The 72089-nt window shown below is 41.8% G+C and overlaps 4 protein-coding genes and 1 long non-coding RNA gene across 5 annotated transcripts in view; all 5 read left to right on the top strand.

Moving 5' to 3' along the window:
* LOC132866640 (uncharacterized) overlaps positions 1-1038 on the top strand; it is a 5181-nt gene extending 4143 nt beyond the window's left edge. The window contains exon 3 of the long non-coding RNA XR_009650606.1: positions 963-1038. This is a non-coding gene — a long non-coding RNA (uncharacterized LOC132866640). The remainder of the gene's footprint in view (positions 1-962) is intronic.
* A 540-nt stretch (positions 1039-1578) lies between these two features.
* Positions 1579-4736, top strand: LOC132865726 (uncharacterized). The gene is made up of 5 exons (XM_060898254.1): positions 1579-1599; positions 3156-3302; positions 3459-3630; positions 4262-4362; positions 4515-4736. Exons 1-5 carry the CDS (start codon positions 1579-1581, stop codon positions 4701-4703), a joined length of 630 nt encoding a protein of 209 aa, XP_060754237.1. The 3' UTR covers positions 4704-4736.
* Positions 4737-20974: 16238 nt separating this feature from the next.
* LOC132865725 (zinc finger BED domain-containing protein 5-like) lies at positions 20975-22303 on the top strand. The gene has a single exon (XM_060898253.1). The coding sequence runs from the start codon at positions 20975-20977 to the stop codon at positions 22301-22303; it is 1329 nt and encodes a 442-aa protein (XP_060754236.1).
* A 16190-nt stretch (positions 22304-38493) lies between these two features.
* LOC132866639 (interferon-induced protein 44-like) lies at positions 38494-42320 on the top strand. The gene is made up of 7 exons (XM_060899429.1): positions 38494-38572; positions 39091-39124; positions 39408-39606; positions 40684-40830; positions 40987-41158; positions 41790-41890; positions 42048-42320. The coding sequence occupies exons 1-7, from the start codon at positions 38524-38526 to the stop codon at positions 42234-42236; spliced, it is 891 nt and encodes a 296-aa protein (XP_060755412.1). The 5' UTR covers positions 38494-38523; the 3' UTR covers positions 42237-42320.
* Positions 42321-52578: 10258 nt separating this feature from the next.
* On the top strand, positions 52579-54045 carry LOC132866638 (SCAN domain-containing protein 3-like). The gene has a single exon (XM_060899428.1). It carries the CDS (start codon positions 52586-52588, stop codon positions 53990-53992), a length of 1407 nt encoding a protein of 468 aa, XP_060755411.1. The 5' UTR covers positions 52579-52585; the 3' UTR covers positions 53993-54045.
* The last annotated feature ends 18044 nt before the right edge of the window (positions 54046-72089 follow it).

Below are 72089 nucleotides of genomic sequence, written 5' to 3'. Positions count from 1 at the left end.
TTCTGTGCGGAGTTTGCATGTTCTCCCCGTGTCCGCGTGGGTTTCCTCCGGGTGCTCCGGTTTCCCCCACAGTCCAAAGACATGCAGGTTAGGTTAACTGGTGACTCTAAATTGACCGTAGGTGTGAATGTGAGTGTGAATGGTTGTCTGTGTCTATGCGTCAGCCCTGTGATGACCTGGCGACTTGTCCAGGATGTACCCCGCCTTTCGCCCGTAGTCAGCTGGGATAGGCTCCAGCTTGCCTGCGACCCTGTAGAAGGATAAAGCGGCTAGAGATAATGAGATGAGATGAAAAACAGCAAATGAGGTGGTCTTCTTTCCTTCTACAATGCTACATGCTACATGATTGGTTCCTTGGTTCCTCCCCCAATATATATACCCAGAGTCTTGCCTCTCGTGTTGCATGCGGGTCGCGTGCACTGTGTGCACGCCACACATACAGAAAGAAAGTGAGATGTACTTCTGTCTTGCGTGCCGCACAAATAGCAAGTGTGGAATACTTGTGTAGTACTTCTGAGGCACGTCACTCATACAATGACCGTGCGTCACTCGTGTGTCTTACTGTCATCACAAAAAGCCCCTACTAGCCGTGCTGCTGACTTGGTTCAGGCATACAAAAGGAGTACGGTTCACGTACGTAGAGTATGCGTTCTTGATTTTTCGTAACACCCATAGAATTTGTATGTGCAGGACCAAAAGTCTCCACGGCCAGTCTGCGACCTTCTACACCACTGAACACACACAAGTGTCGTGCAAGTCTCAAGCACGGGTTTGCCAAATTTTTTACCGTAGACCACCCATAGTAGCATGTACGGCGGGTTGTGAGTGAGCCTTTAAAATTTTGCAGCATAATATTTTTCGGAATATTTCTTTGTTTGGATGACTGCATATATAGAATTATTACTTTTTTTGATGGAACCCTACATGAAACATCTGTCTATATTTTCTACTTTTCTCATCAGTATTGTTTATCCGGATTCATTAAATTGAATAAAATGGGAGCGTTCTTTTCCAAACAGGAGCCTTCTCCTCCTCCGTCTCCAGGTGAGTTTTTTTTTTTTTTTTACAGTAGGACAAACACCTCTTAGTCTTATAATATCTGTCAGATTAACTGTTTCTTACAATTAAGCCTTGAGATTTTGTTGACTTTTTTTTAATTATGGGAGTTAATCTACAAGGAAGTGTGCAATTCACAAGTAAGTGATGTGGCTTGACTAAAATCATGGATCACAGCGTAGAATTAACATTATTGGGAGAGGTTTAAAACCACACCCTCCTGCAGTGATCATTTCTCATGCATTCTAGACACAATTTCTGGGATAGAAACTATCCATTCATAATAACAAATGAAAAAAAATTAAATGAGATCCTTGTGTTAAAAGTACAATCATAAAGTGCATGAATCTAACAGTCAGGTCCCCTTTTTTAACACTGCCTCTGTATCTCATGGAAATATACTGAACACTTTTGTATTTTCATTGATTAAAAACATACAAGTTTGCTATATTTCATACATAAGTACAAAACTGTAACTTGGGTAACTATTATTCTAATTTTTTAAAAAGAATTTGATAAGCCATGGAGGACGATGCCTTGGGGGTAAGTTGCATTACCATCCATAAAAGAAATAGCTATAGCCATTTGATCATAAGCCTTTGTTTCATTTCACTCTGAGCATTTATGCACTTGTTCTTATTTCAGCCTTAAAATCTATCAATTGTTGACAGAAACTGAAACATTTATGCTCACATTTCAGTTTGACTTTCTGATTTTGACTACTGGCTATTATTTTAAAAAGGTTCTTCTTCAAATCACTAAACACCAGGAAATGAAATAGTAGGATGCTACCTTCCTTTTTTCCCCTTTTGTTTTATGTGATAGGAAAAAAGACTTGGAAAAGAAACTCAGGGATTTCAGGCTCAACCAACCAAACATTCGGTTTGTCAGGATTCTGCTTATTGGTGACACTGGAGCTGGAAAGTCCAGCTTTATCAACTCAGTCAACAATGCTTTCCAAAAACGAATCCCCTCTGGTGCTCTAGTTAACACAGCAGTATGTGGAGAAAGTTTTACAAAAACTGTAAGTACTGCAGAATTTTTAGTCGACAGTATATCACCCCTGATTATATCTCCTTTTTCTGTCTTTCCGGCATCAAATTTAAATATATATTTTTTTCAAAGTTCCTTTTGAAGTGATTCTTCACAGAAAGAGACTTTTGTCCAAAAAAAAAATCTAAACACTGCTTTATATTCATGCCATGCCTTCACACGCTCGAGCACCTCGCACGTGCTCATGGGACAGTGGATCATTGCAAACACCTGTTGCTGATTGGAGCACAATCGGCACGCGCGCTTAAAATCGCTGGCTGCTCAAACACTTTACGAAGTATTGCTTTGTCATGTTTGTTTCTTGGCACGCTTCTGACTCTGTTTATATGACCCTGAATTTATAACTCTGCTTTCTGTTCATGCTTCTGTTTGCTTTCGGTTTTGTTTGTTTCAGTTTGTTTCTCTAACCTTGCTTCACAATTGTAAATATTGCACCTGTAATAAAGACCTCCCTGCACTCGCGTCCGTCTCTCCGCTGCATTCGCAACAGTTCACCTCAAGTCTATAGTTTATTCTATTGTCCCTTTGTATCAACTAGTTTGGAGTTCATCTGTCTCTATCAGCTTTGCATTTTTATTTTATTTTTTTATTTTTTTGCCATTTCTCTCCCTCCTTCCCAACTCTCCTAAATTAGATGAAGAATGTTAGAAGACAGCAATTTTAGGTCATCCCACAGATTTTCATTTGAATTCTGGATTTTGACTCAACCATTCCAGAACACAAAGCTTCTTTTAATTAAAGTAATTCTTTGTAGGTTTTGCCCCATGTGTTGGCTGACTGTCCTTTTCACACACAAATTTCTGCCCTAAACACACATTTCTGGTGAACTGGAACAGGTTCTCCTCAGGAATCTGCTTGTGTGGCTCTATCCATTTTTGCTCTTTATGGCAAAAAGACTTTCATTTCCTCCTGCTGAAAGGCAAATCTGTCTATGGGAATTGATGGGAACTTTGTTTTTGTTGCTGGTGACTAATGGAAAAAAGATCAAACACGAGGGAATACAAGAACATATTATACGATATAATACCTTTGTATTTGTCTTACAGGACAAAACCCATTACATTGAAGGAGAGGATGGTTCGCGTTTGCCTTTTACCTTTAATGATGTCATGGGATTTCAAGAAAATGAAGCTGGTGCGCTTTTAAAGGACCTCATCAGAGCCTTACGTGGCTTTCTTCCAGAAGGATACAATGTGAGAAAATTAGAAATTTAATTGCTAAAGGAGAAAGAATAGACAATTAATTATATCATTGATAATACATTGCATTTTGAACCACTGATGAAGTAGCTGATTTCAGAAATTTTGCATATCATTAAGTGATCTATAAGACCCCCCGTACACATTCAGTTTCAGAAGGCATCATCCAGCTGTGTGCAGGACTCTTGCTACAGAAGCAACCCCAGTCTTGAGGAACAAACCTTCTGCGTGGTCAACATTATTGCAGCAGACAAAGTATCCATGATGAACGATTCAGTTATTAATAAGATGGAAAATATCCGTGAAGCAGCTGCAGAATTGAGTAAGACTAATTGTTAGAGACTATAATTTTCCCTTAGTTGAAGAAAAATGTTCATGATAAAATGTTTTTCACAGAGCACAGAAGTACGTAAATCATAATGCTCAGTCAAATTATGGCCGAGTTCTCAAGCCAGGGGACAACTTGTGTTTAAGTCTGTCAGTGATATTCAGAGTTGGCAACATTTACAGCAATATTTAGAGTGGGGCTTTATCTGTGCACCTACTTCAGTTGAGAAACATGGGTTATAGTGGTGGAGGCATAACTATCATTAAAATTGTGGTTTGATTTATGACAATTTGACAATATGGCTTCCACCTACATTATGCATTATTCAGTGCATTCTTCTGTTTACAGCTTACTATGTTAATTCATTAATGTATTTTTTAAAAAATGGTTCTTGACAGAAGCAATGTCTCAGATCAAGAAAAAAAACATAACTTCTGAAACATTTGTAGTTACAGTACATCTGAAGTCCGAATATCAGTGGGCACAATTCTTATTAAATCCTTGCCAAATATTCTTAACTCTAAATACAACCCTCGGTGCAAATTGCAACACTGACTCTTAAGTTTGCATAGAAACTTACTTATATTGCATGGATTGATTGTGAATAATTTATTCTATCATGCAGAATTGCCTCAAGTAATCATCATGACAAGACCAGATATAATATGCCCACTGGTTCACAGTGACCTCAGGAAGATCTACACCAGCAAGAAGATCAAAGAGAAGGTAATTATTTGGTTATATACATGCAGATTATAATGTAAGTTTAAAAAAAACCTGTGATCAAGTGGAAAAACTGAGTGAAAAATCATAGAAAGCCTTCACTGGCCTTTTTTTTTTTCTTTGATTCAGTTGATCCATGTTTATATTTTTTCCAGATGGAAATGTGTAGTCATCTGCTGGGAATTCCAATGAGTCACATTTTCCCTGTGAAAAACTACCATGAGGAGATGGACACGGACGATGACATTGATGCCCTGATTTTCAAGGCATTTGATCAGATTGTGAACATTGCCTGTGACGCGCTAAAGAAAAAATCCTCTAACTCTGGTGACAAACCTAAGTAGGGATTCAGAACCCAATACCTCAAGTACATGAAAAACACATTATGTATATGATTTATAATTGAAGACGGTTAACAAATATGCATTTGTAATGTAAATGTAATGTAATATTCTGTCTTTATGAAGTACATTAGTTTGTCACTTTAGTTACAGTTACAATAAGACAATGATTTCATTACTTTTCAGAGTTAATACACCTTAAATGTAACTAGGAGAAAGATGAAGTTATAGTGATAAACTAAGACAATTCCCAGGATGTCTCACATATCAGTCTCAGTCATGTATACTCACTCAGTCCTCAGATTTTAAAATGAGCACATTTAGCTAAGGCTTTTGGCTTTTTATCTGTCTTTGATTTGAAAATGTGCCTTTTTTTGTACTGTTATCATTCATTACACTAAAAATATTTCTTGTGCATTTTTTTATAAGAACTTTTTTGCAGCACAAAATGAACACACAGGAAACAGGCAGACTTGGTGTGCAGATGCAGATTCAAGAGTGCAGGCATGTTTCAAACAGAAAACTTGCAGAAACACACTGAGTTTAATATAACAGAAGACTAGCAACAAAGTTAAACTGGGCAATGAGAAGAAAAAAAGATCTACTTGACAAAAACAAACAAACAAAAAAAATAGAGATACTTCTTTACCACAGACACGCTAGATTCCAGAATCAATGTCAATTCCTCACTCCAAGCGAGTACCTAATAAAACTTGTATTGATGGTTCATTTTTGACAATCGATCCTAATATTATTTTTATATATATATATATATATATATATATACCGTATATATCAGTGGCGGCTGGTAGTCTTTCAAACAGGGGAGGCTGGTCGGTTACGATATTTCCAGATTTAAAAAGAAAAAACACATCAATTTTGCTCATACTCTTGCCTCTGATCTGGCTGATTGTTGGCAGGGTCACAAACTGTGAAATAACAGGTTCTTTTGGCCCATTAGCCTACTGTCCAATATACATGATGGTGGTGTTGGGGGGGTGTATTTTAACATTTTATATTTTAAAATTGTGGCATGTTGTTTAAAAATTGATCATTATTGAAAGCAGCTCTTTGTCAGGAACCTCAGCAGTAACAGCAGAGTGTTCTGGAATAGGCACAAGCACTGACCTTGGGGAGCCAAACATAGAGCTGGGTGCCACACATTTCATTCAATGACACTTTCCCTATATTTTACTTATTTTGACTGAGAAATGTTTTATTGACAATTTTGATAACCCTTCACTTTTAATCCAGGTCTGTAGTGTGAAATGTTCTCGGCTATGTTTTTGTTTAAAAATGTTTTCCAAATTGTAGCTGTGTTTAATTCATATCCAGAAATATATATATATATATATATATATATATAATTATATTGGAATATATATATATATATATATATATATATATATATATATATATATATATATATATTCCAATATAATGAATGAATGAATGAATGAATTTATTTATTTCGAATATGTATAAAAATGTATGTAACTATTTGTACATACAAAAGAAAGAAAATGAAAAAAGTGACAAAAAAAGAATAAATAAAATAATATAAAAAGCTAATACATTACAATACACCGCACATTGTTCGAAAAAGGAGTGGGAAGAAGTACAATACTTTTTTTAATTTCCCACCCCTTTTTAACTACCCCGAAATCCAAACTACATTAATACACTTATAAAAATATATACCACATATACACTTCATGATTATCCATATAAATATATAATTACAAAAATAAATATATACTACATACCATATCCATATACATATATATATACATATACACATAACTATCTATATAAATATATAATTACAAAAAAAAAATATCTACTACATACTTATCCCTGTAAATATGAAGATATCTATCCCCATAAATAAATATATACCATATACTAAGCTAGTTCTAATATAACAATCAACCCTATTCTATTTATCCCTCATCATCCTCCATTAACATATTTCCTCTGCAATATACTTGTTTAAAAATATTTTTTGTACCTTTTTTTAAACAGATTTATATTTGCACTTTGTTTTATTTCTGTCTCCAGTCTGTTCCATAAAGTCACCCCACAGCTCGATACGCACATGCTTTTCATATTTGTTCGAACCTTTGGTTTTTTAAAATTTAGGTCTCCCCTTAGATTATATCCCCCCTCTCTCTCAATGAACATTCCTTGTATATTTTTTGGCAATAGATTATTTCTTACTTTGTACATTATTTGTGCTGTTCTGAATTTGACCAGATCCATAAATTTCAACATGTGTGATTTTATGAATAGTGGGTTTGTGTGATCTCTGTATCCTGTTTTGTTTATTGTCCTTATTGCTCTTTTCTGTATTGTACATATCGGCTGCAGAGTGGTTTTGTAGGTGTTTCCCCAGACTTCGACACAATAAGTCAGATATGGCAAAAATAATGAGTAATATAGAGTATGCAAAGATTTACAATCAAGAATATATTTTGTTTTCCACAGAATTGCCGAGCACTTTGCCAGTTTTGCTCGTACGTATCCTACATGAGGTTTCCAGCAGACTTTAGGATCCAAAATCACACCAAGAAATTTAATTTCCTGTACCATTTCTATCTTAGTATTGTCTATTATCAATTCTACATTACAATCTATTTTATGTCTCCCAAACAACATAATCTTTGTTTTGCTTAGATTTAATGATAATTTATTTTTGTCAAACCATAGTTTTAGTTTATTTATTTCAGTTGTGATTATCTCTAAAGTCTGCTGCAAATTCTCACCGGAACAAAAAATATTGGTGTCATCTGCAAACAAAACAAATTTCAGTTCTTGCGAAATTGTACATATGTCATTGATGTATATTATGAATAATTTCGGACCTAATATTGACCCCTGTGGTACCCCGCATGTAATGTTCATGAAATCAGATTTATGGTCACCTATCTGCACAAACTGTTGCCTGTTTCTTAGATAGCTCGACAGCCAACTCCACCCAACTCCCCTAACACCACACTTTTCTAGTTTACTTAATAATATACTATGATCAATAGTATCGAATGCTTTTTTTAGGTCCACAAATACTCCAATTGCTATTTTTTTATTGTCTATACATTTTGTGATTTCCTCTATTAGTTCCATTAGTGCCATCGATGTTGATCTGTCCGTTCTGAATCCATATTGACTGTCTGTAAGGAGGTTGTGTTTTTCAATGAATTTGTCCAGTCTATCTGAAAAAAGTTTTTCGAGTATTTTGGAGAATTGGGGGAGTAAAGAAACAGGCCTGTAGTTTGTGAAATGGTGTCTATCTCCGGTTTTAAACAATGGTATCACTTTTGCAATTTTCATTTTGTCTGGAAATGTACCTGATTGAAAAGATAAATTGCAGATGTGGGTGAGTGGTTTCACAATTCCCTCAATAACTGTCTTTACTGTTAACATGTCTATATCATTCCAGTCTGCAGAAGTTTTGTTTTTACATTTTCTTACAATTTGGATAATTTCTTCCTCATCAGTTGCAGTTAGAAAAATTGTACTTGGATTTCTGTCCCCCATATCTTCTATGTCCCCACATTGTGTTGTCTCGGGTTCCTTTATTTTTGCCGCTAAATCTGGTCCCACATTTACAAAGAATTGATTAAAACCATTCACCACATCCTCCATATTATTTATGGTCTTATCATTTACAGTGTAGTACTCTGGGTAATTTGTAGTTTTGGATCCATTTCTCACAATACCATTTAATACAGTCCATATACCTTTAATATTGTTTTTATTTTTCTCCACTAATTTATTATAATAGTCTTTCTTACATATCCTCATAATATTAGTTAATTTATTTTTATATTTTTTATATTTTTCCTCTGCCTCTATAGTTCGATGCTTTAAGAATTGTTTGTATAATATATTTTTCTTTTTGCAGGCATTTTGTAGCCCCTTGGTGACCCACGGACTATTTGTATATTTATGTATATTACTGTATTTCTTTATAGGACAATTTTTATTATATAGTTCATTGAATATTATTAAAAATTCCTCATATGCTTTATCAACATCTTTTTCTTTATAAACTACATTCCAGTCCTGTATTATTAAGTCATTTTTTAGTGCAATCATGGTTTCTTCAGTTTTCATTCTTATATATTTATAATTTTTATTATCCTTTTTCTTGCTATAATTACAGTAATATACATTAAAAATAGGTAGGTGGTCACTGATGTCTGTTAATAGTAGACCGCTCTCTATATTATTTTCCAGGATATTAGTAAATATATTATCTATTAAAGTGGTGCTGTGAGAAGTGATCCTGCTTGGTCTGGTAATAGTTGGGTACAGTCCCATACTTAACATTGAATTAATGAACTCTTCTGTCATTTTGTGTTTCTTATGATTTAAGAGGTCGATGTTAAAATCACCACAGATGTACATGACCTTCTGAGTTGATTTTATAAACATACTTTCCATCCAATCTATAAAAACTTCTATGCTTGATCCAGGAGATCTGTATATACAGCTCACCATTATATTTTTCATTTTTTCACAGCATATTTCTATTGTAATACACTCCATCCAATCATCAACAGCTACCGTCATTTTATTATTAATTTTATATTCCAAACTATTATCAACATATATTGCCACTCCCCCTCCTCTTTTGTTCTTTCTATTGATATAATTTAATTCATACCTGTTCAGCTCAAAATCTACTCCCATCTCATCGTTGATCCAAGTTTCTGATATGGCTATTATATTGAATGGAGTATTGAACTGACTGAGATATTCCTTCATTTTATGGAAATTGGCATACAGACTTCTGATATTGAAATGAATAATTGATATCTTATTTCCGTCTCTGATCTTTGCATTGTATTGATATTCAGTGTAATACCGGCAGCTGATATTGATGTTGCTGAAAAGATTATTTTCCGGATCAATATTATTTTCCATATCTTGTATTTTGTGCTCAGTATAATGGAAAGTGTCCAGTTCTTGTGTCCAGTGTCCAATCCTTGTGTCATGATTGTAAATTGCTTTATTTGGCTCCCTCAGAATTTGTCCAGTTCCCCAATATCTCGGATGACCAAGATCTTGGCCTCTTCTGGAGATCCCCTCAACTTGATGAAAATCTTGCAGTTTTGTGTCCAAGTGTTTTGGATTTTCCCCTGTTTCCTTAGTAGTCTCGCCTTTTTTGCAATATCTGCATTTTTTTTGTTAAGTGCTCATTTAAAAACACATCTGAGCCTTTCAGTTTCTTCCCTTGTTTTAACAATTGCATCTTATGCTTTCTGTTGGCAAATCTCATTATTACAGCTGGTTTGCCTGTGTTGCTTCTCCGTGGGAGAGGGTGACATGCTTCAATGTTATTGCTTTTTACCTCAATCCCCTTGGAGTGCAGGAATGCTAACACCTGTTTCTCCACAGAGTTAGCATCCTCCTCGTTCAGTTCCTCTCCATCTCTTCTCGCCACTGCTCCAGCATATGAGCGGGGTTGAATTTGCAGTCCGGTCACAATGATGTCATTCATCCGGGTGTACTGCTCCAGCTCCTCCACTCGGTTCTCGAGAATGGCGATCCTCTTTGCCTTCTCTGAATTCTGCAGCCTCAGAGCTTTGACCTCTTCTACCAGGTCCAGGATGGTCTTCTGCTGCACCCTGACAGCAGAGATTTCTTCCCCCAGAAAGTCGAGGGATTTTTTAATATCATCTATCTCCTCGACCGTAGGAGCTTTCTTCGGGGGCATTGCGTTTGTTGTTATTACAACATTTTATTATTATAATATTATAATATACTCAGCATAAACATTTTAAATAGATTCTATATTTTTGGTCCATCCATGACATATTACTAAAGTAGCCTATTTACTGTTGTTGATGTGGGTCACTTGCTGTTAGCCAATTCACTTTCTCATACCAGGAGAGCTGAAAGGAACGAGTATTATTCCCTACCTTTTTCACCAAGTCAATTTGAGGCGTTGGTCTACCCTGCTCTTTAATTTTAATTTTTTCCTCGAAAGGAAGACTGGCAAATGGCTTCGCCAAAATTAAATCAACAATGCTCGGCATCCGTGTGCAGCTTTCTTGCTAGCTGACTAGCCCCCTCAAGTTCAAGTTCAGTCACTCAAATAAATGAAATTTCTGGAACTAAGATAGCAAACTTGACAACACTATATTTACACTTTATTTACAATGAAAATATATACAAACTAAAAAAGCTGGTAGAAACCGTATGTAATGAATGAAATCGAAATGTAAGCTGATCTCTTACAATACACCACAGCACTTGCGAATCCGCATGGGACTGAACTGAAATTCACCGCTGCCTGTCTATATTTGAAATGAGCTGTCAATCAAAGAAAATATCCGGCCGCTTTCACCAATCACCAGTCTCCTCGCGGAAAGCTTTGCCATGTCCCTCCCACTGTGAGGCTGGGAGTCCGTGGGTGGGCGTTTTCACAGTATTTGTCCAATAATCGTCTTGCATTTTGAGATTGAAAAGCGCATAGCTCCCAAATGCCATTGAAGTCCACTGAGGCTGGGAGTCCGTGGGAGTCTGTGGGCGGGTGTTTTCGCAGTATTTGTCCAATCATCGTCTTGCATTTTGAGATTGAAAAGCGCAGAGCTCCCAAATGCCATTGAAGTCCACTGAGGCTGGGCTGCATCGCGCTGTCACGAGGGGGAAAAACTCACGCACACATTAGGCGAACTGGGGAAAGTTATAATGGAATGATTTCACACTGTAGTTGGGTTGAGCACATATATTTCTATGATTCTAGATCTGAAATAGCAATGTTAGAAGGTCGGCTATAACATAAGCCTAGCGCAATTCATCCTACACGATGTTCGTCATTTTTAGAGGAGGTATATATATATATATATATATATATATACACACACAACCCCGATTCCAAAAAAGTTGGGACAAAGTACGAATTGTAAATAAAAACGGAATGCAATGATGTGGAAGTTTCAAAATTCCATATTTTATTCAGAATAGAACATATGATGACATATCAAATGTTTAAACTGAGAAAATGTATCATTTAAAGAGAAAAATTAGGTGATTTTAAATTTCATGACAACACCACATCTCAAAAAAGTTGGGACAAGGCCATGTTTACCACTGTGAGACATCCCCTTTTCTCTTTACAACAGTCTGTAAATGTCTGGGGACTGAGGAGACAAGTTGCTCAAGTTTAGGGATAGGAATGTTAACCCATTCTTGTCTAATGTAGAATTCTAGTTGCTCAACTGTCTTAGGTCTTTTTTGTCGTATCTTCCGTTTTATGATGCGCCAACTGTTTTCTATGGGTGACAGATCTGGACTGCAGGCTGAGCCTTGGCCCAGAGAAGATGTCTGCGCTTCTGGATCATGTTTAGATACGGTTTCTTCTTTGAAATATAGAGTTTTAGTTGGCAATGGCGGATGGCACGGTGAATTGTGTTCACAGATAATGTTCTCTGGAAATATTCCTGAGCCCATTTTGTGATTTCCAATACAGAAGCATGCCTGTATGTGATGCAGTGCCGTCTAAGGGCCCGAAGATCACGGGCACCCAGTATGGTTTTCCAGCCTTGACCCTTACGCACAGAGATTCTTCCAGATTCTCTGAATCTTTTGATGATATTATGCACTGTAGATGATGATATGTTCAAACTCTTTGCAATTTTACACTGTCGAACTCCTTTCTGATATTGCTCCACTATTTGTCGGCGCATAATTAGGGATTGGTGATCCTCTTCCCATCTTTACTTCTGAGAGCCGCTGCCACTCCAAGATGCTTTTTTTATACCCAGTCATGTTAATGACCAGAGGTGGAAAGAGTACTAAAATATTATACTCAAGTACAAGTACTGTTACTCTGATGAAATTTTACTTAAGTACAAGTAAAGTTACCAGACAAAAAAATCTACTCAAGTAAAAGTAAAAAGTAGATCATTTAAAATGTACTTTGAGTAAAAGTAAAACGTTACTTTTAACAATGGGTGTTTTCTGCCTCCATTGTGTTGTGCAAAAATGAAAAAGAAGAGGAAACAAGGATATATGTACATCTCAACCCAGATGTTTTATTTAAAGGAAGTGTATCAAATTGAATGCTTTTAGGATAATGCTGCTTTAAAACTGAGACAAACAAAAAAGGTCAATACACACAGTCATGTCGTTTACATCGCCCTGACCACACACAAAGCATTGTACACGAAATATGAAAGTGAAATGTTGCACCGAAATCTCGTAGCTTGCCTGTGTGCACTGTGTGTTATTGAACAATTCAATTCAAACATTATTTGTTTTGCTTAGTATTCTTTTCTGGCCTGTTGGATGTAGAATGGTAGGAGGACTGATCACGTCAAGTTGACGAGCTAACTTGCTTGCATGATTAGCCAACCGAATAACAGACTAGTTACCGTTATGTTACAGTACCAACAGGTTGCTACTTCAACATTAGCAATGCCATCCACTATTTTTGGAATATAACCAGCCTATTGTCGGTTTTACTATGGAAAGGAAACATTATGATCAGGGGCGCAGATACGTTTTTTGAACTGGGGGGGACAAAAAACTGGGGGGACAAAAAACTGGGGGGGGACAAAGCTGCCAGCAGACCAACCCCAATCCCGATATGCCTGTCAAACTTGTTGTGGGTAACCATAGCAACCAAGCTCGAGCTCGCAACCTGTGCAGTCTGCGCAGCTCAACCAACCAAATATCAGTCTTTGTTTTGTTTTATGTGAGTTGTTGCAACTATGTATACACTGCTGTGCACCTCAATAAACCGAATGGTAATTAGTCTTTTGATTTTTCTGTGAGGTTTGCCTTATGCAAAGAAAGACAGCATAGACGTTTTTTCCTCCCTATAAGTGGGGGGGGACTGAACGAGGTGAATTTAAATCTGGGTGGGACGAATCCCACCCGTCCCACCTTCTATCTGCGCCCGTGATTATGATGCCAATGACAATACTTACCTCAACATGCTTGCGCAGATTAGACGTCGAATTTTTGTATGCCGCAATGGTTGTCTTCTTGGGCACACATAATCTGCATTGCATAATGAAACCGTCACCCCTTTTCTCTAGGAAGCTGAAGTGATCACGTATGTAGGGCCAGGGGTGCACTTCATTACTGGAAGAAATTGCGTTTTCTGCAGGGTCGTCCACCACAGGTTCCTCGGTCTCCTCCATGTCCGCAGGGGCGCTTTATCAACACCCATGGCCCAGGGGCTAGGCCCCTCATAGGCTACCTGTCAACCCTACCCTTACCGTTGGCCAGGAAAACACTCTTATTTTATTTGCAATACATGTCAAGCATTTACAGTGTAAGCGTGTAATTAGCCTAGAAGCCTACGATAGGTTATGTTTGGCTCAGCGTAGCTGCGCAAGGCCCACGCTCACATCGCTCAACACATCCGACCACAGAGGGAGAGAAGAACGCGCGCATTATCATTACAGAGCCGGTTCTGATTATTACCACGGACAGGACAGTGATACTGCGTAACTTTCACGCAGGGGCATGGCCAGAGATAACCACACAAGCGCGCATGCGCTAATGTAGACCTATGTGTTGTAAACATAAAACACACACACACCTACAGACAAGTCCTTTTAAAAAATAAAATACATAAAAATAGCTCGGCGGCATGAAAACAAACATTCACTGCAAGACAAGGTGCCCTAGAATTGCCATCAGTTTTTAATATCTATATGGACTTTGTTGTCAGGATTGCACAGCATGAGATATCAAAACTGTACCCAGATACAGGCTTCAAGTTCAGATATTGCATTCCAAATGAGGTATCCACAAGAGAAATGCGTACGAAAGCACGAGCATCAGGAGAGGGTTGCATAACAGAGATTCTATATGCAGATGATCAGGCCATACTCGCTGGATCCATCGAGGAGCTTCAGAATATTCTTCAGTTGTATGATAAGACCTACACCCGCTTTGGTTTACAAATATCATATGTCAAAACAGAAACAATGGCTTTTAATGTCAATGAGGATATCAAATGTAAACCAAGTATCATTTCCCTTGGCGGCACTAATATTAAAAATGTCCGCACCTTTAAATATCTTGGTTATAATATCAGCAACTGTGATGAATCCTCACACTTCCTGCATGCTAGGATAAGTGCTGCATTCATGAAATGGAATGAACTGAAACACGTTCTAACCGACCACCGAATACTACTAAAAACCCATATAAAGTTCCTAGTGGCATGCGTTCAATCTCGTCTCCTGTACAGCACACAGGCATGGCAACTATCATCCAGTGAAATTCACAAAATTGAGGTAGTGTGGCATGGCTTCCTAAGGAAAATGATTAAAGGTGGATATAAACGAAAGAATGCCCCTGACCAAAAGAACACTACAAATGAAGATATAGACTGGAGCTACAAGATGTCCAATGCTAACCTCCGGAAACTGACAGGAACCCAGGATATAAAACTATCCTGCTACGTACAACTAAAATATATTGCTCACGTTTCCCGGATGGGCAATAACCAAGTGCAAAAGCAGCTCCTGTTTGACAAAAATGGTTACAAATGGACGAAATGGGAAAATCTGCTGGGCATAGACACCCAACAGATAAGACGTATGATGATGGACAAATCAAACTTTGAGCAACTCCTGCAACTGCTACAGCAGAAGCACCCCTAGAGAGTTTAACTTTTGACAGGGGAACATGATGATGATGATGAAGGTACTTGGTTCGGTGACCACATGAAATGTAAACACCATGGACAGCGGCCAAACTCATAACTCTACAGACTGAAATACACGAAACCAAGTCCTACTAGGGTCTATTTACCGATCTATGTTCAAGCATCATGCAAGTCTTCCTTCCCCTTGAATAAGACCGTGCATTCAACTGCCTTTTTGACATGACTGCATAGAAATACCACTTGCAACAATATTTCACTCACTCCATCAAGAAAAAAGTTAAACATGATGAACACGGGCATACTGTTTTGAGCATACGATTTTTTAAAAAGAAACTAGCTACATCAAAGTCCTTCAATAAACCCATCCTTTAGCACAAATGAGCTTAACCTAGTTCAAAGCATGACGCTAGCAGTAGCTGCATAAGGCAAAATCATGTGGGCCTTTCGTCAACAACAAGCCACGGCGGGCAAACAATAATCAAGTGTCCTTACCTTAAAACGTTGTCTTGACCACAGAACTTCTCAAGTATTTCACTTAAATCCACACGGGTTAACAACACACCCAACACAGCTAGCGAGAAATGTGGATCTGCGCTAGCTTTGTATTGCTATTCCCCTCAGTATGCTTACTCTGTCTGCTGCCCGAACTGTGACAATTATAGGCTACAATCTTTTCATCAATTTCTTCAGTAGATGCCGTTTTAGACATTTTATTATCCCCATCGAAATATGCTATTATACTAACAGGATTATAACTCAAATCACACGACACGTATTCAAATCACAACTGATTTATTTTACTGTTGGACAGATCATAGCATATCTAGCCTAGCTGCACATAGCCTAGCTGCTGGTAGGCTGATAACTGATAAGTAGCTGATATTCTGAACAGATTGGTGATCCTTACCTTAAAAAAGTCTGTGACTTTAGGCAACGATTCTATCATTACCTGCATCTCTCTTTTTTTCCTTTTATGCGCCCCGCTAACATGTGAACGCTTCATCTTTCAAAGCCTTTAAATTTGTGTCTCAGTAGTCTGCAGTCTTTGGCGCGCTTTCATGCGTGACGTTACATTTTGTTACATTTTATTCTGGTACAGTTGTGGGTGTTCGTTTCGCGAACCACATCCACCATGTCTCTTACAGCAGGCTACTGTGCGCTCATTTATTTCTAACCTTACTTCTATCCGTACATTAATGTAGGCCCACGATTCCGACAGTTTATTATTTTATTAATATTACAAGGCCCCTGATTGGCTGTGGCCCAGGGGCTTGAGCCCCCCGAAGCCCCCCCCCTTAAAGCGCCGGTGCATGTCCGCCATCGTCTGTGTGAGACTCGCACGCGCGACAACTGTCCTTCCCGTGATTCATTTCCAGAACGCATTTCCCCTTCTCCGTTTTAGCCTTTTTTTATTTTTTTATTTATTTATTTTTTTACTCAGTAACGGTTGTGATGTAAAATGTACCGAAGTACACTACTTAAAAGAAAACATACTAAAGTAAAAGTACACTCTTTAAAAATTACTTGAAAAAGTATAAGTACACAAAAAAGCTACTCAAGTACAGTAACGCAAGTAATGTAACAATATGTAATTCGTTACTTTCCACCTCTGTTAATGACCTACTGCCAATTGACCTAATGAGTTGCAATTTGGTCCTCCAGCTGTTCCTTTTTTGTACCTTTAATTTTTCCAGCCTCTTATTGCCCCTGTCCCAATTTTTTGGAGATGTGTTGCTGTCATGAAATTTCAAATGAGCCGATATTTGGCATGAAATTTCAAAATGTCTCACTTTCGACATTTGATATGTTGTCTATGTTCTATTGTGAATACATTATCAGTTTTTGAGATTTGTAAATGATTGCATTCCATTTTTATTTACAATTTGTACTTTGTCCCAACTTTTTTGGAATCAGAGTTGTTTATTTATATACATATTTTATTTATTTTTTTTATTATCAAAAAAATTCAAAAATGAGTTTGATTTGAGACATACTCCAGGACCATGTTTATGAAATACTTGTTTAAATCAGTTTCATTTGACTCTTATGTCTCTGTGAGTTGATGTTTAGTTTCCCTTTTGAACTCAAATGCTTACTGAGGAAAACAGCATAAAACTTTCAAAATTTTCTTGAAAAAAATCAAACTTACCTGGTGAGGAAGGAGTTTGTGTGGATTGTTTATTTCCCATCTCTGTATAATGCAGGCAATACGTCACACAGGGAAAGTATGTCATACATACATACATGCATACTAATGAGCTGCAGGTGTAACTGGTTACTTACTGGAGACTGACAGCATGGCAGTGAGGTGTGTGTGGTTTTTGGATTTTTTATTTTTTTTATTGATTGGTCAATATATTGATCAAACAATTTGTGAAAAAAGAAATTAAGGTAATGTGGCAGCGGGGGCGTGGCCAAGCATCGGTCTGTGAATGGAGGGCGGAGTCAGGGAAGGTAAGTGGTGGAATCATTGCACCTGATGGGAATTAACCTGTTTGTGTGTCTTCCCCAGTGACCACGCCCTTTAAAAGGAGAGAGAGAGCAGAGAAAGGGAGCTCTCTCCCCAACTAGAACACTTGTGTGTGCATGTGTGTGGCTGGGAGAGTGTGAAAAGCTAAAAAAATAAAAAGAGTTTTTGAGAACTCAGTTCTGGCCTGCCGTGCTTCTGTGCTCCACCCACCTGGTCAGATACAACAGTGGTGCTGAAACCCGGGAAGGAGTGCAGAAGGGAACGGCCACATGGAGTCCTCCCCCTTCAAGGACCTGGTCCATGCCCTTACCACGACCCAACAGAGCCAGCACCAGGCACTGATCGCCCTCCGGAAGGATCAGGAACAACGGTTCGAAGCCCTGGTGCTGGAGCAACAGGAAGATCGCCAGGAGTTCCGGCACCTGCTCATGTCAGCAGGGTCCCCGATCACCACCATCGCGGACCCTCCCCACCTCACCCTAATGAAGATGGGTCCGCATGACGATCCCGAAGCCTTCCTCGCTCTTTTTGAGCAGGCAGCAGAGGCGTGGGGTTGGCCGGTGGAACAGCGCGCGGCATGCCTCCTTCCCCTGCTAACGGGCGAGGCGCAGCTGGCCGCGCTACAGCTCCCCACCGACAGCCGGCTGGTCTATGCAGACCTCCGCAGGACCATCCTCCAACGCGTGGGTCGCACCCCGGAACAGCAACAGCAGCGCTTCCGCGCGCTGTGCCTGGAAGAGGTCGGCCAGCCATTCGCATTTGGCCAGCAACTCCGGGATGCCTGCTGGCGGTGGCTGAGGGCCAACAACCACGACGCTGAGGGAATCATCAATCTGGTGGCGCTGGAACAATTCGTCGCCCGACTTCCGGCAGGAACAGCGGAGTGGGTCCAGTGCCATCGCCCGGCGTCGCTGGATCAGGCCATCGAGCTGGTGGAGGACCATATGGTGGCCGTTCTGATGGCAGGACAGCATGTCTCCCCTCTCTTCTCTCTCTCCCTCTCCCTCTGGGGTCCCTCACCCCAGCCGGCCCGCCACACCCATGGTGCCCTACCGTTTCCTACTTCCTTGTCTTTGTCTTCCCCCCCCCTCAGGTGAGTGATCTCCGGAACACCTGTGCAGGGAGAGAGCCTGGGCCGGTATGCTGGCGCTGCGGGGAACCGGGGCACCTCCAGCATCAGTGCTCGGCGATGGAGGTGGGCGCAGTGGTCTGGATCCCCGACACTCCAGGGACCGCCCTTGATCGGGCCGGAGCATATCGCAGACCGCTGAGTATCCAAGGGGATATGTATCAGGCTTTGGTGGACTCCGGTTGTAATCAGACCTCAATCCACCAAAGCCTGGTGCAAGACAAGGCATTGGGAAGAGCACAATTGGTGAAGGTGTTGTGTGTGCATGGGGATGTTCACAACTACCCTTTAGTGTCGGTCCACATTCTATTTTGAGGGGAAAAATTTAGAGTAAAAGCGGCGGTTAATCCTCGCCTTACCCACTCGATAATTTTGGGCACTGATTGGCCGGGATTTCGGGAATTAATGATGCATTTAGTGAACAGTGGGGCCTGCCATAGTTCAGCGGGGGGAGGTCCCAGAGTGGCATTGGTGGGAGCAGCTGTCACAGAGCCATCTACATAATCACTGCATCAGAGTGAGGAGCCACAGGCTCCTCCCTCTCTCAGGGATTCCCTCGCAGATTTCCCGTTAGAGCAGTCGCGAGACAAGACTCTGCAGCATGCGTTTGACCAAGTGAGAGTAATCGATGGTCAAACTCTCCAGCCAAATGCCACCCCATCCTTCCCCTATTTTTCCTTTTTTTTTAATTAATGTTTTGATCAGACAAATACTAAGAAATACATAAATCCACAAAACAAAAACAAAAACACAACACCCTAGGAAGTCTACATCACATACACAACCTGTACCTGAACCATAAAAAGCATTATGCAGAAGTAGGTAATATCATTCATTCATGTCCTGCAATTGAGCTAGAAAAGGGCCCCATACTTCGTTGAATATATCTTCCCTCCCTGCCACTTTATAGGTGACCCACTCATAGCTTGCCATTGAGATCAAATGATCTGAACCCAGCATCTCCCATCACATCCTCGAGAACATGAATACCAGACCTAATCCATTTATCCCAAAAGAAACTCTTCTTTTCTATTAACAGTTTCTTGTTGTGCCATATGGAGGATCTACTTGATAAATATGGATTGGTTTTTGTTATTTGATGTGCAATTTTCCACGACTCTCTGGCAAATGCCAGTACCGGGTCTTGGGAGGGGACCGGCCTATCAGTCTGTGAAAGAAAGACCTCCACCGAAAAAGGATACACTAGCTGCTCTTCTATTCTGACCCAGAAAGGGATCCTTGTGGGGGGTAAGTGAATTTTAGATAGCTGAGATAAAGAGAATGACAAATGATACCAGTCAATCCATAATAGTGCTAATCTCCCCTTGTCTTTAGCGGCACATAACTTGGTCTTTCCCCTATTTTTCCATTATTAAGGATAGATTATACTGAGTGACGCAGGACACTCAGACTAAGGAACAAATAACACAGCTTTTAATCCCGAAGAGCTGCCGGGAATTTATATTCCAGGCGGCTCACTTTAATCCCATGGCTGGACACTTGGGGCAGGATAAGACACTAGCCCGAATAATGGCCCGGTTCTATTGGCCAGGGATTCGCGGCAATGTCCGTACCGTAGGTGGTGTACGGCGTGCTGCAAATGCCAGTTAGTAAATCCCGCGGCCATTCCAAAAGCGCCTTTGCGCCATCTGCCATTAATCGAGACCCCATTTGAAAGAATTGGGATGGATCTCGTTGGGCCATTAGATTGGTCAACACGAGGATATCGCTTTATTTTAGTTCTGGTGGACTATGCAACGCGATATCCGGAAGCAGTGCCTCTTCACAATATCTCAGCACATAGTATTGCAGAAGCACTCTTCTGCATCATCTCCCGAGTCGGAATCCCCAAATAGATTCTGACTGATCAAGGCACTACGTTTATGTCACGCACACTGCGCGAATTGTATGGGTTACTGGGAATTAAGCCTATCCGCACCAGCGTTTATCACCCACAAATGGATGGCTTAGTCGAATGGTTGAATCGCACCCTCAAGAATATAATTAAAAAATTCATATGCCGCAGGGTGGATGAGATGGCTGGTGACATTGTTCAGCAGGTGACCGACAAACTGAAAGGAGCGGGATCTTTTGTGCTACAGTTAGACGAGTCTACTGACGTGAATGGAGAAGCCCAGTTGGTCATGTTTGCTCGTTTCAAAGATGACACAGTCAACGATATAGTTGAACACATCGTCTTCTGCAAGCCACTACCCGATAAAACCACGGGTGAGGACATTTTTAATTTGATTGTTTTTTTCACAGAGCACGAGTTGGACTGGAAGTGCTGCTCGCATGTATGCACAGACGGGGTAGCGTCTATGACAGGTCGGCACCGCGGACTTGTCTCTCGCATCAGGCAGGTAAACCCCGATATCCAAGGCATGCACTGCATAATTCACAGAGAAGCATTGGCTTCCAAACACATGAGCCCAGAACTGGACAGTGTTTTGACAGACGCTGTGAAAGTGATTAACTTCATTAAATCACGACCTCTCAATTCAAGACTGTTCCACAAGCTGTGCGAGGAAATGGGCAGTGACCATCATCAGCTGCTGCTACATACAGACGTACGTTGGCTATCAAGGGGGAAAGCACTACAGAGACTATTTGAACTGAGAGAGCAGGTGCACGATTTCCTCTCAGAGCATGGACATCCTCTGGCTGCTCAACTTGAAGACCAGACCTGGTTGGCTCACCTGGCTTACCTCACTGATGTTTTTGGCCGTCTGAATGAGTTGAACACAAGCTTGCAAGGTAATGACAAAACTGTTCTTCAGATGTATGATAAAGTTTCAGCATTCATGAGGAAAACTGACCTCTGGTTGAGAAGGTGTGAAAAGGGGGATGTCAGTAATTTCCCTCAGCTTAACTCTTGGATAGCTGACATGAAACAGAACATGAAGCAGAACATTTTGAAAACTGTAAAAATGCACCTGGCCAAACTGACAGCTGAGTTTGAATCCTACTTCCCAGACATTGAGGACATGTGTACTAGACTTGACTGGATACGCAGGCCGTTCATGCACAGCAGCATGGATACAGCACCAGAGCAACTCCATGAGAGCCTCACTGAACTGTCTTCAGACAGTGGCTTCAGACTGAAGTTTTCAGAGACATCGCTGACACAGTTTTGGTGCTGTGTGGAGAAAGAGTACCCAGAGCTTGCAAAAGAGGCTCTCTACCAGTTGCAGCCATTTGGGCCGACATACTTGTGTGAGGTCACTTTCTCAGCTCTGACACACATAAAGACCAAACACAGGAACAGACTTCAACTGGAGAGAAGTATCATTACAGCTGTTGCCACTATTCAACCCAGGTTACAGAAACTCATGAGTGGCAGACAAGTGCAAGTGTCTCACTAACAGTTACACAGCACACCTCACTACACCACACCCAAGTGACACAAAAACAGAAGTGAGGATGCTTTGCTTTGATAACACACACACGCACACACACACACACCATCTGCCTCTACAGATAAAACCAAGACTTAATTACATAATTATTATATTATATTATTGCTTAATTATATATTATATTCATTGAGATTTCATACTTATGTTTGTTTTTGTTCTTGAAGAGTGCATAAAAAATCTGTTTCATTACATTCATATTTCTGAAAGCTACTATATAAAAGTTCTGTTTTGTTACATAATGTTCAGAAGATGAAATCTGTTTCATTACATTCATATTTCTGAAAGCTACTATATAAAAGTTCTGTTTTGTTACATAATGTTCAGAAGATGCTGCATAAAATTTATGCAGATAGGATATTTATGCCATAAATATCCTGTTTTGTTACATATTTCTGGAAACTATGCTGTTGTGTTGTGAACAGAGTGAATAAATGCCATAATGCAATTTAAAATGCAGTTTCTGCTGTTTCGGGGCGGCACAGTGGTGTAGTGGTTAGCGCTGTCGCCTCACAGCAAGAAGGTCCTGGGTTCGAGCCCCGTGGCCGACGAGGGCCTTTCTGTGCGGAGTTTGCATGTTCTCCCCGTGTCCGCGTGGGTTTCCTCCGGGTGCTCCGGTTTCCCCCACAGTCCAAAGACATGCAGGTTAGGTTAACTGGTGACTCTAAATTGACCGTAGGTGTGAATGTGAGTGTGAATGGTTGTCTGTGTCTATGTGTCAGCCCTGTGATGACCTGGTGACTTGTCCAGGGTGTACCCCGCCTTTCGCCCGTAGTCAGCTGGGATAGGCTCCAGCTTGCCTGCGACCCTGTAGAAGGATAAAGCGGCTAGAGATAATGAGATGAGATGAGTTTCTGCTGTTTCTATCAAATTGCACCCTAGCCTCCAGATCGGGTGGGGGGGGTGGGGTCCTCAGAGTCGATCAAAAATATGCAGGGGGTCCAGGACCCCAAAAAGGTTGAGAACCACTGGACTATGAGGTGAGACGAATGGACAGGGGTGGGGCGTTACAGATTTACCACCTCAATCTACTAAAACTTTGGAACGAGGAGGTCCCCATGGCGTTGGTGTTGGTGGTTCCGGAGAAGGCGGAGCTGGGGTCAGAGGTTCAAAAAAGACAATTGACATCGCCCACTGCTCCGGTCCCCTGTGGAGACCACCTCTCCCCGACCCAGCTCACGGAGGTTGCCCAGTTGCATACAGAATTTTCTGACGTGTTCTCGCCGCTGCCTGGCCGCACCCACCTCATAGAACACCACAGTGAGACGCCCCCGGGGGTAGTAGTGTGCAGCTGCCCTTACAGACTGCCCAAACACAAAAAAAAGGTGGTTCGGGAAGAACTTGAGGCCGTGCTTGAAATGGGCATCGTCGAGGAGTCCCTCAGCGACTGGAGCAGCCCAGTGGTCTTGGTTCCCAAGGCCGACGGGTCAGTCCGGTTCTGTGTGGACTATAGAAAAGTCAACTCAGTGTCTAAATTTGATGCATACCCAATGCCTCGTATTGAAGAGTTGCTCAATCGGCTAGGCATGGCTCTTTTTTTTCGACACTGGATTTGACAAAGGGATATTGGCAGATCCCCTTGACTCCACTATCCTGAGAGAAAACGGCCTTTTCCATGCCATTTGGCTTACACCAGTTCGTCACACTTCCTTTTGGGCTGTTTGGGGAACCCGCTATGTTCCAGCGGCTTATGGATAGGGTCCTCCGCCCCCACGCCACCTATGCGGCCGCCTACTTGGACGACATTATTATTTACAGTAATGACTGGCCGTGGCACTTGGAACACCTAAGGGCCGTCCTTAGGTCACTGAAGCGAGCGGGTCTCACAGCCAACCCGAAGAAGTGTGCGATTGGGTGGGTGGGAGTACGGTATCTGGGTTTCCACTTGGGCAATGGGCAGGTGCATCCCCAAATTAATAAGACAGCAGCGATTGCGGCCTGCCTGAGGCCCAAGACCAAAAAGGGGGTGAGACAGTTCCTGGGGCTGGCCGGCTACTATCGTAGGTTTATACCTAATTATTCGGACATCACCAGCCCGCTAACTGGGGGAGTCGGCTACAGGCCGGACGGCTCCCCAGCCTGAATCGGGCTGTGGAGGTATGTGGCAGCGGGGGCATGGCCAAGTGTCGGTCTGTGAATGGAGGGTGGAGTCAGGGAAGGTAAGTGGTGGAATCATTGCACCTGATGGGAATTAACCTGTGTTTGTGTGTCTTCCCCAGTGACCGCACCCTTTAAAAGGAGAGAGAGAGCAGAGAAAGGGAGTTCTCTCCCCAACCAGAACACTTGTGTGTGTGTGTGTGTGGCTGGGAGAGTGTGAAAAGCTGAAAAGCTAAAAAAAAAAAAAAAAGAGTTTTTGAGAACTCAGTTCTGGCCTGCCGTGCTTCTGTGCTCCACCCACCTGGTCAGAAACAACAGGTAACTATCCATTACTCACCTTTGCGCTATATATTACATCAATAGAAAATTTAAAAATAAAACAAATTGTAATTTGCTTATAGTTTCACAATGTAGACAGGAGGGACAATCTGTTTTCCTTTTTATTATCAGAAATCACAGATACAGTTTCTAAAAGCAACTTGTGTGTGTTCCTTTTTTTAAAATAAATAAATAGAACTTAAACAGGAAATGACGTTTTTTTTTTTTTCTGAAACCTGGGGTTGCCAGTGATGTGTGTCATGCATGAGACACACTGAGTACTAAATCACTGAAGACACTTTACCTCCTTTCTCTTATTGTTCTTTCTTCATGTATTGTATACTCACTGTGCACCTTATTGTACAGACCATAATGAAAATGAGTATTGTGCACTCTTAAATGTTGCAAAAAAAAAAGACGACTCACTCAGTGGTTCAGATTAAATCAGGTTACATGCACGACTCACCTCACAGCGCAGTGCAGAACATGGCATCACAGATTCCACCAACACAACAGTGAATAACAACAGTGGTGGTGGTGATGATATTAATAATAATCACAGGCAGCACAGTGGTGTAGTGGTTAGCGCTGTCGCCTCACAGCAAGAAGGTCCGGGTTCGAGCCCCGTGGCCGGTGATGGCCTTTCTGTGCGGAGTTTGAATGTTCTCCCCGTGTCCGCGTGGGTTTCCTCCGGGTGCTCCGGTTTCCCCCACAGTCCAAAGACATGCAGGTTAGGTTAACTGGTGACTCTAAATTGACCGTAGGTGTGAATGTGAGTGTGAATGGTTGTCTGTGTCTATGTGTCAGCCCTGTGATGACCTGGCGACTTGTCCAGGGTGTACCCCGCCTTTCGCCCGTAGTCAGCTGGGATAGGCTCCAGCTTGCCTGCGACCCTGTAGAGCAGGATAAAGCGGCTAGAGATGATGAGATGAGATGAGAATAATAATCACTAGTTATTTCTTCTATGCAAATGAAATCCTACAAGACAATTACAACACGGTATCACCTAGACAATACAATATGAAGCCATGGAGTTTCAAGGAATATTGAAATAGTCGATAAGAGAAAGCCAGATATGCTGTATCACACAATTGATTAAAATAAGGTATTTGTTTAAAACAAATATCAAAACTTTTTTTAATCTTTGAAGTACTTCATATTTTTTTACATTCCTTTTTGTAATGTTAAATCAAAAAATGTATTTTTTTATCATTTAAGAAGCATTTTAAATTGAATAAAGTGCACAGTTTTGTCTTTTTCATTTACACACTTTCATTTTTAATTTTTAACACGTAACATAAAAGTTTTGGCTCAATGAATACTCATTGTATACAAGTATGACTGAGGTTTACAGCTTCATAAGTGGAGCATCAGCTTGTAAATTTCAATCTTACCATTCATCAGTAACACTGAACATTTTAATAGTCTTTAAACTTCCCAATATATTTTCAGTTGAATCATTACTTTTCTGTTAATGATTTTAGGTGGTATTCCATAACTCTTCATGATAACCCAAAGGCTCTCTCTATGGATAGAATCAAAGGCTTTTTCAAACTTGACAAAGTGGACATATAGCAATGACTGCCATTCTATCAATTGCTCGATGATGTTCCTCAATGTGAAGATGTGTTCTGTAGTTCCCCGCCCACGAAGATATGCGGCCTGTTCCTTCCGAAGCTTAGTCTCTGATCCCTCACGCATCCTGCTGATTGTAATGCTGCTCAACACCTTGCTGACAATAGGAAGAAGGATAATTCCTCACTGGTTCTAGCAATGATGAAGGGTCCCCTTTTTGGGAAGCCGAAAAATCAGCCCACTCTTCCATTTAGATCAGGGATGGGCAACTGGCGGCCCGCCTCCTTACTCAGTGCAGCCCGTAGATCATTTATTAATTATCAGGAAAAAAAATTAACTGCAGCCTTTTTTTTTACAGTTGTAATTACACTGTTGACCAATAGAGGGCGCTTCCTATGCAAACAATATCGGGGCCCTGGGCCTTACCCCCTTCAGCGAGGAAGAGAGGCAAGAGAGAGTGCAAAAAAAAGACAACTCGATCAAGAAAACCATACCTTTCAGTCAAGATGGGAAGCAGATTATCTCTTCATAGAATTTAAAGGCAAACCCATGTGTCTCGTTTGCTTAGAAACCATAGCAGTCATGAAAGATTTCAACTTAAGTCGCCACTACAACACCTTGCACAAAGTTAAATATGAGAAATACACTGGAGCTGCAAGGGCCGCTGTTGTAGCCGACCTCAAATCAAAAGTAAACCAACAACAGAGCCACAACTACACAGGAATCAGCACTCAAAGCCTCTTATGCTGTTTCAATTGAGCTTGCCAAAGCAAAGAAGACATTGTCAGATGGGGAAATTGTCAAGGTGTGCGCCGTGGAAATGGCCAAAGCTTTTGGTGGCGATAAGATGGTTAAACACTTTGAAACGGTCTCTTTGTCCTGACACACAGTGACGCGCAGAATTTTTGACATTCACGATCATGTCGAAATTAAGCTGAGAAAAGTCATGCATGACTGCAAGTACTTCTCCTTGGCTTTGGATGAGAGTACAGATGTGATGGATGTTAGCCAGTTACTGATTTTTACGCGAACTATTGACAGTTCATTTGAAGTGCACGAGGAGCTATTAAAATTGGTTTCTCTGCATGATACGACTAAGGGCACCGATATATTCAACGCCGTTGACAATGTTGCAAGTGGATATGGTGTCTTTGACAAGCTGTCAACTGTTGTTACGGATGGCGCACCCGCGATGCAGGGAAGACACAGAGGTTTCGCAGGGCTCCTCCGACAGAGCGGGGTAAACTGCCCTATACTGCACTGTATCATACATCAGGTGAGTAGCCTCATATTAATTGTGAGATGTAGGCCTGAGTTTGACATGGCAGGACAAAATATTTTTTTAACATGCCATGCATTTTATCTCTCCAGGAAGCCCTCTGCGCGAAGACACTGAACTTTAGCCACGTTATGGATTTAGTGACCAAAGTAACAAATCTCATTAGAGGGGGGAACAGGTCCCTTTGTCACAGGAGGTTCATTGCCTTCTTGGATGAAGTGGACGCCGCGTATGGGGATTTACAAATGCACACTGAGATCAGATGGATGAGTCGAGGGAAGTGTCTGGAGCGTTTTTTGCGCTGCGCTCTGAACTACCCGTGTTCTTGGAGAACAGTGTTAGTGGTGATACAAGCACCTACTGCAGAAAACTGAAAGACACACAGTTTATTTGCGACATGGCCTTTCTGACAGACATCACCTCGCATCTCAACCACCTTAACACACACTTGCAGGGGAGAGACCAAACTGTTTGCGATCTGTAGGCACACATAACCGCATTCCAGTGTAAACTCGACCTGTTCATAGAAGGATTTTCTTCCCATCGTCCAAATTTGGCACACTTTCCCGCTTGTGAGGAGATGCGAAAAGATAACCCCAGGTGCGAGAAACTACTTCAGAAGTATAGGGCCGACATCGAAAAATTGCAGGAGCAGTTTAACAATCGTTTCCAAGATTTTCATGTGATGAAACCACGAATTACGCTATTCACGGTCCCCGTCTCTGCTGCTGTCAGCAAGCAACCATCAGAACTGCAGCTCGAACTCTGCGAGTTGCAGTCAGATCCGTATTTTCAAGCAAAGCGCAATGAGAGGGGAATTTCATTTTGGAGACTGCTACCAGAGGCACGTTTTCCACTCCTCAGAGAGTTTGCTCTGTCAATGGCCAGGATGTTTGGGAGCACTTACATTTGTGAGAGCAGCTTTTCACCAATGAAGCACATTAAGTCAAAAGAGAGGAACAGATTCACGGATGATTTGATGCAGATTGAATGCACAAAGATTGATATTGATATCCAGTCTATTGTGCGCCAGCAGGCAAAACCACAAGTATCTCAATAAGTTGCACTTAATGTTGGGCTGCTTTTTTTTAGTTTTGTGCCTCATTGAATGTGAGCCCTTTGCACTTTGTTTCTTTTAAAACAAACTTGTGTTTGTCATTTAACAAGATGAGCATTATGTTAAAAATGCATTTCAGTGTGGAAAATATTAAATAAATGTATGTTGGTTCAATAGACCCCTTCGCATGTTTGTAAACAAACCGACCGTTGCCAGGATGCGCGCGCAGCCTGGACCCAGAAACAATGGCGCTGCCCATAGACCGGCATTATGAGCTGTCAGATTATGCCAAACAATTGTCGTTACAAGATCGAGAATGCTACATAAATAAGTTAACTCTAACAAGTGGACATCGCCTACCGGATCCGCATTTAATTAAAGAGTGGACGGACGATGTTAGTAAGTTCCCTGGTATACAATGGCCAGATATATACTCGTACCTTATTGACAAGACTTCAGTGTACACCCACGAAAAACTTCGTGCCTACAAGTCTTTAGACGCATATGATTATGTTATGTGCGGGCATGTACAACTTGATTAACAATGGGACATTCATATTCATTTTGTTTAAATCAAATTACGCCAGTGATGTGATGGCAATGTGGCTTTAGCTACAACAGCAAATACCAACACTAAACAGCAATTTGCAGGAGGTGATGGCATGAAAGGAATGATAGTGTAAAGAGTGCAGCTAAGAGAAATCAGAGCTGCGTAAAAAGCGAGAGGCAGAGAGCAGAAATGAAACTGAACGGGGCGGGAGCTAGGTTAGAGCAGTCAACGTAAGTTGGCATTTAGTGTGAGGGCACACAATTTTACCTTTCCATCCTTGCTTTAAAATTGTGATTTTCGGCATACACGAATAATGATGGCACAAAATCTGGACTGCTTGAGTCAAGCGAGACCTCTCCTAAAAACAAAATTGCATGCAAAGCTAAGTTAACATGCTAACAATATTCATTACATTGTGTAACTATGACCCAGCTAATCAGACAAACGTTACCAAAGTATTTTGCTACATCAATAAACGAAGACTAGAAAGAATAAAAAAGAAAGTTTTAATAAATTGCCTGATCTTACCTGTGATGAAGTGGGCGCTGCAAACCCGCGCATTTTTGATGGTGCTTTCATCCCAGTCTACACGTTTGATGGCTTGTAGTCATAGACGTCGCGATTTTTTTTGGAATGGGTGAGATCCTGCTGGAATTCTGAACATTTTAACCCCATCACTGCTACGATTCTGACACCCGAAAACACAACCACTAGGCATTTCTGAGTCTTTTTTGGGTCCAGGCTGCGCTCGCAATATCCGCTTACGTATGAATGACGTTTACTGCAAAGGGGTCTATAAACATACAGACATAAGAATATATAAATATTTTGTTCTTATTTAAAATTCTTTTGTAACTTCTCTCATATCTGATTAGTTGAAGTGCGCGGTCATGTGGCCCTCTGATGGTGGAGATGAAAAATTGTGGCCCTCTTTATCATGCAAGTTGCCCATCCCTGATTTAGATGGTACTTGCTCCTCTGTCCAGACAATATCTGTTACATCTTTGACCACTGTGGTTGCAAACTTGATGTCAGCTTTTAGAAACTCCGCGGGTATTCTGTCCACTCCTAATGATTTGCCATTCCTTAAGCTATTGATAGCTCCCCTTATCTTACTTCTAGTTGGTGCAGATATGTCTATCTCTTCTATTACTTCAGTTAACTCTACGTCATTCTCACTAATCGGGTTTCCCGGACTCTCTCTATTCAAGACATTGTTGAAATGCTCCAGCCAACTCTTGTTCTTGCTCTCTTTATCTTGAAGAATCTTTCTTCCTTTGACACTTATTGCAATGGTTTGCTTAGGTTTTTCATTGCAAAGGGTTTTAGTAAGGTTGTAAAGTGTCCTCATGTGTTTCCATGCAGCTGTTTCAGTGTTTTGAGAAACACTGAAACACTTCTGTTTGTCACATCGTACCTGCTTCTTAACCTCCTTGTCCTTGCTCCAGTAGTCAGCCTGCCATTTCTTCTACAGCCTATCTGATTTAGCATTCAACATCTTCTGCTTAATGGTTCTCCTTTGATAAATTAAAGACCATGTTTCCAAACTTATCTAGGGTTTCTTCCATGTTTTCTTATAACCTATGTAACCTATGACCTCTTCTGCTGTCTTAACATAGACTTTCTCCAGGATTTTACTCTTCTGTTCCAAATCTTCTTCTTCTCCACTTACCTCATTCTCTTTGGTTGTTAGGACCTGGAACCTGTTCCTTAACTGGACTTTGAACCTTTTCCTCACCTTGTCATCCATGAGCTGCTGTGTATCAAATTTGTTCCTGATGTTTTCTCTCCTAAGGAAGTTGAAGCCAAGTTTAAGCTTTATGGTTGTTCTTACCAGATAATGATCGCTACCTTTGTTGGCTGATCTAAGTGCCCTGGTGTCAAGAACAGAGGCTCTGAACTTGCAGTTGATTAGTATGTGGTCAATCTGGTTTGCTGCCTTACCATCTGGTGATACCCATGTCTGTTTATATATATCTTTATGTGAAAATAATGTTCCGGTGAATACTGCCCTTGAAATCACACAACTCGATCAACCTTCATCCACTGTCATTCTTAACCGAGCCCAAGCAATGCCTACCCATTACTCTCTCCAAACCATTTGGATTATTCCCTACTTTTGCATTCATATCTCCTTTTATGATCAACATGTTGTGCCATTGAATTTGGTCAATCACTTCCCCTAGCTGATCGTAGAATCTGTCCTTGTCCTGCACTTCCGTGTCATTTGTTGGTGCGTATGTATTAAGGTAAACTTAATGAACTTTGAGTAAAACCTTGCCTTGATAATATTCTCACTTATGGGTGACCAGTGTATCAGTGCCCTTTTCGCTCTCGCTTCCATCATTATTGCTCCACCAAATAGATGCTTGTTGTCCTTCCTCCCAGAGTACAATACTGTCTCGCCTGTACTGAGTACCACTTGGCCAGAGCCTGTCCATCGACACTCGCTGATTCCCATGATTTGCATCTTCATATCCCTCATAACGCATGCTGCTTCCACAGCCTTCCCTGTAGCATGCATTGTCTTCACATTCCAGTTACCTATCCTTAGTTGCAACTTTGGAGTAACTAGTCTTGGCTTCATCGGTTCTTGGGCTTCTATCTGGCTTTTGCCCAAGTATGTCACATGTTCACTCACCAACTCCTTACTCAAGTGAGGTCCAATTTCAGTGCCTCCAACTGTGGATCCATTTGCTCTGCTTCTCAAGGTTTCGGTAATCAAGAATTTTTTACAGGAATAGGTGATTAGCCTAATGCCTAACCCCCAGTTAACTGGAGGGTCAAAAAGGGCTGGCTGATCTTCGTCTGGTCTCTACCCGTCGACCAATCCTTCAAGGTTGAACCTACCAGGGACCTAAGTCCCAACTGGCATAGCTCTCAGGGTTATTGAGACATGCAAACCCCACCACCACTGTAAGGAGTCAGCCATGTTGAGGAAGTCACTCTCTACAGAAGTAAAATCAAATAATTTTTAGATATCCTTGGTATGATTTACAAATAAAAATATATACATATCTTCCCTAGACACAGATTTCTGGCTAACTGGAACAGGTTCTCTTCAGGAATTTGCTTGTGTGGCTCCACCCATGTTGCCCTTGATACATCAGCAAGAAGATTGAAGAGAAGGTAATTATTTGGGAATGTAGATGCAGACTTATTTGTGGACACAAATCATACTCATTTATTATTTTTTTCCAGGTATGATAAAGAAAGTGATCTTGGAAATGGAAATTGACAAAAAAAATCTGTGTAAATATCTCATCTCATCTTATTATCTCTAGCCGCTTTATCCTTCTACAGGGTCGCAGGCAAGCTGGAGCCTATCCCAGCTGACTACGGGCAAAAGGCAGGGTACACCCTGGACAAGTCGCCAGGTCATCACAGGGCTGACACATAGACACAGACAACCATTCACACCTACGGTCAATTTAGAGTCACCAGTTAACCTAACCTGCATGTCTTTGGACTGTGGGGGAAACCGGAGCACCCGGAGGAAACCCACGCGGACACGGGGAGAACATGCAAACTCCGCACAGAAAGGCCCTCGTCAGCCACGGGGCTTGAACCCGGACCTTCTTGCTGTGAGGCGACAGCGCTAACCACTACACCACCGTGCCACCCCCCGGAACATTATTTCCACATAAAAATATACATAAACAAACATGGGTATCACCAGATGGTAAGGCAGCAAACCAGATCAACCACATACTAATCAACTGCAAGTTCAGAACCTCTGTTCTAGACACCAGAGGTCGCAGGCAAGCTGGAGCCTATCCCAGCTGACTACGGGCGAAAGGCGGGGTACACCCTGGACAAGTCGCCAGGTCATCACAGGGCTGACACATAGACACAAACAACCATTCACACTCACATTCACACCTACGGTCAATTTAGAGTCACCAGTTAACCTAACCTGCATGTCTTTGTACCCGGAGGAAACCCACGCGGACACGGGGAGAACATGCAAACTCCGCACAGAAAGGCCCTCGCCGGCCACGGGGCTCGAATCCGGACCTTCTTGCTGTGAGGCGACAGCGCTAACCACTACACCACCGTGCCGCCCTGTGTAAATATAACACATCTAAAAAAAAAAAAAGACATCTCTAATACTAGGAATGTCTGAATCAAACAACAGAGTTTTGTGGTTATTTACATAATTATTAATTTCTATATGTGAGCGTGAATGGTTGTCTGTGTCTATGTGTCAGCCCTGTGATGACCTGGCGACTTGTCCAGGGTGTACCCCGCCTTTTGCCCGTAGTCAGCTGGGATAGGCTTCAGCTTGCCTGCGACCCTGTAGAACAGGATAAAGCGGCTAGAGATAATAAGATGAGATGAGAGATAAATAAACTACATCTGAGGTGTTAAACCTCTATATTACCTAGAAAATACAGTACGTGATTTCATGTAAAGAGCAAGTTCATGTTTCTCAGCCTAATGATAATAGTTGGAATGCTGAGGATGATCGAAAATACTTTCACATTTAGTATACAATACACCATGCTATTTCAAGAAGGAATGTAATCAGGTTGCATGTGTGTGTGAGAGAGAAACTGAAGGTATAAAAGTGGGACCTGGGGTTGGTGCTATAACAGTCGACCTGGTCAGAAGCTGTATGTCGTCATAGATTTGTGAATTAACAAGCAATTAAATTTTGGAGCATAAAATTTTTAAAGTTATTTCTGGAATATTTCTTTGTTTCCATGACTATAGAATTATACCTTTTTGCTGGAACCCTACATTAAACATCTTTCTATATTTTTTACTTATCTCATCAGTAGTATTCATCAGGATTTATACAATTGAATTAAATTGGAGGGTCTGAGTCTACACCTGTACAAGAACCCCCTCAAGTCTCCAGGTGAGTTTTTTGAGCAGTAGGACAAACACCTTTTAGTCTTAAAATTATCTGTCAGATGAACTGTTTCTTTACTTATAATTAAGCCTAGTCAGTTTTTTTTTCCACCCATGCAACTTTACATCATTATGCAAATGTTGAGTACAGGCCAGTTTGAGCAAAGCAACACCTGACAAAGAGAAAAATCCCTGTACTCACATGCTTGATATAAGTGCAATATACACATTAGTGCTGAATGTGTAAAGTTCACAAGAGACAGTTCCGATGCTGTAAACATAAGTGACTCAGGAGCTCAGATTCAAGACTCAGGAGCTCAGATTGCAGTTACTGACTTTGTATGAGAGACATTCAAATCTTGCAGTCTTTGTTTATACAGTGGTGCTTGAAAGTTTGTGAACCCTTTAGAATTTTCTATATTTCTGCATAAATATGACCTAAAACATCATCAGATTTTCACACAAGTCCTAAAAGTAGATAAAGAGAACCCAGTTAAACAAATGAGACACAAATATTTACTTGGTCATTTATTTATTGAGGAAAATGATCCAATATTACATATCTGTGAGTGGCAAAAGTATGTGAACCTCTAGGATTAGCAGTTAATTTGAAGGTGAAATTAGAGTCAAGTGTTTTCAATCAATGGGATGACAATCAGGTGTGAGTGGGCACCCTGTTTTATTTAAAGAACAGGGATCTATCAAAATCTGATATTCACAACACGTTTGTGGAAGTGTATCATGTCACAAACAAAGGAGATTTCTGAGGACCTCAGCAAAAGCGTCGTTGATGAGTATCAGCCTGGAAAAGGTTAAAAAAACATCTCTAAAGAGTTTGGGCGCCACCAATCCACAGTCAGACAGATTGTGTACAAAGGGAGGAAATTCAAGACCATTGTTACCCTCCCCAGGAGTGGTTGACCAACAAAAATCACGCCAAGAGCAAGGTGTGTAATAGTCAGCGAGGTCACAATGGACCCCAGGGTAACCTCTAAGTTACTGAAGGCCTCTCTCACATTGGCTAATGGTAATGTTCATGAGTCCACCATCAGGAGAACACTGAACAACAATGGTGTGCATGGCAGGGTTGCAAGGAGAAAGCCACTGCTCTCCAAAAAGAATGTTGCTGCTCGTCTGCAGTTTGCTAAAGATCATGTGGAGAAGCCAGAAGGTTATTGGAAAAAGGTTTCATGGATGGATGAGACCAAAATAGAACATTTTGGTTCAAATGAGAATTGTTATGTTTAGAGAAAGAAAAACACCGCATTCCAGCATAAGAACCTCATCCCATTTGTGAAACATGGTGGTGGTAGTATCATGGTTTGGGCCTGTTTTGCTGCATCTGGGCCAGGATGGCTTGCCATCATTGATGGAACAATGAATTCTGAATTTTACCAGCGAATTCTAAAGGAAAATGTCAGGACATCTGTCCATGAACTGAATATCAAGAGAAGGTGGGTCATGCAGCAAGACAATGACCCTAAGCACACAAGTTGTTCTCCCAAAGAATGGTTAAATAAGAACAAAAGTTAATGTTTTGGAATGGCCAAGTCAAAGTCCTGACCTTCATCCAATCGAAATGTTGTGGAAGGACCTGAAGCGAGCAGTTCATGTGAGGAAACCCACCAACATCCCAGAGTTGAAGCTGTTCTGTATTGAGGAATGGGCTAAAATTCCTCCAAGCCGGTGTGCAGAGCTGATCAACAGTTACTGAAAATGTTTAGTTGCAGTTATTACTGCACAAGGGGGTCACACCAGATAATGTAAGCAAAGGTTCACATATTTTTGCCACTCACAGATATGTAATATTGGATCATTTTCCTCAATAAATAAATGACCAAGTATAATATTTTTGCTTCATTTGTTTAACTGGGTTCTCTTTATCTCCTTTTAGGACTTGTGTGAAAATCTGATGATGTTTTAGGTCATATTTAATGCAGAAACATAGAAAATTCTCAAGGGTTCACAAACTTTCAAGCACCACTGTAGTTATCTCGGTATTGAGCTCTGTCTTAAGCGGCCACTTACATTCCCTCAGTTTACTTGGGTATCTTCACTGTCTTATATGTACATTGAATATCCTGAGCAGGAGCTCAGATTGTAGTTGCTAAAATTGTAATTATTTATTGATATGAGGTGTTTTGTGGTCAGTGTACTACACTGTAGTGTGTCATGTGGTAATGGTTTATATGACAATGCAACTTTCATATGACCATATATCAGTTGTAATTATGTTCTACGCATATACCTGCAACTCTGACAGTATCATTTTCAGTGACAAATAAAATTGTTTTGAAAGTTCCTAATTTTAAAAAATATTTTTGATATGGTAATTTTCTTTAAGACATTTCATTTATAACATGTCTCTGACAGCTCAATGCATTTCCAAGCATTTAAAAACTGCAAAGCTTCCAGGGCCCTCTGGCAGCCCCCAGACACCCAGCCTTACTGGTTTGACAACACCCCCCCTCCCATTTTCGGGGCTCCGCCCCTATAAAATAATTTCACTTTCAGCTTAGAGTAAATCATGCTCTTCCAAGAAAGAGTGTCATCAGGTTACGTGCGTGTGTCTGTGACAGAAACTGAAAGTATAAAAGTCGGACTTGGGGAAGCTGCTCAAACAGTCAACCCGGTCAGAAGGTGTGAGTCTGTCTTTACAGATTTGTGAATTAACAAACAAATTAAGGCTCACTCACAACCCGCCGTAAGTATTTTGGGCATGCATGAGTTGCAGGGTTTGGTAGCTTGCAGCCGTGCTGCAGGGTCGTGGTGAACCCAGGGAAAAGTTTGGGGGAGGAGTACGGGCAAAGTACTTGTCAAGTACAGGTTGCACCCCTGACTTCCTCAAGGCATGGGAAAAATTGCGCCGTTAGCCCGTGGAGAGCGTATATCTGATGCACGTGATCAGTGTGTGTTCAATGAGTGTGGAGTGCGTGTGACTTGCATTTTACCAGTTTCCTGCACTACGAGTATGGGCCGCACTTGTGAAGCATGTGTGACGCATGTGATTAGCATCTTACAATCACTCATAACTTGCATGTGACGCAAGCCAGGAGTGGGTATAAAACCAGCGTGTCTGCAGCATTCTGCATCTGTCTTTCGACTAAAGAACATTGGATATTTTGTGGGAAAAATTTAAAAATTTTCAGTTTAAAAGTTTAGAAAATGAGACCCAAGAAGAAGGAAGCAAAAGTGAAGTAACCCAGCCTGAAACAGCAGAGGGGGAGGAGGAGGAAGAATTTGATGATGATGGTAGCAGCACCGGTGAGCCCTGCACGGACAGGGAGAAGTATATCTTCAAGCCGGCAGAAGGCACAGCACCCTGCCAGAGGGATTTTCACAGGTAAATACTAATTAAACCTCTTGCACTGTAATACACATGCTTTAAACATTCATTTCGGTATCTATATGCTTATGTAATTAATATTATATATGCTGAATTTCATGTATGTTTCAGCTAACGACACCCAGAAGTGAGGACATTGCAGTCCCATCATCGCTGTCAGGCCATTGTGCCATGCTCAGTGATGAGGACAAGGACATCCTGACACCCCGTCCCACCACTCAGCAGGAGTAGGAGCAGGACAGCAGCTCGGAGTCAAAGTGTGTTTCAGTGCTCAAACTGTTGGGCTATTTAGTTGGGATTTTTTACAATATAATAAAATACATTATTCCCTTATACTCATGTTTTATTAATTGACGTTTGCATGGTAAATTAACATATACTCAAATAAAAACAGCAAATGAGGTGGTCTTCTTTCCTTCTACAATGCTACACGCTACATGATTGGTTCCTTGGTTCCTCCCCCAATATATATACCCAGAGTCTTTCCTCTCGTGTCGCATGCAGGTCGCGTGCACTGTTTGCACGCCACACATACAGGAAGAAAGTGAGATGTACTTCTGTCTTGCGTGCCGCACAAATAGCAAGTGTGGAATACTTGTGTAGTACTTCTGAGGCACGTCACTCGTACAATGACCGTGCGTCACTCGTGTGTCTTACTGTCATCACAAAAAGCCCCTACTAGCCGTGCTGCTGACTTGGTTCAGGCGTACAAAAGGAGTACGGTTCACGTACGTAAAGTATGCATTCTTGATTTTTCGCAACACCCATAGAATTTGTATGTGCAGGACCAAAAGTCTCCACGGTCAGTCTGCGACCTTCTACGGCACTGAACACACACAAGTGTCGTGCAAGTCTCAAGCACGGGTTTGCCAAATTTTTTACCGTAGACCACCCATAGTAGCACGTACGGCGGGTTGTGAGTGAGCCTTTAAAATTTTGCAGCATAATATTTTTTGGAATATTTCTTTGTTTGGATGACTGCATATATAGAATTATTACTTTTTTTGATGGAACCCTACATGAAACATCTGTCTATATTTTCTACTTTTCTCATCAGTATTGTTTATCTGGATTCATTAAATTGAATAAAATGGGAGCGTTCTTTTCCAAACAGGAGCCTTCTCCCCCTCCGTCTCCAGGTGAGTTTTTTTTTTTTAACAGTAGGACAAACACCTCTTAGTCTTATAATATCTGTCAGATTAACTGTTTCTTACAATTAAGCCTTGAGATTTTGTTGACTTTTTTTTAATTATGGGAGTTAATCTACAAGGAAGTGTGCAATTCACAAGTAATTGATGTGGCTTGACTAAAATCATGGATCACAGCGTAGAATTAACATTATTGGGAGAGGTTTAAAACCACACCCTCCTGCAGTGATCATTTCTCATGCATTCTAGACACAATTTCTGGGATAGAAACTATCCATTCATAATAACAAATGAAAAAAATTAAATGAGATCCTTGTGTTAAAAGTACAATCATAAAGTGCATGAATCTAACAGTCAGGTCCCCTTTTTTAACATTGCCTCTGTATCTCATGGAAATATACTGAACACTTTTGTATTTTCATTGATTTAGAAACATACAAGTTTGCTATATTTCATACATAAGTACAAAACTGTAACTTGGGTAACTATTATTCTAATTTTTTAAAAAGAATTCGATAAGCCATGGAGGACGATGCCTTGGGGGTAAGTTGCATTACCATCCATAAAAGAAATATCTATAGCCATTTGATCATAAGCCTTTGTTTCATTTCACTCTGAGCATTTATGCACTTGTTCTTATTTCAGCCTTAAAATCTATCAATTGTTGACAGAAACTGAAACATTTATGCTCACATTTCAGTTTGACTTTCTGATTTTGACTACTGGCTATTATTTTAAAAAGGTTCTTCTTCAAATCACTAAACACCAGGAAATGAAATAGTAGGATGCTAGCTTCCTTTTTTTCCCCTTTTGTTTTATGTGATAGGAAAAATGACTTGGAAAAGAAACTCAGGGATTTCAGGCTCAACCAACCAAACATTCAGTTTGTCAGGATTCTGCTTGTTGGTGACACTGGAGCTGGAACGTCCAGCTTTATCAACTCAGTCAACAATGCTTTCCAAAAACGAATCACCTCTGGTGCTCTAGTTAACACAGCAGTACGTGGAAAAAGTTTTACAAAAACTGTAAGTACTGCAGAATTTTTAGTTGACAATTTACTAAGTATATCACCCCTGATTATATCTCCTTTTTCTGTCTTTCCGGCATCAAATTTAAATATATATTTTTTTCAAAGTTCCTTTTGAAGTGATTCTTCACAGAAAGAGTCTTTTGTCCAAAAAAAAAAATCTAAACACTGCTTTATATTCATGCCACGCCTTCGCACGCTTGAGCGCCTCGCACGTGCTCATGGGACAGTGGATCATTGCAAACACCTGTTGCTGATTGGAGCACAATCGGCACGCGCGCTTAAAATTGCTGGCTGCTCAAACACTTTACGAAGTATTGCTTTGTCATGTTTGTTTCTTGGCACGCTTCTGACTCCGTTTATATGACCCTGGATTTATGGCTCTGCTTTCTGTTCATGCTTCTGTTTGCTTTCGGTTTTGTTTGTTTCAGTTCGTTTCTCTAACCTTGCTTCACAATTGTAAATATTGCACCTGTAATAAAGACCTCCCTGCACTCGCGTCCGTCTCTCCGCTACATTCGCGACAGTTCACCTCAAGTCTATAGTTTATTCTATTGTCCCTTTGTATCAACTAGTTTGGAGTTCATCTGTCTCTATCGGCTTTGCATTTTTATTTTATTTTTTGCCATTTCTCTCCCTCCTTCCCAAGTCTCCTAAATTAGATGAAGAATGTTAGAAGACAGCAATTTTAGGTCATCCCACAGATTTTCATTTGAATTCTGGATTTTGACTCAACCATTCCAGAACACAAAGCTTCTTTTAATTCAAGCAATTCTTTGTAGGTTTTGCCCCATGTGTTGGCTGACTGTCCTTTTGACACATACATTTCTGCCCTAGACACACATTTCTGGCGAACTGGAACAGGTTCTCCTCAGGAATCTGCTTGTGTGGCTATATCCATTTTTGCTCTTGATGGCAAAAATATTTTCATTTCCTCCTGCTGAAAGGCAAATCTGTCTATGGGAATTGATGGGAACTTTGTTTTTGTTGCTGGTGACTAATGGAAAAAAAGATCAAACACAAGGGAATACAAGAACATATTATACGATATAATGCCTTTGTATTTGTCTTACAGTACGAAACCCATTACATTGAAGGAGAGGATGGTTCACTTTTGCCTTTTGCCTTTAATGATGTCATGGGATTTCAAGCAAATGAAGCTGGTGCGCTTTCAGTGGACCTCATCAGAGCCTTAAGGGGTGTTCTTCCAGAAGGATACAATGTGAGAAAATTAGAAATTTAATTGCTAAAGGAGAAAGAATAGACAATTAATTATATCATTGATAATACATTGCATTTTGAACCACTGATGAAGTAGCTGATTTCAGAAATTTTGCATATCATTAAGTGATCTATAAGACCCCCCGTACACATTCAGTTTCAGAAGGCATCATCCTGCTGTGTGCAGGACTCTTGCTACAGAAGCAACCCCAGTCTTGAGGAACAAACCTTCTGCGTGGTCAACATTATTGCAGCAGACAAAGTATCCATGATGAACGATTCAGTTATTAATAAGATGAAAAATATCCGTGAAGCAGCTGCAGAATTGAGTAAGGCTAATTGTTAGAGACTATAATTTTCCCTTAGTTGAAGAAAAATTTTCATGATAAAATGTTTTTCACAGAGCACAGAAGTACGTAAATCATAATGCTCAGTCAAATTATGGCCGAGTTCTCAAGCCAGGGAACAACTTGTGTTTAAGTCTGTCAGTGATATTCAGAGTTGGCAACATTTACAGCAATATTTAGAGTGGGACCTTATCTGTGCACCTACTTAAGTTGAGAAACATGGGTTATAGTGGTGGAGGCATGATTATCATTAAAATTGTGGTTTGATTTATGACAATTTGACAATATGGCTTCCACCTACATTATGCATTATTCAGTGCATTCTTCTGTTTACAGCTTACTATGTTAATTCATTAATGTATTTTTTAAAAAATGGTTCTTGACAGAAGCAATGTCTCAGATTAAGAAAAAAAACATAACTTCTGAAACATTTGTAGTTACAGTACATCTGAAGTCCGAATATCAGTGTGCACAATTCTTATTAAATCCTTGCCAAATATTCTTAACTCTAAATACAACCCTCGGTGCAAATTGCAACACTGACTCTTAAGTTTGCATAGAAACTTTCTTATATTGCATGGATTGATTGTGAATAATTTATTCTATCATCCAGAATTGCCTCAAGTAATCATCATGACAAGACCAGATTTAGCATGCCCACTGGTTAAAGGTGATGTAAGGAAGGTCTACACCAGCAAGAAGATCAAAGAGAAGGTAATTATTTGGTTATATACATGCAGATTATAAATTAAGTTAAAAAAAACTGTGATCAAGTGGAAAAACTGAGTGAAAAATCATAGAAAGCCTTCACTGGCCTTTTCTTTTTTTTTTTTTCTTTGATTCAGTTGATCCATGTTTTTATTTTTTCCAGATGGAAATGTGTAGTCATCTGCTGGGAATTCCAATGAGTCACATTTTCCCTGTGAAAAACTACCATGAGGAGATGGACACAGACGATGACATTGATGCCCTGATTTTCAAGGCACTTGATCAGATTGTGAACATTGCCTGTGACGCGCTAAAGAAAAAATCCTCTAACTCTGGTGACAAACCTAAGTAGGGATTCAGAACCCAATACCTCAAGTACATGAAAAACACATTATGCATATGATTTATAATTGAAGACGGTTAACAAATATGCATTCGTAATGTAAATGTAATGTAATATTCTGTCTTTATGAAGTACATTAGTTTGTCACTTTAGTTACAGTTACAATAAGACAATGATTTCATTAATTTTCAGAGTTAATACACCTTAAATGTAACTAGGAGAAAGATGAAGTTATTGTGATAAACTAAGACAATTCCCAGGACGTCTCACATATCAGTCTCAGTCATGTATACTCACTCAGTCCTCAGATTTTAAAATGAGCACATTAGCTAAGGTTTTTGGCTTTTTATCTGTCTTTGATTTGAAAATGTGCTTTTTTTGTACTGTGATCATTAATTACACTAAAAATATTTCTTGTGCATTTTTTTATAAGAACTTTTCTGCAGCACAAAACGAACACACAGGAAACAGGCAGACTTGGTGTGCAGATGCAGATTCAAGACTGCAGGCATGTTCCAAACAGAAAACTTGCAGAAACACACTGAGTTTAATATAACAGAAGACTAGCAACAAAGTTAAACTGGGCAATGAGAACAAAAAAAGATCTACTTGACAAAAACAAACAAACAAAAAAAAAATAGAGATACTTCTTTACCACAGACACACTAGATTCCAGAATCAATGTCAATTCCTCACTCCAAGCGAGTACCTAATAAAACTTGTATTGATGGTTCAGTTTTGACAATCGATCCTTATATATATATATATATATATATATATATATATATATATATATATATATCAGTGGCAGCTGGTAGTCTTTCAAACGGGAGGCTGGTCGGTTACGATATTTCCAGATTTTAAAAGAAAAAAGAAAAAACACATCAATTTTGCCCATACTCTTGCCTCTGATCTGGCTGATTGTTGGCAGGGTCACAAACTGTGAAATAACAGGTTCTTTTGGCCCATTAGCCTACTGTCCAATATACATGATGGTGGTGTTGGGGGGGTATATTTTAACATTTTATATTTTAAAATTGTGGCATGTTGTTTAAAAATTGATTATTGAAAGCAGCTCTTTGTCAGGAACCTCAGCAGTAACAGCAGAGTGTTCTGGAATAGGCACAAGCACTGACCTTGGGGAGCCAAACATAGAGCTGGGTGCCACACATTTCATTCAATGACACTTTCCCTATATTTTACTTATTTTGACTGAGAAATGTTTTATTGACAATTTTGATAACCCTTCACTTTTAATCCAGGTCTGTAGTGTGAAATGTTCTCGGCTATGTTTTTGTTTAAAATTGTTTTCCAAATTGTAGCTGTGTTTAATTTATATCCAGAAATATATATATATATATATTCCAATATAATATACTCCGCATAAACATTTTAAATAGATTCTATATTTTTGGTCCATCCATGACATATTACTAAAGTAGCCTATTTACTGTTGTTGATGTGGGTCACTTGCTGTTAGCCAATTCACTTTCTCATACCAGGAGAGCTGAAAGGAACAAGTATTATTCCCTACCTTTTTCACCAAGTCAATTTGAGGCGTTGGTCTACCCTGCTCTTTAATTTTAATTTTTTCCTCGAAAGGAAGACTGGCAAATGGCTTCGCCAAAATTAAATCAACAATGCTCGGCATCCGTGCGCAGCTTTCTTGCTAGCTGACTAGCCCCCTCAAGTTCAAGTTCAGTCACTCAAATAAATGAAATTTCTGGAACTAAGATAGCAAACTTGACAACACTATATTTACACTTTATTTACAATGAAAATATATACAAACTAAAAAAGCTGGTAGAAACCGTATGTAATGAATGAAATCGAAATGTAAGCTGATCTCTTACAATACACCACAGCACTTGCGAATTCGCATGGGACTGAACTGAAATTCACCGCTGCCTGTCTATATTTGAAACGAGCTGTCAATCAAAGAAAATATCCGGCCGCTTTCACCAATCACCAGTCTCCTCGCGGAAAGCTTTGCCATGTCCCTCCCACTGTGAGGCTGGGAGTCTGTGGGTGGGTGTTTTCGCAGTATTTGTCCAATAATCGTCTTGCATTTTGAGAATGAAAAGCGCTTAGCTCCCAAATGCCATTGAAGTCCACTGAGGCTGGGAGTCCGTGGGAGTCTGTGGGCGGGTGTTTTCGCAGTATTTGTCCAATCATCATCTTGCATTTTAAGATTGAAAAACGCATAGCTCCCAAATACCATTGAAGTCCACTGAGGCTGGGCTGCATCGCGCTGTCACGAGGGGGAAAAACTCACGCACACATTAGGCGAACTGGGGAAAGTTATAATGGAATGATTTCGCACTGTAGTTGGGTTGAGCACATATATTTCTATGATTCTGGATCTGAAATAGCAATGTTAGAAGGTCGGCTATAACATAAGCCTAGCGCAATTCATCCTACACGATGTTCGTCATTTTTAGAGGAGGCTGAGCCTCCCTCGTTGTTTTAGAGCAATCTCCCGTGAGATATATATATATATATATATATATATATATATATATATACAGTGCTAAGCGTAAATGAGTACACCCCCTTTGAAAAGTAACATTTTTAACAATATCTCAATGAACACAAACAATTTCCAAAATGTTGACAAGACAAAGTTTAATATAACATCTGTTTAACTTATAATGTGAAAGTAAGGTTAATAATATAAACTTAGATTACACATTTTTCAGTTTTACTCAAATTAGGGTGGTGCAAAAATGAGTACACCCCACAACAAAAACGACTACATCTAGTACTTTGTATGGCCTCCATGATTCTTAATGACAGTACCAAGTCTTCTAGGCATGGAATGAACAAGTTGGTAACATTTTGCAACATCAATCTTTTTCCATTCTTCAACAATGACCTCTTTTAGTGACTGGATGGAGAGTGATGCTCAACTTGTCTCTTCAGAATTCCCCAAAGAACATAATTTCTTTACACCACAAAGGTGAAGGCTACAAGAAGATCAGCAAAACTTTACTTATGAGTCAGAATACTGTAGCAAAAGTGGTGCAAAAATTTAAGAAAGATGGAACTGCAACCATCTCACAGAGATGTCCAGGTCATCCATGGAAGTTAACACCTCGACAGGAGCGTCTTCTGATGAGAAGGGTTGAAGAAAATCGGCATGCAAGTTCACTGCAGTTATCTAAAGAAGTAGAAAGCCAAACTGGGGTGACTATTTCCTGTGACACAATACGGCGTACACTGCAGAGGAATGGCATGCATAGATGTTGTCCACAAAAGAAGCTCTCCTAAAGCCCAGGCACAAAAAAGCCCGCCTAAAGTTTGCCAGGGCCCATGCTGACAAAGATGAAGACTACTGGGACTCTATACTCTGGAGTGATGAGACCAAGATAAATGTTTTTGGAACTGATGGCTTCAAAACTGTATGGCATCGCAAAGGTGAGGAATACAAAGAAAAATGCATGGTGCCTACAGTGAAACATGGTAGTGGCAGTGTCCTTATGTGGGGCTGCATGAGTGCTGCTGGTGTCGGGGAGCTGCAGTTCACTGATGGCATCATGAATTCACAGATGTATTGCTCTATACTGAAAGAGAAGATGCTACCATCACTCCGTGCCCTTGGTTGTTGTGCACTTTTCCAACATGACTAAACACACATCTAAGGCCACTGTTGGATTTCTGAAGAAGAACAGGGTGAAAGTGATTTGGTGGCCAAGTACAGTATGTCTCCTGATCTGAACCCAATCGAACACCTATGGGGAATTCTGAAGAGACAAGTTGAGCATCACTCTCCATCCAGCATCCAGTCACTAAAAGAGGTCATTGTTGAAGAATGGAAAAAGATCGATGCTGCAAAATGTCGCCAACTTGTTCATTCCATGCCTAGAAGACTTGGTGCTGTCATTAAAAATCATGGAAGCCATACAAAGTACTAGATGTAGTAGTTTTTGTTGTGGGGTGTACTCATTTTTGCACCACCCTAATCTGAGTGAAACTGAAAAAATGTGTAATCTAAGTTATATTATTAACCTTACTTTCACGTTATAAGTTAAACAAATATTATATTAAACTTTGTCTTGTCAACATTTTGGAAATTGTTTGTGTTCATTGAGATATTGTTTAAAATGTTACTTTTCAAAGGGGGTGTACTCATTTACGCTGAGCACTGTGTGTGTGTATATATATATATATATATATATATATATATATATATATATATATATAAAATATACCCAACCCCAATTCCAAAAAAGTTGGGACAAAGTACAAATTGTAAATAAAAACGGAATGCAATGATGTGGAAGTTTCAAAATTCCATATTTTATTTGGAATAGAACATATGATGACATATCAAATGTTTAAACTGAGAAAATGTATCATTTAAAGAGAAAAATTAGGTGATTTTAAATTTCATGACAACACATCTCAAAAAAGTTTGGACAAGGCCATGTTTACCACTGTGAGACATCCCCTTTTCTCTTTACAACAGTCTGTCAACGTCTGGGGACTGAGGAGACAAGTTGCTCAAGTTTAGGGATAGGAGTGTTAACCCATTCTTGTCTAATGGAGAATTCTAGTTGCTCAACTGTCTTAGGTCTTTTTTGTCGTATCTTCCGTTTTATGATGCGCCAACTGTTTTCTATGGGTGACAGATCTGGACTGCAGGCTGAGCCTTGGCCCAGAGAAGACATCTGCACTTCTGGATCATGTTTAGATACGGTTTCTTCTTTGAAATATAGAGTTTTAGTTGGCAATGGCGGATGGCACGGTGAATTGTGTTCACAGATAATGTTCTCTGGAAATATTCCTGAGCCCATTTTGTGATTTCCAATAAAGAAGCATGCCTGTATGTGATGCAGTGCCGTCTAAGGGCCCGAAGATCACGGGCACCCAGTATGGTTTTCCGGCCTTGACCCTTACGCACAGAGATTCTTCCAGATTCTCTGAATATTTTGATGATATTATGCACTGTGGATGATGATATATGTTCAAACTCTTTGCAATTTTACACTGTCGAACTCCTTTCTGATATTGCTCCACTATTTGTCGGCGCATAATTAGGGATTGGTGATCCTCTTCCCATCTTTACTTCTGAGAGCTGCTGCCACTCCAAGATGCTCTTTTTATACTCAGTCATGTTAATGACCTATTGCCAATTGACCTAATGAGTTGCAATTTGGTCCTCCAGCTGTTCCTTTTTTGTACCTTTAACTTTTCCAGCCTCTTATTGCCCCTGTCCCAACTTTTTTGAGATGTGTTGCTGTCATGAAATTTCAAATGAGCCGATATTTGGCATGAAATTTCAAAATGTCTCACTTTCGACATTTGATATGTTGTCTATGTTCTATTGTGAATACATTATCAGTTTTTGAGATTTGTAAATTATTGCATTCCATTTTTATTTACAATTTGTACTTTGTCCCAACTTTTTTGGAATCAGAGTTGTTTATTTATATACATATATATTTTTTTTTTATTATCAAAAAAATTCAAAAATGAGTTTGATTTGAGACATACTCCAGGACCATGTTTATGAAATACTTGTTTAAATCAGTTTCATTTGACTCTTATGTCTCTGTGAGTTGATGTTTAGTTTCCCTTTTGAACTCAAATGCTTACTGAGGAAAACAGCATAAAACTTTCAAAATTTTCTTGAAAAAAATCAAACTTACCTGGTGAGGAAGGAGTTTGTGTGGATTGTTTATTTCCCATCTCTGTATAATGCAGGCAATACGTCACACAGGGAAAGTATGTCATACATACATACATACATACATACATACATACATACATACATACTAATGCGCTGCAGGTGTAACTTGTTACTTACTGGAGACTGACAGCATGGCAGTGAGGTGTGTGTGGTTTTTATATTTTTTATTTTTTTTATTGATTGGTCAATATATTGATCAAACAATTTGTGAAAAAATAAATTAAGGTAATGTGGCAGCAGGGGCGTGGCCAAGCATCGGTCTGTGAATGGAGGGCAGAGTCAGGGAAGGTGAGTGGTGGAATCATTGCACCTGATGGGAATTAACCTGTTTGTGTGTCTTCCCCAGTGACCACGCCCTTTAAAAGGAGAGAGAGAGCAGAGAAAGGGAGCTCTCTCCCCAACTAGAACACTTGTGTGTGCATGTGTGTGGCTGGGAGAGTGTGAAAAGCTAAAAAAATAAAAAGAGTTTTTGAGAACTCAGTTCTGGCCTGCCGTGCTTCTGTGCTCCACCCACCTGGTCAGATACAACAGTGGTGCTGAAACCCGGGAAGGAGTGCAGAAGGGAACGGCCACATGGAGTCCTCCCCCTTCAAGGACCTGGTCCATGCCCTTACCACGACCCAACAGAGCCAGCACCAGGCGCTGATCGCCCTCCAGAAGGAGCAGGAACAACAGTTCGAAGCCCTGGTGCTGGAGCAACAGGAAGATCGCCAGGAGTTCCGGCACCTGCTCGTGTCAGCAGGGTCCCCGATCACCACCACCGTGGACCCTCCCCACCTCACCCTAACGAAGATGGGTCCGCATGACGATCCCGAAGCCTTCCTCGCTCTTTTTGAGCAGGCAGCAGAGGCGTGGCGTTGGCCGGTGGAACAGCGCGCGGCATGCCTCCTTCTCCTGCTAACGGGTGAGGCGCAGCTGGCCGCGCTACAGCTCCCTGCCGACAGCCGGCTGGTCTACGCAGACCTCCGCAGGACCATCCTCCAACGCGTGGGTCGCACCCCGGAACAGCAACAGCAGCGCTTCCGCGCGCTGTGCCTGGAGGAGGTCGGCCAGCCGTTCGCATTTGGCCAGCAACTCCAGGATGCCTGCTGGCGGTGGCTGAGGGCCAACAACTGCGACGCTGAGGGAATCATCAATCTGGTGGCGCTGGAACAATTCGTCGCCCGACTTCCGGCAGGAACAGCGGAGTGGGTCCAGTGCCATCGCCCGGCATCGCTGGATCAGGCCATCGAGCTGGTGGAGGACCATATGGTGGCCGTTCTGATGGCAGGACAGCATGTCTCCCCTCTCTTCTCTCTCTCCCTCTCCCTCTGTTCCTTGTCCTCGCCCCATTCCCCCACCGCGGAGGCAGAGGCCGGCTCCACCCCAGCCGGCCCGCCACACCCGTGGTGCCCTACCGTTTCCTACTTCCTTGTCTCTGTCTCCCCCCCCCAGGTGAGTGATCTCCGGAAGACCTGTGCAGGGAGAGAGCCTGGGCCGGTATGCTGGTGCTGCGGGGAACCAGGGCACCTCCAGCATCAGTGCTCGGCGATGGAGGTGGGCACAGTGGTTTGGATCCCCGACACTCCAGGGACCGCCCTTGATCGGGCCGGAGCATATCGCAGACCGCTGAGTATCCAAGGGGATACGTATCAGGCTTTGGTGGACTCCGGTTGTAATCAGACCTCAATCCACCAAAGCCTGGTGCAAGACAAGGCATTGGGAAGAGCACAATTGGTGAAGGTGTTGTGTGTGCATGGGGATGTTCACAACTACCCTTTATTGTTGGTCCACATTCTATTTTGAGGGGAAAAATTTAGAGTAAAAGCGGCGGTTAATCCTCGCCTTACCCACTCGATAATTTTGGGGACTGATTGGCCGGGATTTCGGGAATTAATGATGCATTTAGTGAACAGTGGGGCCTGCCATAGTTCAGCGGGGGGAGGTCCCGGAGTGGCATTGGTGGGAGCAGCTGTCACAGAGCCATCTACATCACTGCATCAGAGTGAGGAGCCACAGGCTCCTCCCTCTCTCGGGGATTCCCTCGCAGATTTCCCGTTAGAGCAGTCGCGAGACAAGACTCTGCAGCATGCGTTTGACCAAGTGAGAGTAATCGATGGTCAAACTCTCCAGCCAAATGCCACCCCATCCTTCCCCTATTTTTCCTTTTTTTTAATTGATGTTTTGGTCAGACAAATACTAAGAAATACATAAATCCAAAAAACAAAAACACAACACCCTAGGAAGTCTACATCATATACACAAACTGTACCTGAACCATAAAAAGCATTATGCAGAAGTAGGTAATATCATTCATTCATGTCCTGCAATTGAGCTAGAAAAGGGCCCCATACTTCGTTGAATATATCTTCCCTCCCTGCCACTTTATAGGTGACCCACTCATAGCTTGCCATTGAGATCAAATGATCTGAACCCAACATCTCCCATCACATCCTCGAGAACATGAATACCAGACCTAATCCATTTATCCCAAAAGAAACTCTTCTTTTCTATTAACAGTTTCTTGTTGTGCCATATGGAGGATCTACTTGATAAATATGGATTGGTTTTTGTTATTTGATGTGCAATTTTCCACGACTCTCTGGCAAATGCCAGTACCGGGTCTTGGGAGGGGACCGGCCTATCAGTCTGTGAAAGAAAGACCTCCACCGAAAAAGGATACACTAGCTGCTCTTCTATCCTGACCCAGAAAGGGATCCTTGTGGGGGGTAAGTGAATTTTAGATAGCTGAGATAAAGAGAATGACAAATGATACCAGTCAATCCATAATAGTGCTAATCTCCCCTTGTCTTTAGCGGCACATAACTTGGTCTTTCCCCTATTTTTCCATTATTAAGGATAGATTATACTGAGTGACGCAGGACACTCAGACTAAGGAACAAATAACACAGCTTTTAATCCCGAAGAGCTGCCGGGAATTTATATTCCAGGCGGCTCACTTTAATCCCATGGCTGGACACTTGGGGCAGGATAAGACACTAGCCCGAATAATGGCCCGGTTCTATTGGCCAGGGATTCGCGGCAATGTCCGTACCGTAGGTGGTGTACGGCGTGCCGCAAATGCCAGTTAGTAAATCCCGCGGCCATTCCAAAAGCGCCTTTGCGCCATCTGCCATTAATTGAGACCCCATTTGAAAGAATTGGGATGGATCTCGTTGGGCCATTAGATCGGTCAACACGAGGATATCGCTTTATTTTAGTTCTGGTGGACTATGCAACGCGATATCCGGAAGCAGTGCCTCTTCGCAATATCTCAGCACATATTATTGCAGAAGCACTCTTCTGCATCATCTCCCGAGTCGGAATCCCCAAAGAGATTCTGACTGATCAAGGCACTACGTTTATGTCACGCACACTGCGCGAATTGTATGGGTTACTGGGAATTAAGCCTATCCGCACCAGCGTTTGTCACCCACAAATGGATGGCTTAGTCGAATGGTTTAATCGCACCCTCAAAAACATAATTAGAAAATTTGTAATCTAAGATGCACGCAACTGGGATAAATGGCTCGGGCCCCTGTTATTCGCAGTGCGAGAGGTCCCACAAGCCTCCACGGGCTTCTCCCCATTCGAATTATTATACAGGCATAAGCCGCATGGCATTCTGGATGTGCTACAGGAAAATTGGGAGGAGGGACCTTCGACCAGCAAAAACGAAATTCAATACATTATCGACCTGCGCGCCAAACTCCACACACTCATGCACCTAACCCAAGAGAATTTGCAGCAGGCCCAAGAACATCAAGTCTATCTGTACGACAGGGGCACGCACCTTAGGGAATTTACACCGGGAGATAAAGTACTTGTGTTGTTGCCCACGTCGAGCTCCAAATTGATCACCAGGTGGCAAGGACCCTTTGAGGTCACATGGCGAGTCGGGGATGTCGACACAGTGATTCTCAACCGGGGGTCTGCGGACCCCTAGTGGTCCGTGGTGTAATTGCAAGGGGTCCGTGAAAATAAAATTATCTTTAAAAAAAATAAAAATTTTGCTAATATGTGACTGAGACCTTTATCTCGCTAAACTACAGAGTTGTATAATATATAAAATATAAGATATATAAAAATATTTGCAGGAAGCTGATGTGGTAAAACTCATTAACTTGCAAGGTTCCAGTTGGCGCTCAAAATTAAGCTAATGTTACAAACAAAGCAGATGATAAGCACAGTTACACGAAGAAGAAGAAGAAGAAAAAGAAGAGACGTTTGAAATTGACAAGATGGAGAGGTGGCTCAAATTAAAAAAGAGACTGCTTGTTTCGGACGAAGCAGACTCTGGGCTATCGGAAAAGAAAAAGAAAACAGAGAGCAAAAAGAGATTGTATAAAGAAGAATACATCATGTTGGGATTTACTGCAACTGATTCGGACCCTCAGCAGCCTCTGTGTTTTTTATGTGGAGAGGTGCTTTCTAACCATGCCATGAAACCGGCACACATGCAGCGGCATCTGAGCACCAGGCATCAATCATCAGTGGGCAAGACTTTTTCACGCGAAAATTGTCCGAGTTCAAGGGGGTGCAAAATCACATGCGCGCCGCAAGTCAGACTTCAGCAACTTCCCTCCAAGCTTCTTACCAGGTAGCTTTGCTTGTCACCAAAGCTAAAAAGCCGTACATGATTGCCGAGGAGCTAATTGCACCAGCTGAACCTATCCTAGCTGAAACCATGGTGGATAAAAAAGCCGCGGATGCAATCCGGTCAGTACCGCTGTCTAACGACACTATATGCCGCAGGGTGGATGAGATGGCTGGTGACATTGTTCAGCAGGTGACCGACAAACTGAAAGGAGCGGGATCTTTTGTGCTACAGTTAGACGAGTCTACTGACGTGAATGGAGAAGCCCAGTTGATCATGTTTGCTCGTTTCAAAGATGACACAGTCAACGATATAGTTGAACACATCGTCTTCTGCAAGCCACTACCCGATAAAACCACGGGTGAGGACATTTTTAATTTGATTGTTTTTTTCACAGAGCATGAGTTGGACTGGAAGTGCTGCTCGCATGTATGCACAGACGGGGCAGCGTCTATAACAGGTCGGCACCGCGGACTTGTCTCTCGCATCAGGCAGGTAAACCCCGATATCCAAGGCATGCACTGCATAATTCACAGAGAAGCATTGGCTTCCAAACGCATGAGCCCAGAACTGGACAGTGTTTTGACAGACGCTGTGAAAGTGATTAACTTCATTAAATCACGACCTCTCAATTCAAGACTGTTCCACAAGCTGTGCGAGGAAATGGGCAGTGACCATCATCAGCTGCTGCTACATACAGACGTACGTTGGCTATCAAGGGGGAAAGCACTACAGAGACTATTTGAACTGAGAGAGCAGGTGCACGATTTCCTCTCAGAGCATGGACATCCTCTGGCTGCTCAACTTGAAGACCAGACCTGGTTGGCTCACCTGGCTTACCTCACTGATGTTTTTGGCCGTCTGAATGAGTTGAACACAAGCTTGCAAGGTAATGACAAAACTGTTCTTCAGATGTATGATAAAGTTTCAGCATTCATGAGGAAAACTGACCTCTGGTTGAGAAGGTGTGAAAAGGGGGATGTCAGTAATTTCCCTCAGCTTAACTCTTGGATAGCTGACATGAAACAGAACATGAAGCAGAACATTTTGAAAACTGTAAAAATGCACCTGGCCAAACTGACAGCTGAGTTTGAATCCTACTTCCCAGACATTGAGGACATGTGTACTAGACTTGACTGGATACGCAGGCCGTTCATGCACAGCAGCATGGATACAGCACCAGAGCAACTCCATGAGAGCCTCACTGACCTGTCTTCAGACAGTGGCTTCAGACTGAAGTTTTCAGAGACATCGCTGACACAGTTTTGGTGCTGTGTGGAGAAAGAGTACCCAGAGCTTGCAAAAGAGGCTCTCTACCAGTTGCAGCCATTTGGGCCGACATACTTGTGTGAGGTCACTTTCTCAGCTCTGACACACATAAAGACCAAACACAGGAACAGACTTCAACTGGAGAGAAGTATCATTACAGCTGTTGCCACTATTCAACCCAGGTTACAGAAACTCATGAGTGGCAGACAAGTGCAAGTGTCTCACTAACAGTTACACAGCACACCTCACTACACCACACCCAAGTGACACAAAAACAGAAGTGAGGATGCTTTGCTTTGATAACACACACACACACACACACCCCATCTGCCTCTACAGATAAAACCAAGACTTAATTACATAATTATTATATTATATTATTGCTTAATTATATATTATATTCATTGAGATTTCATACTTATGTTTGGCCAGCAACTCCGGGATGCCTGCTGGCGGTGGCTGAGGGCCAACAACCGCGACGCTGAGGGAATCATCAATCTGGTGGGGGGGGGCGGGGTCCTCAGGGTCGATCAAAAATATGCAGGGGGTCCAGGACCCCAAAAAGGTTGAGAACCACTGGACTATGAGGTGAGACGAATGGACAGGGGTGGGGCGTTACAGATTTACCACCTCAATCTACTAAAACTTTGGAACGAGGAGGTCCCCGTGGCGTTGGTGTTGGTGGTTCCGGAGAAGGCGGAGCTGGGGTCAGAGGTTCAAAAAAGACAATTGACATCGCCCACTGCTCCGGTCCCCTGTGGAGACCACCTCTCCCCGACCCAGCTCACGGAGGTTGCCCAGTTGCATACAGAATTTTCTGACGTGTTCTCGCCACTGCCTGGCCGCACCCACCTCATAGAACACCACAGTGAGACGCCCCCGGGGGTAGTAGTGCACAGCTGCCCTTACAGACTGCCCAAACACAAAAAAAAGGTGGTTCGGGAAGAACTTGAGGCCGTGCTTGAAATGGGCATCGTCAAGGAGTCCCACAGCGACTGGAGCAGCCCAGTGGTCTTGGTTCCCAAGGCCGACGGGTCGGTCCGGTTCTGTGTGGACTATAGAAAAGTCAACTCAGTGTCTTAATTTGATGCATACCCAATGCCTCGTATTGAAGAGTTGCTCGATCGACTAGGCATGGCTCTTTTTTTTTCGACACTGGATTTGACAAAGGGATATTGGCAGATCCCCTTGACGCCACTATCCTGAGAGAAAACGGCCTTTTCCATGCCATTTGGCTTACACCAGTTCGTCACACTTCCTTTTGGGCTGTTTGGGGAACCCGCTATGTTCCAGCAGCTTATGGATAGGGTCCTCCGCCCCCACGCCACCTACGCGGCCGCCTACTTGGACGACATTATTATTTACAGTAATGACTGGCCGTGGCACTTGGAACACCTAAGGGCCGTCCTTAGGTCACTGAGGCGAGCGGGTCTCACAGCCAACCCGAAGAAGTGTGCGATTGGGTGGGTGGGAGTACGGTATCTGGGTTTCCACTTGGGCAATGGGCAGGTGCGTCCCCAAATTAATAAGACAGCAGCGATTGCGGCCTGCCCGAGGCCCAAGACCAAAAAGGGGGTGAGACAGTTCCTGGGGCTGGCCGGCTACTATCGTAGGTTTATACCTAATTATTTGGACGTCACCAGCCCGCTAACTGGGGGAGTCGGCTACAGGCCGGACGGCGCCCCAGCCTGAGTCGGGCTGTGGAGGTATGTGGCAGCGGGGGCATGGCCAAGTGTCGGTCTGTGAATGGAGGGTGGAGTCAGGGAAGGTAAGTGGTGGAATCATTGCACCTGATGGGAATTAACCTGTGTTTATGTGTCTTCCCCAGTGACCGCACCCTTTAAAAGGAGAGAGAGAGCAGAGAAAGGGAGTTCTCTCCCCAACCAGAACACTTGTGTGTGTGTGTGTGTGTGTGTGTGTGTGTGTGTGGCTGGGAGAGTGTGAAAAGCTAAAAAAAAAAAAAAAAAGAGTTTTTGAGAACTCAGTTCTGGCCTGCCGTGCTTCTGTGCTCCACCCACCTGGTCAGAAACAACAGGTAACTATCCATTACTCACCTTTGCACTATATATTACATCAATAGAAAATTTAAAAATAAAACATAAATTGTAATTTGCTTATAGTTTCAAAATGTAGACAGGAGGGACAAGCTGTTTTCCTTTTTATTATCAGAAATCACAGATACAGTTTCTAAAAGCAACTTGTGTGTGTTCCTTTTTTTAAAATAAATAAATAGGACTTAAACAGGAAATGACGTTTTTTTTTCTGAAACCTGGGGTTGCCAGTGATGTGTGTCATGCATGAGACACACTGAGTACTAAATCACTGAAGACACTTTACCTCCTTTATCTTATTGTTCTTTCTTCATGTATTGTATACTCACTGTGCACCTTACTGTACAGACCATAATGAAAATGAGTATTGTGCACTCTTAAATGTTGAAAAAAAAAAAAAGACGACTCACTCAGTGGTTCAGATTAAATCAGGTTACATGCACGACTCACCTCACAGCGCAGTGCAGAACATGGCATCGCAGATTCCACCAACACAACAGTGAATAACAACAGTGGTGGTGATGATGATAATAATAATAATCACAGGCAGCACGGTGGTGTAGTGGTTAGCGCTGTCGCCTCACAGCAAGAAGGTCCGGGTTCGAGCCCCGTGGCCGGTGATGGCCTTTCTGTTCGGAGTTTGAATGTTCTCCCCGTGTCCGCATGGGTTTCCTCCGGGTGCTCCGGTTTCCCCCACAGTCCAAAGACATGCAGGTTAGGTTAACTGGTGACTCTAAATTGACCGTAGGTGTGAATGTGAGTGTGAATGGTTGTCTGTCTATGTGTCAGCCCTGTGATGACCTGGCGACTTGTCCAGGGTGTACCCCGCCTTTCGCCCGTAGTCAGCTGGGATAGGCTCCAGCTTGCCTGCGACCCTGTAGAGCAGGATAAAGCGGCTAGAGATAATGAGATGAGATGAGAATAATAATCACTAGTTATTTCTTCTATGCAAATGAAATCCTGCAAGACAATTACAACATGGTATCACCTAGACAATACAATATGAAGCCATGGAGTTTCAAGGAATATTGAAATAGTCGATAAGAGAAAGCCAGATATGCTGTATCACACAATTGATTAAAATAAGGTCTTTGTTTAAAACAAATATCAAAACTTTTTTTAATCTTTGAAGTACTTTATATTTTTTTACATTCCTTTTTGTAATGTTAAATCAAAAAATGTATTTTTTTATCATTTAAGAAGCATTTTAAATTGAATAAAGTGCACAGTTTTGTCTTTTTCATTTACACACTTTCATTTTTAATTTTTAACACGTAACATAAAAGTTTTGGCTCAATGAATACTCATTGTATACAAGTATGACTGAGGTTTACAGCTTCATCAGTGGAGCATCAGCTGTAAATTTCAATCTTACCATTCATCAGTAACACTGAACATTTTAATAGTCTTTAAACTTCCCAATATATTTTCAATTGAATCATTACTTTTCTGTTAATGATTTTAGGTGGTATTCCATAACTCTTCATGATAACCCAAAGGCTCTCTCTATGGATAGAATCAAAGGCTTTTTCAAACTTGACAAAGTGGACATATAGCAATGACTGCCATTCTATCAATTGCTCGATGATGGTCCTCAATGTGAAGATGTGTTCTGTAGTTCCCCGCCCACGAAGATCTGCGGCCTGTTCCTTCCGAAGCTTAGCCTCTGATCCCTCACGCATCCTGCTGATTGTAATGCTGCTCAACACCTTGCTGACAATAGGAAGAAGGATAATTCCTCACTGGTTCTAGCAATGATGAAGGGTCCCCTTTTTGGGAAGCCGAAAAATCAGCCCACTTTTCCATTTAGATCAGGGATGGGCAACTGGCGGCCTGCATGCGGCCCGCCTCCTTACTCAGTGCGGCCCGTAGATCATTTATTAATTATCAGGAAAAAAAATTAACTGCAGCCTTTTTTTTTACAGTTGTAATTACACTGTTGACCAATAGAGGGCGCTTCCTATGCAAACAATATCGGGGCCCTGGGCCTTACCCCCTTCAGCGAGGAAGAGAGGCAAGAGAGAGTGCAAAAAAAAGACAACTCGATCAAGAAAACCATACCTTTCAGTCAAGATGGGAAGCAGATTATCTCTTCATAGAATTCAAAGGCAAACCCATGTGTCTGGTTTGCTTAGAAACCATAGCAGTCATGAAAGATTTCAACTTAAGTCGCCACTACAACACCTTGCACAAAGTTAAATATGAAAAGTACACTGGAGCTGCAAGGGCCGCTGTTGTAGCCGACCTCAAATCAAAAGTAAACCAACAACAGAGCCACAACTACACAGGAATCAGCACTCAAAGCCTCTTATGCTGTTTCACTTGAGCTTGCCAAAGCAAAGAAGACATTGTCAGATGGGGAAATTGTCAAGGTGTGCGCCGTGGAAATGGCCAAAGCTTTTGGTGGCGATAAGATGGTTAAACACTTTGAAACGGTCTCTTTGTCCTGACACACAGTGACGCGCAGAATTTTTGACATTCACGATCATGTCGAAATTAAGCTGAGAAAAGTCATGCATGACTGCAAGTACTTCTCCTTGGCTTTGGATGAGAGTACAGATGTGATGGATGTTAGCCAGTTACTGATTTTTAGGAGAACTATTGACAGTTCATTTGAAGTGCACGAGGAGCTATTAAAATTGGTTTCTCTGCATGATACGACTAAGGGCACCGATATATTCAACGCCATTGACAATGTTGCAAGTGGATATGGTGGCTTTGACAAGCTGTCAACTGTTGTTACGGATGGTGCACCCGCGATGCAGGGAAGACACAGAGGTTTCGCAGGGCTCCTCCGACAGAGCGGGGTAAACTGCCCTATACTGCACTGTATCATACATCAGGTGAGTAGCCTCATATTAACTGTGAGATGTAGGCCTGAGTTTGACATGGCAGGACAAAAATATTTTTTTTAACATGCCATGCATTTTATCTCTCCAGGAAGCCCTCTGCACGAAGACACTGAACTTTAGCCACGTTATGGATTTAGTGACCAAAGTAACAAATCTCATCAGAGGGGGGAACAGGTACCTTTGTCACAGGAGGTTCATTGCCTTTTTGGATGAAGTGGACGCCATGTATGGGGATTTACAAATGCACACTGAGATCAGATGGATGAGTCGAGGGAAGTGTCTGGAGCGTTTTTTTGCGCTGCGCTCTGAATTACCCGTGTTCTTGGAGAACAGTGTTAGTGGTGATACAAGCACCTACTGCAGAAAACTCAAAGACACACAGTTTATTTGCGACATGGCCTTTCTGACAGACATCACCTCGCATCTCAACCACCTTAACACACACTTGCAGGGGAGAGACCAAACTGTTTGCGATCTGTAGGCACACATAACCGCATTCCAGTGTAAACTCGACCTATTCATAGAAGGATTTTCTTCCCATCGTCCAAATTTGGCTCACTTTCCCGCTTGTGAAGAGATGCGAAAAGATAACCCCAGGTGCGAGAAACTACTTCAGAAGTATAGGGCTGACATCGAAAAATTGCAGGAGCAGTTTAACAATCGTTTCCAAGATTTTCATGTGATGAAACCACGAATTACGCTATTCACGGTCCCCGTCTCTGCTGCTGTCAGCAAGCAACCATCAGAACTGCAGCTCGAACTCTGCGAGTTGCAGTCAGATCCGTATTTTCAAGCAAAGCGCAATGAGAGGGGAATTTCATTTTAGAGACTGCTACCAGAGGCACGTTTTCCACTCCTCAGAGATTTTGCTCTGTCAATGGCCAGGATGTTTGGGAGCACTTACATTTGTGAGAGCAGCTTTTCAACAATGAAGCACATTAAGTCAAAAGAGAGGAACAGATTCACGGATGATTTGATGCAGATTGAATGCACAAAGATTGATATTGATATCCAGTCTATTGTGCGCCAGCAGGCAAAACCACAAGTATCTCAATAAGTTGCACTTAATGTTGGGCTGCTTTTTTTAGTTTTGTGCCTCATTGAATGTGAGCCCTTTGCACTTTGTTTCTTTTAAAACAAACTTGTGTTTGTCATTTAACAAGATGAGCATTATGTTAAAAATGCATTTCAGTGTGGAAAATATTAAATAAATGTATGTTGGTTCAATAGACCCCTTCGCATGTTTGTAAACAAACCGACCGTTGCCAGGATGCGCGCGCAGCCTGGACCCAGAAACAATGGCGCTGCCCATAGACCGGCATTATGAGCTGTCAGATTATCCAAAACAATTGTCGTTACAAGATCGAGAATGCTACATAAATAAGTTAACTCTAACAAGTGGACATCCCCTACCGGATCCGCATTTAATTAAAGAGTGGACGGACGATGTTAGTAAGTTCCCTGGTATACAATGGCCAGATATATACTCGTACCTTATTGACAAGACTTCAGTGTACACCCACGAAAAACTTCGTGCCTACAAGTCTTTAGACGCATATGATTATGTTATGTGCGGGCATGTACAACTTGATTAACAATGGGACATTCATATTCATTTTGTTTTAATCAAATTACGCCAGTGATGTGATGGCAATGTGGCTTTAGCTACAACAGCAAACACCAACACTAAACAACAATTTGCAGGAGGGAATGGCATGAAAGGAATGATAGTGTAAAGAGTGCAGCTAAGAGAAATCAGAGCTGCGTAAAAAGCGAGAGGCAGTGAGCAGAAATGAAACTGAACGGGGCGGGAGCTAGGTTTGAGCAGTCAACGTAAGTTGGCATTTAGAGTGAGGGCACAAAATTTTACCTTTCCATCCTTGCTTTAAAATTGTGATTTTCGGCATACACAAATAATGATGGCACAAAATCTGGACTGCTTGAGTCAAGCGAGACCTCTCCTAAAAACAAAATTGCATGCAAAGCTAAGTTAACATGCTAACAATATTCATTACATTGTGTAACTATGACCCAGCTAATCAGACAAACGCTACCAAAGTATTTTGCTACATCAATAAACGAAGACTAGAAAGAATAAAAAAGAAAGATTTAATAAATAGCCTGATCTTACCTGTGATGAAGTGGGCGCTGCAAACCCGCGCGTTTTTGATGGTGCTTTCATCCCAGTCTACACGTTTGATGGCTTGTAGTCATAGACGTCGCGATTTTTTTTAGAATGGGTGAGATCCTGCTGGAATTCTGAACATTTTAACCCCATCACTGCTACGATTCTGACACCCGAAAACACAACAACTAGGCATTTCTGAGTCTTTTTTGGGTCCAGGCTGCGCGCGCAATTTCCGCTTATGTATGAATGACGTTTACTGCGAAGGGGTCTATAAACATACAGACATAAGAATATATAAATATTTTGTTCTTATTTAAAATTCTTTTGTAACTTCTCTCATATCTGATTAGTTGAAGTGCACGGTCATGTGGCCCTCTGATGGTAGTGATGAAAAATTGTGGCCCTCTTTATCATGCAAGTTGCCCATCCCTGATTTAGATGGTACTTGCTCCTCTGTCCAGACAATATCTGTTATATCTTTGACCACTGTGGTTGCAAACTTGATGTCAGCTTTTAGAAACTCCGCGGGTATTCTGTCCACTCCTAATGATTTGCCATTCCTTAAGCTATTGATAGCTCCCCTTATCTAACTTCTAGTTGGTGCAGATATCAAATCAAATCAAGTTTATTTGTATAGCGCTTTTAACAATAAACATTGTCGCAAAGCAGCTTTACAGAATTTGAACGACTTGAAACATGAGCTAATTTTATCCCTAATCTATCCCCAATGAGCAAGCCTGTGGCGACAGTGGCAAGGAAAAACTCCCTCAGACGACATGAGGAAGAAACCTCGAGAGGAACCAGACTCAAAAGGGAACCCATCCTCATTTGGGCAACAACAGACAGCCTGACTATAATATTAACAGTTTTAACAGGTATAACCCTCAACTGTCCTCATGGGGCCGTCCTTCACAGGAGCGGTGCGATAAAACTCCGACCAGACACAGGGCACCAGGATGGATCAAGCAGGTCCGAAGGGCAGAAGAGGCCAGCATCTCAATCCCAGGATCAACATGTAACTCAGAGGGACAGATTGGGGGGGGGGGGAGAGAGAGAAAGAAAACACGTTGTTAGGTATGCCCTAAAAATGACAAGTATTAAATCTGTGTGGTAGGCTCACAGAGACGAGAGTCTTTACATCAGGCATAACACACAACAATGGCATGTTAATATGGTAAAATATATCATGACCTGCTCTGGCTGGATGCTTGATTGGGTGATGGGAGCACACTCCTCAGCAATGATGAGATGCAGATGGGACCCTTAGGGCTGGCCAAGACAATTCAGTTACATTTCACCGGGTCTGGGACATGCGACAGAATGTCTGACGGCCGATTCCCTGCAGGCTACGATAGCCAGTCGAGGTCTCCACCCTCTCCACCAAAAGATTTCCTGTTGACTCCATGTAACTCAGAGGGATAGATTTGGGGTGGGGGGGGGAGGGAAAGAAAACACAGGTGGTTAGGTATGCTCAATGTCACCTGGGGCCTCCACATGGGGCTGTCCTCCACAGGAATGATGTGATGAGACTCCAACCAGACACAGGGCACCAAGATGGATCAGGCAGGTCCGAGGAGCAGAAAAGGTCAGCATCTCGATCTCAGGATTGACATGTAACTCAGAGGGACAGATTTTTTGGGGGGGCGAGAGAAAACACAGGTTGTTAGGTATGCCCAATGTCACCTGAATAAGTAGGAACAGTATACATATTGCACTGAGTACAAGCAGGGACTCCGGCAACTAACTATGACAGCATAACTAAAAGGAGAGAGCCAGAAGGTAACACAGGCATGAGGGAGCCCCGGGACATAAAGCAGCCAGCCACTACACCATCAACAAACTCGAGTGAGCAAGCAAGTGGGGACTGACAGCATCCATACATCCCAGTTTACCAAAACACTCTATGTCTGAGGACCCTCCAGATCTACTCCTTTACCTCATAAACACCATTAACAAAAGGCTTGACTAAACAGATATGTTTTCAGCCTAGACTTAAATGCTGAGACTGTGTCTGATTCCCGAACATTACTTGGAAGGCTGTTCCATAACAGTGGGGCTTTGTAAGAAAAGGCTCTGCCCCCTGATGTAGCCTTCACTATACGAGGTACCAGCAGATAGCCTGCACCTTTTAATCTAAGTAGGCATGGCGGGTCTTAGAGGAGATATGTCTATCTCTTCTATTACTTCAGTTAACACTCTGTCATTCTCACTAATCGGGTTTCCCGGACTCTCTCTATTCAAGACATTGTTGAAATGCTCCAGCCAACTCTTGTTCTTGCTCTCTTTATCTTGAAGAATCTTTCTTCTTTTGACACTTATTGCAACGGTTTGCTTAGGTTTTTCATTGCAAAGGGTTTTAGTAAGGTTGTAAAGTGTCCTCATGTGTTTCCATGCAGCTGTTTCAGTGTTTTGAAAAACTTCCTCTAACCACTTCTGTTTGTCACATCGTACCTGCTTCTTAACCTCCTTGTCCTTGCTCCAGTAGTCAGCCTGCCATTTCTTCTACAGCCTATCTGATTTAGCATTCAACATCTTCTGCTTAATGGTTCTCCTTTGATAAATTAAAGACCATGTTTCCAAACTTATCTAGGGTTTCTTCCATGTTTTCTTATAACCTATGTAACCTATGACCTCTTCTGCTGTCTTAACATAGACTTTCTCCAGGATTTTACTCTTCTGTTCCAAATCTTCTTCTTCTCCCCTTACCTCGTTCTCTTTGGTTGTTAGGACCTGGAACCTGTTCCTTAACTGGACTTTGAACCTTTTCCTCACCTTGTCATCCATGAGCTGCTGTGTATCAAATTTGTTCCTGATGTTTTCTCTCCTAAGGAAGTTGAAGCCAAGTTTAAGCTTTATGGTTGTTCTTACCAGATAATGATCGCTACCTATGGTGGCTGATCTAAGTGCCCTGGTGTCAAGAACAGAGGCTCTGAACTTGCAGTTGATTAGTATGTGGTCGATCTGGTTTGCTGCCTTACCATCTGGTGATACCCATGTCTGTTTATATATATATTTATGTGAAAATAATGTTCAGGTGAATACTGCCCTTGAAATCACACAACTCGATCAACCTTCATCCACTGTCATTCTTAACCGAGCCCAAGCCATGCCTACCCATTACTCTCTCCAAACCATTTGGGTTATTCCCTACTTTTGCATTCATATCTCCTGTTATGATCAACATGTTGTGCCATTGAACTTGGTCAATCACTTCCCCTAGCTGATCGTAGAATCTGTCCTTGTCCTGCACTTCCGTGTCATTTGTTGGTGCGTATGTATTAAGGTAAACTTAATGAACTTTTTGAGTAAAACCTTGCCTTGATAATATTCTCACTTATGGGTGACCAGTGTATCAGTGCCCTTTTCGCTCTCGCTTCCATCATTATTGCTCCACCAAATACATGCTTGTTGTCCTTCCTCCCAGAGTACAATACTGTCTCACCTGTACTGAGTACCACTAGGCCAGAGCCTGTCCATCGACACTCGCTGATTCCCATGATTTGCATCTTCATATCCCTCATCACGCATGCTGCTTCCACAGCCTTCCCTGTAGCATGCATTGTCTTCACATTCCAGTTACCTATCCTTAGTTGCAACTTTGGAGTAACTAGTCTTGGCTTCATCGGTTCTTGGGCTTCTATCTGGCTTTGGCCCAAGTATGTCACATGTTCACTCACCTCCTCCTTACTCAAGTGAGGTCCAATTTCAGTGCCTCGAACTGTGGATCCATTTGCTCTGCTTCTCAAGGTTTCGGTAATCAATAATTTTTTTACAGGAATAGGTGATTAGCCTAATGCCTAACCCCCAGTTAACTGGAGGGTCAAAAAGGGCTGGCTGATCTTCATCTGGTCTCTACCCATCGACCAATCCTTCAAGGTTGAACCTACCAGGGACCTAAGTCCCAACCGGCATAGCTCTCAGGGTCATTGAGGCTACATCCACACGACAACGGCAACGAGATGTTATTTAAAAATATATCGCGTCCAAATGGGCAACAATCAGTAAAATATCAGGTCCATATGGCAACGCAACGCTTGCTGAAAACGATGCAATACACATGCCACACCTCTAGGGGCGCTGTAAGACGGTCCCTTCGGAGACACCAGAACAATAGAAGAAGTAAGGACACATGCGCACAAACTATTATGCGCGAGACTTCATATTAGCCACAAAGTCAGAAAAATCTGTTCGTAAAATTACATTATAATGACCAAATACAATGAAAAGTATTTTTCCAGTCTCACCTGTGAAAGGTAATCCCATGTGATCTCGTTTGGACGGCAAACCTGTTGGTACAGTTAAACACAGCACATGAATGAGGCATCTTTATTCTCCGCTTTGACCCATCCAATATGGCGGCGAGGATGACATATGATTCTACGCGGAAGGCGGCGTCTTTAATGGTCCGGAATAAATTGAATGCTACACGTTGATGGATTAATTTGTTCTTCTACGCCCTTTTTGAGGAATGTATTGTAGGACTTAAACCAACATCTGAAGAGGTGAGATCGCTCCTTTTTTCCCTATTTTTGCTGGCGGGATTGACTCTGCCCTAAGGGCTATTCTCTCTCTCTCTCTCTCTCACTTTGCACCATTACACAATAGATATTCACAGTGAAAATATTTTGTAAGCGCGTTTCATGAACCAAGTTATAGGATTTGTTGACAACTCGCATCGAGTTCGTTACACTTCTACCCGGCGTGAAGCACTCACAGTCATGTGGTTGTGACGTCATCGTAAACAAATCCGTTCTACTCATCCAGACGACTTCGCAATGGCAACGTTGCCAGATCTTTCCACTCTGGAACCCGTTCTCAAAAGATTGCGTTTTGGGGCACCCAAAACGCCGGTGCCATGTGGACACCAGGCCGAAACGATAAACAATTGTATCGGATTTACCTGAATCCGTTGCCATGTGGACAGGGCCTAAGTCTTGGTGTGGATGTGTATTCAGTTTTCTGGGAAGTGTGCCAAGGACTATGTTGTAGGTGGCAGGTAAATGGTGTCTCAGACCGCCTCCTCTGTTCAGTAATGGTCATTCCAGGTTGACAAAGATGGCTTCTTTTACTCCTCTTTCAAACCACCAGCCTTCTCTGGCTAAAATTCATACATTGCAGTCCTGAAACGAGTGTCCAGTAAGGTGCTGTCTTGAAGTCATTTCCTAACTGATTTGACTGCTTCTGTGGTGGGAATGCAGGTGAAAAGAGAAGTGACATCATAGGAAACCATGGTTTCATCTGAGTCTAGCTTCAGGTCTGCAGCTTTAGTGGCAAAATCTTAGGAGTTATTGATGTGATGTGGCATGTTTCTGACAAAAGGAGCCAGGATGGTGGCTTGGTGTTTGACAATGTTATAGGCAACCAAGTTTATACTGCTGATGTGGAGCTCCTTCCTTGTGAATCTTGGGGAGTCCATAAATGAGAGGAATGGCTTCCCCAGGGTACAGTCTGTAGTACAGATATCAGTTGATGGCATGGTCCTTTTCTAGTTGTTGTAGGCAGCTCACAACTTTCTTTTTGTTTCCCACTTTCTTTTTTTATCCCACCAGCAGTTATCAAATGGTGTGAACCCCCCAAAAATCCATTTTAATTCCAGATTGTAACACAACAAAACAGGACAAACACCAAGAGGGATGAATACTTTTGCAAGACACTGTATGCCACTAGTAATGGACAATGTATTTAAAAATATACAAAATACACAACATAATTTAAATAAATGGTTTACTCCAATCAAAGCAATTTCAAGGTATGTTAACATAATTTTATTATTATTATTATTATTATTATTATTAGTAGTAGTAGTAGTAGTATTGAGGATACAAATGATTCTTGATCTTCCATAGCCTAAATTGTAGCCACAGCTGAATTGATGACTTAGCTTAAATGAGCAACCTTAATCAAAATGCATAGTCTGCTACATATCACAACAAATTATACAAATTACTGACACTTTGGTAACATTACCATAAGCCTACAGCTTTACACAGCCACCTACTCTGTGGGATAACACACCAATTTGTGTGTAAGTTAGTTTATGCCGTTGAACTGTTATAATTTTACCTCAGCTGGATTTCTGTTACAGCAACGCTACATCTAGCAACAACTTCAGCTGACTGATTGGTGCTACACTGAGCTTTCTCCTGCTAGCATTGGCTGCAGTAAGCTATGGTTTGTTCAGTCAACCACTACATCTCAATACAGTGTGACAAGCAATGTTCTCATCTCATCTCATTATCTCTAGCTGCTTTATCCTGTTCTACAGGGTCGCAGGCAAGCTGGACAAGCAATGTTATGTCATATAAAACATTGCAAAACATAGCTGACACATTTCAAAACTGAATAACATAGGTGACAAACAATTTCATTTAGGCCTACAAGAAAAGACTATGGTTCACCTGTCCAGGAGTGGATGAAGTGATCTGTCAAAACTGAATTAATGACTTTAGTTTAGGCAAAGATTCTAGTATTCCACTAAAAAGTTGTTCCTCAGCCCCACCAATCAAAATACTAGAAAGGCTATCATCAGAGGTGTTCTAGAACATTTCTGCTAACAGCCTGAGCCCGTCTTAAAGGGATCCACAAAACAATACATGAGGCGTCTGTTGAAATCTGGTGGATGTTTCAATCGGGGGGGGGATTCGGTCTTTTTATTTTGGGGGGGGGGGATGTCTGTCAGTCATGGTTAAAAATGGGGACATTTCCAGACAGCTCCAGCTGGGAACAGGCCACCAAAAACGGGGACTGTCCCCGAAGAACAGGGACGTTTCATCACCCTATGGAATGGCCCAGCCAGTGTCCAGATCTAAAGCCAATTGAAAATCTGTGGGGTGACCTGAAGAGGGCAGTGCACAGGAGATGCCCAGCCAATTTAACAGAGTTAGAATACTTTTGCAAGAAATAATTACAAATATTTCTAAGTCAAGATGTAACAAACTGATTGACTCTTGCCCAAAAATAATGAATGGCATAAAAATAATCAAAAGGTTATTCAAGTGGGAATTAGTTTAAAGGTGTGCACACTTATGCAACCAGGTTATTGTACATTGCACGAGCACTTGCAGCCTATAGAGATCTTGCATGTGACGTCACAGCCGATCCAGATTGTAACAAGCACCATCTTGTCGGTCAAACGCCATATTTCCGCCTTCTACTTGTGGTTCTACTTCTGCTTCTACATTTTCTTCTGGAAAACCCTACTATATACAATTCTACTACAACGGCTGCGGCTACAAGCTCTCCCTACCTATGCACGTTTTTTGTGTGTATTTTTGTGTGTTGTTCGTCTGTATCGGACTTCAATATCCACTACAACCGCATGGACTTACTGGATATTGGTTTCCAGCAGAAAATGACGGTTTGTAGCGATTTCCATCGCATGCACAACATTCCGGATGAGATAGCGAGACCAGCGGGGTCTCCGTGGATTGTTATCGGGTCTGGCAGGCGAAGGAGGCGAGAGGAAGCAAAAGCGAGGCTGCAGAGCCGGCCTGTTGACTAAGCTCAGAAAACAGCCACTCAAATCTCCACTGCTAAGCCTTTACCTCTCCAACGCCAGATCCATGGTAAACAAGACGGACGATTTGGAATTACAGCTGGAATTACCTTATTCTATAATCAGCTGGTCAGTGCTATACTAGATATTGATATAAATAGTATTAGTACTCAATACTTAAGTGACTTACCCGTCCAATGAGGATTATTTTCTTGTTTACAAGATGCCGCGGCTGACAAATCCTGAATTTCTGTAAAGGTAACTGTCCAGAGATTTATAAGCACGCAGTGCTTCACCACTGAACAGCGAGGGAAAGTTAATGAGGTAATTATACACGTCTGGGTATTCCACCTCTGGCAGTTCAAAATCCACTGACACGGTCGTGAAAACTACGTCCGGTAAGCTATAAGGGTCACTAATCTGTAGATCGTTTATTTTAGACATATATCTAGTTATCTGTTCATTAGAAAAATGAGCCACGTAGTCCGTCGGTTGAAATTGATCCATTCTGTACACGAGTGCAGCAGTATTCAGCTGTGTTTTTTACCGACAAGATGGCGGCTGTGAACTTTCCGGTCACGTGACTGCAAGAGCTCTATAAACATGGCCGCCCAAGACTACAACACCCACCCACATATGCGCGCGCGCACACACACCCCTCACTGCCATGCTCTCAGTCTCTGATTATTAACCAGTTACACCTGCAGCTCATTACACAACACAAGCTTTAAAAGGACTCCTCACATACACATAGAGTGGAAAGCAATACATGGTGTTCTTTGCATGTTGTGGCCAAACCTTTTATTCAGTGTTGTGGCTCTTCTGTTGGTCCCCCACCCCCCTTTCTTTCCCATTTTGTATGCTTCCTACTTTGGTCCATAAAACTATTGCAAATCTTTTCTTTGTCCTTTTGTCAGTTTATTAAAGGTTCATGTGAAACAACAAATCACAGATTTTTGCTTTTATTGCATTTTGGAAAATATCCCAACTTTTCTGGAAATAAGGTTAGTACACTGGGCAGTGTAATTTATTACAAATTAGCTGAGATAGCTTTGCAAAGTTATAAGCTTTCAAGGCTTATACTTTTGTGATGCATTCAAGCCCTCCATGTTAAATAGAAGTCATGAAATCTACATCAATGATTAAGATCCTGAACTCTCTTTGCACTTTATTACACTTTTTCACATTCAACAATATGGAAAGACAGATTTGAGGAACAAGTCAAGTTTATTTGTATAGCACTTTTAACAATAAACATTGTTGCAAATCAGCTTTACAGAATTTGAATGACTTAAAACATGAGCTAATTTTATCCCTAATCTATCCCCAGTGAGCAAGCCTGTGGTGACGGTGGCAAGGAAAAACTCCCTCAGACAAGATGAAGAGACCTTGAGAGGAACCAGACTCAAAAGGGAACCCATCCTTATTTGGGCAACAACAGACAGCATGACTATAACATTAACAGTTTTAACATGAAGTCAGTTTCATTGATGTTATAACTCTTCATTGATGGAAACTTGAATGCAAAACTGTTCATGACAACTGCAGTCCTAAAGTTAGATTAGATTAACTTTATTGATCCCACATTGGGGAAATTCACGTGTTACAGTAGCAAGAAAATGTCATACAGATAAAATAAAACTGAAATAAAAATTAGACAAACGAAATATTAAATACAGAGGGCTGTTTGCATTATCTAAACTCGGAAAAAATTGCACATTACAGGTAGACTCTGTATAATATATTTAAGCATGTATAAAAATAGTTTAAGACCTATATTATTGCACATAATAATTGCATTGATGAGAGATGGCAGAGATAGTAGTGGTGAAGTAGTGCAAATATAATGACAAACAGGTTATTGGTGCTACATTACAAGTTGTGGGTGTTATACAGTCTGACAGCAGTAGGTATGAATGACCTGCAGTATCTCTCCTTCTTACACCATGGGTGTAGCAGTCTACTACTAAAAGAGCTGCTTAAGGCCCCCACAGCCTCATGTAGGGGGTGAGAGGGGTTATCCATGATTGATGTCAGCTTGGTTAACATCCTCCTCTCACCCACCTCCTCAGTGGAGTCCAGAGGACAGTCCAAGACTGAGCCAGCCCTTCTGACCAGTTTATTAAGTTTCTTCCTGTCCCTCTCTGAACTTCCACAGCCCCAGCAGACCACAGCGTAGAAAATCACTGATGCCACCACAGAGCCATAAAAAGTCCTAAGTGGTGTCCTGCACACACCAAAAGACCTCAGTCTTCTCAACAGGTGGAGCAAGTCAAATGTAGTCCTCAGCCATAAAAGCATTACTGTAAGTGTCCAGAGCATCCTCCAGGTGTGACTTTCAACTGTCCACATGGGGCTGTCCTCCACAGGAATGATGTGATGAGACTCCAACCAGACACAGGGCACCAGGATGGATCAGGCAGGTCCGAGGAGCAGAAAAGGTCAGCATCTCGATCTCAGGATTGACATGTAACTCAGAGGGACAGATTTTTTGGGGGGGCGAGAGAAAACACAGGTTGTTAGGTATGCCCAATGTCACCTGAATAAGTAGGAACAGTATACATATTGCACTGAGTACAAGCAGGGACTCCGGCAACTAACTATGACAGCATAACTAAAAGGAGAGAGCCAGAAGGTAACACAGGCATGAGGGAGCCCCGGGACATAAAGCAGCCAGCCACTACACCGTCAGCAAACTCAAGTGAGCAAGAGAGTGGGGGACTGACAGCATCCATACATCCCAGTTTACCAAAACACTATGTCTGAGGACCCTCCAGATCTACACCTTTACCTCATAAACATCATTAACACAAGGCTTGACTAAACAGATATGTTTTCAGCCTAGACTTAAACGCTGAGACTGTGTCTGATTCCCGAACACTACTTGGAAGGCTGTTCCATAACTGTGGGGCTTTGTAAGAAAAGGCTCTGCCCCCTGATGTAGCCTTCACTATACGAGGTACCAGCAGATAGCCTGCACCTTTTGATCTAAGTAGGCGTGGCGGGTCATAGAGGAGCAGAAGTTCACTCAGGTACTGTGGTGCAAGACCATTCAGTGCTTTCAAGGTCAATAGTAGTATTTTATAATCAATACGAAATTTGATTGGGAGCCAATGCAGTGTGGATAAGACAGGGGTGATGTGGTCATATTTTCTAGTTCTAGTAAGGACTCTTGCTGCTGCATTTTGAACTAACTGGAGCTTGTTTTTGCACTTACTGGAACATCCAGACAGTAAGGCATTACAATAATCCAACCTGGAGGTAACGAAAGCATGAACTAGTTTTTCCGCGTCATGTAGTGACATTAAATTTCTTATCTTAGCAATATTTCTGAGATGAAAGAAAGCTATCTGGGTGATGTTATCAATGTGAGTTTCGAATGAAAGACTGGGGTCAATAATCACTCCGAGGTCTTTTACTGCTGCACGTGAAGAAACAGAAAGGCCAACCAGAGTTACTGTGTAATCAGAAAACTTACTTCTAGATGCATATGGTCCTAGTACAAGTACTTCAGTCTTGTCAGAGTTAAGCAGAAGGAAGTTAATAAGCATCCAGTGTTTAATGTCCTTCACACATTCCTCAATTCTATTAAGCTGGTGTCTCTCATCAGGTTTTGCAGAAACATACAACTGTGTCATCAGCATAACAGTGGAAACTAATACAATGTTTATGAATAATATCACCCAGAGGTAACATATATAAAGAAAAAAGCAGCGGACCCAAGACAGAACCTTGTGGAACAACAAACTTTACTTCAGTACGTCTAGAAAAAACACCATTTATGTCACCATACTGATAG

Source organism: Neoarius graeffei, chromosome 18 (assembly GCF_027579695.1).
Source record: "Neoarius graeffei isolate fNeoGra1 chromosome 18, fNeoGra1.pri, whole genome shotgun sequence".
Lineage (NCBI taxonomy): Eukaryota > Metazoa > Chordata > Actinopteri > Siluriformes > Ariidae > Neoarius > Neoarius graeffei.
This window is presented reverse-complemented; position numbering and strand designations above follow the sequence as displayed.

Coding starts and splice junctions, on each gene's coding strand:
- LOC132865726 (XM_060898254.1), top strand. CDS start 1,579: ATGGAGGACGATGCCTTGGGG. Junction 3,303..3,458: donor TTCTTCCAGAAGGATACAAT/GTGAGAAAATTA, acceptor GTACACATTCAG/TTTCAGAAGGCATCATCCAG. Junction 4,363..4,514: donor GCAAGAAGATCAAAGAGAAG/GTAATTATTTGG, acceptor TATTTTTTCCAG/ATGGAAATGTGTAGTCATCT.
- LOC132866638 (XM_060899428.1), top strand. CDS start 52,586: ATGGTGGATAAAAAAGCCGCGGATGCAATCCGGTCAGTACCGCTGTCT.
- LOC132866639 (XM_060899429.1), top strand. CDS start 38,524: ATGGGAGCGTTCTTTTCCAAACAGGAGCCTTCTCCCCCTCCGTCTCCA. Junction 39,607..40,683: donor GAAAAAGTTTTACAAAAACT/GTAAGTACTGCA, acceptor TTTGTCTTACAG/TACGAAACCCATTACATTGA. Junction 41,891..42,047: donor GCAAGAAGATCAAAGAGAAG/GTAATTATTTGG, acceptor TATTTTTTCCAG/ATGGAAATGTGTAGTCATCT.
- LOC132865725 (XM_060898253.1), top strand. CDS start 20,975: ATGGCTGGTGACATTGTTCAGCAGGTGACCGACAAACTGAAAGGAGCG.